Source organism: Mixophyes fleayi, chromosome 9 (assembly GCF_038048845.1).
Source record: "Mixophyes fleayi isolate aMixFle1 chromosome 9, aMixFle1.hap1, whole genome shotgun sequence".
Classification (NCBI taxonomy): Eukaryota; Metazoa; Chordata; class Amphibia; order Anura; family Limnodynastidae; genus Mixophyes; species Mixophyes fleayi.
In genome coordinates, this window is record NC_134410.1 from 66,031,064 (window position 1) to 66,103,152 (window position 72,089).

Sequence of the window (72,089 nt, forward strand, 5' to 3'; positions counted from 1 at the left end):
CAGACAACATATTTACTGATTATAGTCAGTACCTAGTTACTTAAGGCTGTGTTTTGTATGAGTACAGCAAAACCTGTGACATCTCGTGTGTTCTTAAGAGGCATCTTTCTATTAGAGATGAGCGGGCTCGGATATCTGAAATCCGAGCCCACCCGAACGTTGCAGATCCGGGTATTCCCGCCAATTGCAAAACTGAAACCGAGGCTCTGAGTCATAATCCCGCTGTCGGATCTCGCGATACTCGGATCCTATAAATTCCCCACCATCTTCACTCGGGCATTGATCAGGGTAGAGGGAGGTTGTGTTAGGTGGTCCTCTGTCCTGCTATATCTCGTGCTGTGCTGTGCAGTTCTGTGCTGTGTTCTGTGCTCTGTCCTTCTGAGTTCAGTGGTGCTGCTGGGTCCTGTGCTGTGTCCTGTTCAGTCCAGTGGTGCTGTGTCCTGTGCTCTGTCCTTCTAAGGGCATTGTTATTTCCCCATTATTCCCAAATTATAAAAAATTTCAAAAAAAGTAATTATAATAAAAATAAAAAAAAAATATCCCAAAACAATCCTGCAGTATAAGTCCATTGGTACTGCTATATTACAAAGTTCAGTGATTCTGCAGTATAAGTCCAGTGGTACTCTCCTGTGCCGCATATAATTTTTAAAGGCTTTGCCGAGTGTGTGTGGCTTAGGGGTACGCTCTCTTGTGCTACATATAATGGAAAACAAAAATTTGGAGGATAAAGTAGGGAAAGATCAAGACCCACTTCCTCCTAATGCTGAAGCTGCTGCCACTAGTCATGACATAGACCAGGGCTGTCCAGCCCGCGGGCCGCATGTGGCCCAGCGCGCCTGTAAATGTGGCCCAGAAGAAGTTTTGGTTGTGGCAAGGGGCAGCGCTGTTAATGGGAAAAAAAAATCCTGCAAAAAAGAAAAGAAAATACTTACCTTGTGGTCACGCGGTCACGTCAGTTGGTACTCCGGCTCCCTCCCTTGTCTCCTCTGCGGTGCTCGCAGTGAATGTCGGGCGTGATGTCATCATGCCCAACATCCATTGCGGAGCGCAGCACAGAGGAGACACCCGCGCGAGAAGAACAATCAGCAGCACAGAATTGGAGAAAAGAAGAGAAGAGGACAGGAGAACAAGCCGATTAAAAGGTAAGTTAAGTTTTATTATTTCAAGGGACGCTGACAAGTGAATTAAAGTCACCTGGTCCTGGAGCATCATGGACCTTATCTCCCTGCTACATACTTCTCTTGTAATACTAATGGGGCATTATATATTATTCTCTTTGGCCCATTATAAGTTGTTATCCCTTAACTAACATAGTGGTGTAATTATCAAAACAGGTGACAATTTGGGGTCACAGTGGTGTATATGTCAGGTACCGCAGGCCTGGTCAGGGCACCCTGATATACAATGCCTGGCTTAAATGCACTTTATTGATATTGCATCGAAACAATACAAAAAGTGATTATAGTATAATAACTAGAGAGGATTTTTTTGAACAGGGCGATTGAATGGTAAGTATAGGGGGATTTGAAAAAAAGTGATTATATATATATATATATATATATATATATATATTATATGTTAACTATGTTTTCTATGGTTTTTTGGATGATCAGCTATCATTGTTAGTGTATCTTATGTGCGGCCCAAACCAACGCGTCGTCTTCCAATGTGGCCCAGGGAAGCTAAAAGGTTGGACACCCCCTGACATAGACGATGAAATGCCATCAACGTCGTCTGGCAAGCCCGATGCCCAATCTCCTAGTACAGGGCATGTAAAATCCAAAAAGCCCAAGTTCTCAAAAAGTAGCAAAAAGAGAAACTTAAAATCATCTGAGGAGAAACGTAAAGTTGGCAATATGCCATTTACGACACGTAGTGGCAAGGAACGGCTTAGGCCCTGGCCCGTGTTCATGACTAGTGGTCCAGCTTCACCCAAGGATCTAAGCCCTCCTCCTCCACCCCCTACAAAAAATTTAAGAGAGTTATGCTGTCAGCAACAACAACAAAACAGCAAAGAACTCTGCTTTCTAAACAGATGACATCACAAATCCCCAAGGCGAGTCCAAGGGTGTTGGTGGTTGTGAAGCCTGACCTTCCCATCACTGTACGGGAAGAGGTGACTCCATCCAGCATTTGCAGCACACCCTCTGCATATGTTGGAAGGATCACCCACAGTGTAGATCCAGATTTGGATAATCAAGGTGTCAATGTTGTACATCGGGAGGAGGCTATTGATGTAGCTGGCGCTGTGGAGGAACTTGATGATGAGGATAGTGATGTGGTTATAGTAAATGAGGCACCAGAGGGGGAAACAGCTGATGTCCATGGGATGAGAAAGCCCATCGTCATGCCTGGTCAGAAGACCAAAAAATGCACCTCTTCGGTCTGGAGTTATTTTTATCCAAATCCGGACAACCAATGTATGGCCATATGTAGCTTATGTAAAGCTCAAATAAGCAGGGGTAAGGATCTTGCCCACCTAGGGACATCCTCCATTATACGTCACCTGAATAACCTTCATAGTTCAGTGGCTAGTTCAGGAACTGGGGCTAGGACCGTCATCAGTACAGGGACACCTAAATCCCTTGGTCCTGTTGGATACACACCACCAACAACCTTGTCAACTTCCTCCACGATCTCCATCAGATTTAGAACTGCAGGCCATATCACCAGCCAGACTGAGTCCTCTTCTATACGGGATTCATCCGAGGAATCCTGCAGCGGAACGCCTACTACTGCCACTGCTGCTGTTAGTCAGTCTTCTTTCCAGAGGGAAAGTCGTAAGACCGCTACGTCTTTCAAAAAACAATTGACCGTCCAACAGTCATTTGCCATGGCCACGAAATACGATAGTAGTCACCCTATTGCAAAGCATATAACTGCGGCTGTAACTGCTATGTTGGTGTTAGACGTGCGCCCGGTGTCCGCCATCAGTGGAGTGGGATTTAGAGGGTTGATGGAGGTATTGTGTCCCTGGTACCAAATCCCGTCGAGATTCCACTTCACTAAGCAGGCGATACCAAAGATGTACAGAGAAGTACGAGCAAGTGTCCTCAGTGCTCTTAAAAATGCGGTTGTACCCACTGTCCACTTAACCACGGACATGTGGACAAGTGGTTCTGGGAAAACGAAGGACTATATGACTGTGACAGCCCACTGGGTAGATGCATCCCCTTCCGCTGCATCAGTAGCAGCATCTACACAACGTCTGCTCGTGACAAGGCAGGCAACATTGTGTATTACAGGCTTTAATAGGAGGCACAACGCTGACAACCTATTAGAGAAAATGAGGGAAATTATTTTGCAGTGGCTTACCCCACTTAGACTGTCCTGGGGATCTGTGGTGTCAGACAACGCCAGTAACATTGTGCGGGCATTGCATATGGGCAATTTGCAGCACGTCCCATGTTTTGCCCACACCGTTAATTTGGTGATGCAACATTACCTCAAGAGTGACAGGGGTGTGCAGGAGAAGCTTGCGGTGGCCCGCAAAATTGCTGGACACTTTCGGAATTCTGCCAGTGCCTACCAAAGGCTCGAGGCACATCAAAAAAGCATGAACCTGCCCTGCCATCACCTCAAACAAGAGGTTGTGACGCACTGGAACTCCACCCTCTATATGCTGCAGAGGATGGAGGAGCAGCAAAAGGCCATTCAGGCCTACACCTCTACCTACGACATAGGCAAAGGAGTGGGGATGCGCCTGAGTCAAGCGCAGTGGAGACTGATTTCCGTGTTGTGCAAGGTTCTCCAGCCGTTTGAACTTGCCACACGAGAAGTCAGTTCCGACACTGCCAGCTTGAGTCAGGTGATTCCCCTGATCAGGCTGTTGCAGAAGCAGCTGGAGAAAGTGAGGGAGGAGCTGGTAAACAATTGCGATTCCACCAAGCATGTAGCTCTTGTGGATAAAGCCCTTTGTACGCTTTGCCAGGATCCGCGGGTGGTCACTATTTTAAAGGCAGAGGAATACATTCTGGCCACCGTTCTCGATCCTCGGTTTAAAGCGTATATTTTGTCTCTGTTTCCGGCGGACACAAGTCTGCAGCGGTGCAAAGACCTGCTGGTCAGGAGATTGTCCTCTGAAGAGGGCCGTGACATGCCAACAGCTCCACCCTCATTTTCTTCCACATCTGTGGCTGCGAGGAAAAAGCTCAGTTTTCCTAAAAGAGCCGCTGGCGGGGATGCTGATAACATCTGGGCCGGACTGAAGGACCTGCCAACCATTGCAGACATGTCTACTGTTGCTGCATTGGATGCTGTCACAATAGAAAAAATGGTGGAGGATTATTTTGCTGACACCATCCAAATAGACATGTCAGACAGTCCATATTGTTACTGGCAGGAAAAAAAAGGCAGTTTGGAAGCCCCTGTACAAACTGGCTCTATTTTACCTGAGTTGTCCCCCCTCCAGTGTGTACTCGGAAAGAGTTTTTAGTGCAGCGGGGAACCTGGTCAGTGAGAGGCAAAGGAGGTTGCTTCCTCAGAACGTTGAAAAAATGATGTTCATAAAAATGAATTATCAATTCCTCAATCAAGTACAGCACTGCCCTCCAGATAGTACAGAGGGACCTGTGGTTGTGGAGTCCAGCGGGGACGAATTGATAATGTGTGAGGAGGAGGAAGTACACACTGAAGGGGGAGAGGAATCAGAGGATGAGGATGAGGACGACATCTTGCCTCAGTAGAGCCTGTTTATTTTGTACAGGGAGAGATGAATAGCTCTTTTTGTGGGGGTCCAAACAAACCAATCATTTCAGCCACAGTTGTTTGGTAGGCCCTGTCGCTGAAATGATTGGTTTGTTAAAGTGTGCATGTCCTATTTCAACAACATAAGGGTGGGAGGGCCCAAGGACAATTCCATCTTGCAACTCTTTTATTGCCATTATGTGACCATTCAACAGTCGTTTGCCATGAGCACAAAGTAAAACAAAATTAAAACAAATTCAACAAATTAAACCAAAAGTAAAATGCCCTGTCATAATCAAAAACGAGAGGTATTGACGTGCTTGAACTACTGTAGTGTTTATAAGTTAGAAACACTACACTTGAAAGCTTGAGCCTTTAATAGAAAAAGTCACTCTTCATTGCACGAATATTTGCAACAGCGACAATTTTTTGGTTAACAAAGTCAACAATAACACTTCGACCCTGTCTGTCTTTCACATACTAGATGGGATATCAATGATGAATGCTCTGTACCATGGTCGTCTAAAACAAGAGTTATTGATGTGCTATAACTACTGTAGTTTTTATAAATTATAAACACTACACTTGAAAGTTGGAGGAGGTATTGTGGCCCCGGTACCAAATTGGGTACCGGGCCCACTCCACTATGCAGTCCAGATAGAGGCATATCAGATATTAAACAACGTTGACTGTTGCTGCCAAATCATAAATTAATGAAAATGACCTGTCATTGTCAAAAACAAGAGGTATTGACACGCTCGAACTACACCCTGTATATGCTGCAGAGGATGTAGGAGCAGGCAGCTGTGCAGTGGAATTCAGACCATTTGAAGGCGGAGGTATTGTGGCCCCGGTACCAAATTGTGTACCGGGACCACTGCACTATGCAGTCCAGAAAGCTACCTCGGTGAAACGTTTTGGACTAAAAACAATATTGTGAGGTGTGAGGTGTTCAGAATAGACTGGGAATTAGTGGAAATGATTGTTATTGAATGTTATTGAGGTTAATAATAGCGTAGGAGTGAAAATAAACCAAAAAACTTGTTTATAACACTTTTTTTTAAAAAAAAAAAAAAAAAATCCGAACCAAAACCTTTCGTCAAGTGTTTTGCGAAACAAATGCGAACCCAAAACCTCATGCAAATCCGAATCCAAAACACGAGACACCAAAAGTGACCAGTGCACATCCCTACTTTCTATACAACCTTTTCATAAAGTCCTTACATCCAGTACATATAATACAATATAGTTTAGTATGCAAATGTTATAAGCTACTACTAAACTACTCTCAGAAGTGAGTTACCAGTATAAATCCCAGTAATGTATTACCCCCCCCCCCCTCCACCATTCTGTTATTTCGAGATCATATACACAGTACCTATAATACAACACTAGGTAAAATGTTATAAGATATTGCTAAGCCACTCTCTGAAGTGAGTTTCCAGTGCAGTAATGTGTTATCCCATTCTGTTATTAAGTTAACTCGGTCATTCATTAGTCCTGTATATAAAACGGCAGGGTTTTTTGTGTGTGTGTAGATAGAAATAATGTATGTGAGAGTGATATCAGTTTGTTTTGTACATGTTTATATGTATGGGTTAAGAGTGCTTCTGTGTGAGCAGAAAGAAGCGTGGAGGAACAGGGATGGTGATATTAATGTTGAGGTGATTGCAGGGATAATCAGTATACAGTATGGCAGAGGTAAGGTTAATTAGAGATAGAGTTCTGGGTCATTGGTGTAGGATTAAATATTATAGTAGTTGTGGACATTGTACGCTTAATACGGTCCGATACAGGTTAATTAGGGTTAATGTAAACTAATTAATATGGTAAAGTTAACGTTAATAAACAGTATATTGCAGATATGATCTAGATTGCAGGGCTAAATTGTATAGATTGTAGGGTTACGTTTTGTAAATATGAAACTTGTAGGGTTAAATGTATAATAAACCAAATATTTCAGAGGGAGCAAATACGTGGAGATGCAGAGTGGACAGGGAAGCATGCTGAAGATGAAGCAATCTACAAGCAGGTACGTGTCCCTGTAGTTCAATAGAAGAGAGGGTGAGTGGAGGATGGACCTGGGCATGTAAAGCCCAGAAACCATTCTCTCCATGGTTCCCTTCGACCTTTGGGCTGTGAAATTTTTGCATACACGTGAACGTTCACCTGCACGTATCCCAGGAATGATAATTCATCACACCTGGTTGTATGGGAACTAGCCAGATGAACATTCATAAAGAATGGGCACAAATGGAAAAGCTAACTTAAAGAGATTAGAACATACACTATATGGACAAAAGTATTTGGCCACATCTGTTAATTATTAAATTGAGGTGTTTCCACAGGTGTATAAAATCATGAACCTAGCCATACAGTCTCCATTTGCAAACATTTTGTGATACAAAATGGATTGTTCTGAAGTGCTCAGAGACTTCAAGTGTGGTACCATGATAGGATGTCACCTTTGCAATAAGACAGTTTGTGAAATTTCATCTCTGCTGGATATTCCAGTCAACTGTAAATGATACTATTAGAAAGTGTAAGCATTTAGGAACAATAGCAACTCAGCTACTATAGCGCATAGTGAGTAAAAGTTGCCAACACTCATCAGCATCATCAATTTATATAGCGCCACTAATTTCTAAGCGTTGTACAGAGAACTCACTCACATCAGTCCCTGCCCCATTGGAGCTTACAGTCTTGACTCCCTAACACACACACACACACACAGACTAGGGTCAATTTTGTTAGCAGCCAATTAACCTACCAGTATGTTTTTTGAGTGTGGGAGGAAACCGGAGCACCCGGAGGAAACAGCGGGAGAACATACAAACTCCTCACAAGATAAGGTCATGGTCGGGAATTGAACTCAATGTAAGCACAACAATTGTGCAGCGGGAGCATAATGGAATGGGTTTCCATGGCCGAGCAGCTGGATGCAAGCCTCACATCACCAAGACCAACGCCAAGCGTAGGATGGAGTGGTGTAAAGGACACCAACACGACTGTGGAGTTGTGGAAATGTGTTCTGTGGAGTGACGAATCATGCTTCTCTGTTTGGCAGTCAGATAGGCGAGTCTGGGTCTGGCGGATGTTGGGAGAACATTACCTGCCTGACTGCATTATGCCAACTGTGAAGTTTGGTGGAAGAGGGATAATGGTATGGGGTTGTTTTTCAGGGTTTGGGCTAGGCCCCTTCTCTCCAGTGAAGGGCAATCTTAGTGCTTCAGCATACCAAGTCATTTTGGATAATGCTATGCTTCCAACTTTGTGGCAACAGTTTGGGGAAGGCCCTTTTCTATTCCAACATGACTGTGCCCCAGTGCACAAAGCAAGGACTACAAAGACATGGTTTGATGAGTTCGGTTTGGAAGAACTTGACTGGCCTGCACAGAGCCCTGACCTCAACCCCATTGAACACCTTTGGGATGAACTGGAACAGAGATTGCAAGCCAGGCCTTCTTGTCCAACATCATTGCCTGACCTCATAAATGCTCTACAGAATGAATGGGCACAAAATTCCCACAGAAACACTCCATTTTGTGGAAAGCCTTCCAAGAAGAATGGAAGGTGTTATTGCTGCAAAAGGGGAACCAACTCCATGCTAAAGTATATGTATTTGAATACAATGTCATTATAGTCCATGTTGGTATAATGGTTAGCGTCCGAATACTTTTGTCCATATAGTGTAGCTTTAATGTGTTTCTTTATTCAGCACTATTGTTGAGTAACATTCTTTGTATACTTTTAATGTATTTATAGCAAGACCTCTCTGAAGCATCACTGTAGCTGACTGACTAAAATAGAAATTGCCTTGGAAACTAAAATATAATCCCTGTGTCTGTCACATTGTATTTTAAAAGCACAAACACTTTGGTGAATTTTCCATGTTTTGCCTAGGACCCCATGCAACTGAAAGGATGGCAAAATGCACACTTTAAACAAAATAGTTTCATACCCCTGTTGTGAAGGTGTACACTGTTCAATTACACATTGTTGGGTGTATCACACATAAGCTGTACTCTATCATATATTACAATTCATTAATCCGCTTGCACCAGACAGCTAAAAGCTGATTTCTAAACAGTTGCTATGAGTTACAACAAATTATTTTGTTTTGCAACAGGTCACTTATAAAAAAGATCCAATGTTCCTATGTATTCTAATGGTTAAAAATCATATTGATGTACGCTAACTTCTAAGATTCTAAAATGGGTTAGATTTAAATGTGGACTAGATTTAAAGCTTGGGTGAGTTAGTAGTTTGTTGCTGCTAACCTCTATTGAATCAAAATCCCATACAGACCACCAGATGGCAGTGCTATTATAGTTGCAGAACTTGTCAGCAACATTCAGCAATAAACTAAATGTCAGACGCTGTCCCTCGCTCCCTTTGGGACAGTCGTCTGTCTGACTTCCCATGCGTTTGGTTGCCATACTTTTGACTTCCCTTGCCGGCTGCACTGTGCATGTTCATCTCGTTCCTTGGCAACGAGACACTACTGAAGGCTCAGGCGGCGCCGCTGACATCACGCCGCCACAGCACTATTTAAAGCAGCCTCTGGTACGACGCTGGTGTCAGAGTATTGGCGATAAACGATATTGGTCCCTAGGCGCCTGATAGAATGATTCTAGTAAAAATGCACCAATAGCAATGTCTTAATGAAAAAATGTACTTGTATTTCCGGAATAAAGGCATATATGTAAATAGAAAAACACTGGTAGATTTGCAAGAGTACCATAAAAACACACTAGAGTTACGACAAGCTGATTATAATAGCTTATAATATCATAAAAGCATAAATCCCAAGGATGACAGAGTCACCAGTTCATTGTCAAAAAAACCTGCCCCACACTTTATAAGCCAAGGCAGATAGAGATTGTCCAGAATATAAACTGCATACAAAAGTCCAAGGAGAAAGGAATTATGTTGGTGATAATCCAAATCTTTCAGTAAACAGTGTTACTCTTCTGTCCGGACATAGCAATCAAAGTTGCAAATTGCAAAGTTTAATCCACTCATAGTGGAATCTGAAAACACTTAAGTGCTAGGCAAAAACGGCAGATATGTTACAGACGTGAGCAAATTGTCACTCACCCTCTCAGTGGAATGTTCCCTAGGGCTCCCGGTCCACAGGTCTGCGTCTGTGGTGGTCGAGTACTGATGGGAATCCTTCCCTTACCTTGTCCTCCAGACACGAGTCAGGTTCTTTTCTGTTCGGATATCCAGTGGTCAGGAGATAAATACTTCAATAAAAGGGACAAGGATTGGTCAAACAACTTGGGTTTATTGAGAATGCGGTAAGGATAGTTTCGGTAAGACACCGCGCCACTGACCCCTTCAGCTCAATAGTAATGACAAAATAATGCGTCTGATCAGCATAGAGCACAATAGCATTTAACATATGACATACACCTGGTGAGTATAAGGCAGAATAACGATAACATCTTCAATGCACACTGTCTAATAAGGCACACTGGTAATCACAGTTACTACTTTCACGTTAACAATATCTGACTGGTGATGATGCAATAACCATCAATAATAACCCATCAAGACTCTTACGGTCACTACCGCGCCCACTAGAGGGCTACTTCTTATTCAGGTATTTGGGGTACCGTGCTATTCCCTATGGGTCAGGCGCCCCACTTTTAGCATCTACTGCTGAGTTAACTTGAATTGCAGCGGTACCACTAACACTGAATGTCACACCTTCAATATTAATAAATCAATTCTTAGGTAAATCACATAACATTAACATCCATCTCAACATTTGGTGCACCAATATTATCCCTGGTAACGTTACCATATTTTCCACTCAGTCCTGGGCTGACCTGTGCACAGGAATTTGGTAGTGTTCCAATGTCCTGCAGAGGTTTCCATCAAGGGTTAAGTATTATAGTAGAAAGCAGGGCTGTTGCTCATTTCAGCCACAAGATGACGCTGTTCTCTCAACAGTCAATGAATCTCTATCAGCACATGTGCTCTGCAACAGGGTATAATGTCCAGATATCAGCACACACACAGGATATAGCTGAAATGACCGTCTTAATTGTTCTCTGCAGCATGTGTAAAGGTATGATCTGGGGGAAAAGCTCTCACAATCCTTTCTTGTACAAGAATGCAATGTCAGTTTTGGATAGATTCTCTCATCACTCTTCACTCTGACACTGGGGTGTGTGCAGTACAATGCAGGCTAGGGTTTTACCTTGAGACGGTTCTGCAGTTAGTGGAGACTGTCTTTGGCGCCCCGCTGCGTGTCCCCAGCTGTTCTCCGTCCGCTTTGCTGGCAATGTCACAGTTCTAGCAGCAGCTTATCTTCTCTCTGCTCGGCTGCACGTCCTCCCCCTTGTTCCTTCTACCATGCTGCTCTCTCTCTCTCCTTCCTGCACATCCTCTTCCTGTTACTCCCCCAGCCAATGAGGGCCTTCATCCTTCTCCTGTCAATCACTCCTGGGCACAAGTTTTCAGGAGCACAATTAACCCCTTGTAGCCCTGCGTTTTAAAAGCGTTTATGCACTCCTCTGTGCTGTTCAACAGGGCTTTGGGGTACTACATTCACCCCCGCTTTTTCAGATGCGTGTCCTCACGCATTAAGACATAAAGGTGGTTGTTCTTCATCAACTCAAATCACACATCTACAACAGTTATAATGGCAAACATTTTCAATGACAGCAGTTTTTATATAAATTATATACAACAGTTTCAGTAGATCTCTAATCCTGATACCGCCAATAGTAGCTCGAAAGGGTCAGTGGGCAGCTGAGGCAAAGTCCCTTCGCCATCGTCTGGCTCTTCGTCCCAGTCATCCCTTGATGTTTCTTCTGGTCCTTGGTCTGGCCTTGGGCGGAGCTTGATATGGGTTCGGCCGTAATCACATACGGGATCAACTTCCACTTGGGATCCAGCTTACTCCGGGGTCGATTATTCTTCTTGAGGACGATGCTCCTTTCTGGCAGCCGACAGGCCTGTGCATCCCGGTCATAGTCTTTCTTCTGCCGTTTGTAGAAGAACGGAGGAGGGCGCCTGCGCTGAACAGGTCTCTGCTGAGGGGACACTTCCTCTGCTCTCACTCCCTCGCTCACTTGCTCTGCACTTACTTCTCCACCAGATTCTGCAGCATTCTCTCCTCTTGGCCGGTAGAAACGTCTGCGGAACCTTCGTTGGTAGGGTGCAAATCTGCTTCCTTTTACTGGTACACCACCAGGGCCAGTCACGTTTGCTGCCTCGGCACCCTTCTCTCCATCCACAACATCAAATTCCACAGTATCCCCGTCTCCAACACTGCGCAGAAACTTCCGTGGGTTATTTCGCTTTAATGCTGTCTGGTGGACAAAGACATCTTCTTTGGTGTCATTTCTGTTGATGAAGCCATATCCATTCCACACATTAAACCACTTGACAGTGCCCAAAACCTTTACATGGGGACCAGCGGACTTTTGATGACCTTGTAGGAGCCGAACAGTATGTTGAAAGGCCTGATGACCGGGGGACGCCGCTTGGGTTAATTTACCCTTCAAAGTCGCCACTAGCTCTTCCTGGCATCTTTGCAGCACATTCATCCCCAGGATGATGGGGGCTATGTTCCCTTCACAGGGGGCGGTGACGAGACAGCCTTGTCTTTGCAACAAGGTCGCTCCGATATGGATGTCCGCTTCCCAATACCCTTCACACGCAATCTCGAGGCCGTTACTGGCGGTCAGCTGCAGCCAGGTTGGGGGTGGTGATAACAGCTGCTCTTTGCCTCAAGACTTGTGGAATGTAGGTAGCCGGATGGTCGTAATCTGCGACCCCGTGTCAAGCATAGCCAGGGGGGTAAATGTATGAATCTCCAGATTCTTCATCTCCGGCGTGTTCAGCCTCTCCAGCGCTTAAATTTAAAGCGGCGCTGCATTGTAAAGGTAAACTTCCCTTTACAATGCAGCGCCGCTTTAAATTTAAGCGCTGAAGAGGCTGAACACACCGGAGATGAAGAATCCGGAGATTCATACATTTACCCCAGGGTCTCCACTCCATTAATTGTAACGGGTAACGTGGGACATTGTCCGATGAACTGGAGCCTCCAGTTTTCTGGATCCGGATCTACTCCCGGGGCTCACCCCGAGATTCGGCCCTCGAATCTCGGGGTGTCGTAGTTTAAATGTTCGTCTTGGTCGCAGTTTCGTTCTATGTGTCCTACCTCATGGCACCGGCGACATATCGGGCGCCCCTGACCATCGAATTGATTGGGCAATCGCCGTATATACTCGCGAGGTGGTTCCCACCTGCCTCGGACTGGTCTTTGTCGTTCAGGCCTCCACTCTGGTTCCCCGGAGGTGGGTGCCGGTGGCCTCGCCATTTGGCGCATCTCTCGCTGGATTTCTACCATTCCGACGGCTAGCTCCTCCATTTGCTTTTTGAGCGTTTGTATTAGGTTTTCGGTGGGATACTGACCGCTCTGTATTACTGATTCTTGGGCCCATGTTGATTTTTCTGTGCTGCTTGCCATGGCTCCCCTCGAGCTTGCGCTTTCTCTGAAGCCCACCAATTCTGGGTATTCTTCCTCCCTTCTCCGTTGGTTACCGACAATGGCGATGGCGGTCTCTTTAAACTCTCGGAAGGTTTTGCCTGGCATCTGTGCCTTCATCAGTCGTAGCTGAATCTTAACGCTTTCTTGGGCGACTCCTTCTATGAACTGTACGGTCACGGCTTCGTCCGCGTTTCGTACTTCCTCTTTGTTCACTGCCTGAATGGCTCTTCGCATCTCTTGTAGGCTCAGGGCATAGTCCCGCCGTGTCTCGTTCGGTTGTTGCTTGCGAGCATATAGTTTCATCTTCAGCTCCGGAGTTCTTGTCTCAAATGTTGTGGAATTTTTTCTTAAAACTTGTGCCGCTTCTTTCTTGTCGTCCATCGGCCATGAGATTACTTCTCTGAGCGCCGACCCTGTGAGTTGCACTATTAAGATCTCCACTTTCTGCTGTTCATTCAACGGGTATAGCCGGAACATGGATTCCAGTTTGTTCTTGAATTCTGTGAATGAAGTCTCCTGTAGCTTGTCGTCGTCTCCGCTGTACTTCGGGAGCCATGGGGCCCCAAAATAGTACGGTAGGGTTATGGGCATATTTGGTGTTGCTGCTGGGGCGCCCTGTTCTGGGTTTTGTGGCCCTGCCGGTTGCGCTGCTCCCCCGCCTTGTTGCTGATCCATTTTTCACTGATGGTATTACTCTCCTGATGCACTCGGATCCTGTTCGGTTTGACGCCAAAGTTAATGTGGTGGTCGAGTACTGATGGGAATCCTCCCCTTACCTTGTCCTCCAGACACGAGTCAGGTTCTTTTCTGTTCGGATATCCGGTGGTCAGGAGATAAATACTTCAATAAAAGGGACAAGGATTGGTCAAACAACTTGGGTTTATTGAGAATGCGGTAAGGATAGTTTTGGTAAGACACCGCGCCATTGACCCCTTCAGCTCAATAGTAATGACAAAATAATGCGTCTGATCAGCATAGAGCACAATAGCATTTAACATATGACATACACCTGGTGAGTATAAGGCAGAATAACGATAACATCTTCAATGCACATTGTCTAATAAAGCACACTGGTAATCACAGTTACTACTTTCACGTTAACAATATCTGACTGGTGATGATGCAATAACCATCAATAATAACCCATCAAGACTCTTACGGTCACTACGGCGCCCACTAGAGGGCTACTTCTTATTCAGGTGTTTGGCGTATCGTGCTATTCCCTATGGGTCAGGCGCCCCACTTTTAGCATCTACTGCTGAGTTAACTTGAATTGCAGTGGTACCACTAACACTGAATGTCACACCTTCAATATTAATAAATCAATTCTTAGGTAAATCACATAACATTAACATCCATCTCAACATTTGGTGCACCAATATTATCCCTGGTAACGTTACCATATTTTCCACTCAGTCCTGGGCTAACCTGTGCACAGGAATTTGGTAGTGTTCCAATGTCCTGCAGAGGTTTCCATCAAGGGTTAAGTATTTTAGTAGAAAGCAGGGCTGTTGCTCATTTGAGCCACAAGATGGCGCTGTTCTCTCAACAGTCAATGAATCTCTATCAGCACATGTGCTCTGCAACAGGGTATAATGTCCAGATATCAGCACACACACAGGATATAGCTGAAACGACCATTTTAATTGTTCCCTGCAGCATGTGTAAAGGTATGATCTGGGGTAAAAGCTCTCACAATCCTTCGTTGTACAAGAATGCAATGTCAGTTTTGGATAGATTCTCTCATCAATCTTCCCTCTGACACTGGGGTGTGTGCAGTACACTGCAGGCTAGGGTTTTACCTTGAGACGGTTCTGCAGTTAGTGGAGACTGTCTTTGGCGCCACGCTGCGTGTCCCCAGCTGTTCTCCATCCGCTTTGCTGGCAATGTCACAGTTCTGGCAGCAGCTTATCTTCTCTCTGCTCGGCTGAACGTCCTCCCCCTTGTTCCTTCTACCATGCTGCTCTCTCTCTCTCTCCTTCCTGCACATCCTCTTCCTGTTACTCCCCCAGCCAATGAGGGCCTTCATCCTCCTCCTGTCAATCACTCCTGGGCACAAGTTTTCAGGAGCACAAGTAACCCCTTGCAGCCCTGCATTTTAAAAGCGTTTATGCACTCCTCTGTGCTGTTCAACAGGGCTTTGGGGTACCACACGTCCTTCCGAAAACTGCTGTGCTGAAGTGTTGCCTCGGAGTGCACCAGTGAATGCCGGTCTCAGGTTCTTCCTTCTGCGCATGCGTCAGTGAAGCGCTCGCTTCGTCTGTCATCAAGTAGGATTGAAATGAAGAATAGACATTATTGGGGTATTATTATTTTTATCAAAATGTTGTGTTTTATAAAAGGGTTTTGTGGTTTTTTTTAACATTTTTGTTTTAGAACTACAGGTCGCAGCCAGGCATGGGTGTCAGGCCATGTTGGGACTTGTGGTTCTCCAAGTTCTCCAAGTGCCAGCATAACCTGGCTGCCATAGGTATGCTGATGCTTGTAATTCTACAAGCGTGTTTTAATTCCCAGCTAATCGCTAGAGATGACCAGCGATTTTGTAAATCAGAGTAAAACATGCAGCTTAATACATCTGGCAACTTGAGAACTCAAATAGCGGGTTATCCTCCACAATTTGCCGCGATTTTAAAGTGCTGAAAAAATTGGAGCTTGATACATTTACCCCCAGGACTTGGTTCAGCTAGAAAAAAAGATTATCATCACTTCCTTTTTTTTTTTTTTTCTCCTACAAATGAAATTTTTATTGAAACTTTGGGGGTGACAACAAAATTGTGTTTTGGATTCGGATTTGCTTGAGGTTTTGGGTTTGGATTTGTTTCGCAAAACACCTGACGAAAGGTTTTGGTTCGGATTTATTTTGAAAAAAACATAAAAAGTGTTAAAATCAAGTTTTCAACCTCAATAACATTCATTAACAATCATTTCCACTAATTCCCAGTCTATTCTGAACACCTCACACCTCACAATATTGTTTTTAGTCCAAAACGTTTCACCAAGGTAGCTTTCTGGACTGCATATTGCAGTGGTCCCGGTACACAATTTGGTACCGGGGCCACAATATATCACCCTCAACTGGTCTGAATTCCACCAAAAAAGTATCTGGACTGCGTAGTGGAGTGGTCCCCACAATATAATAAAAAAAAACCTCAACTGGTCTGAATTCCACCAAACAAGTATCTGGACTGCGTAGTGAAGTGGCCCCGGTACCCAATTTGATACCTGGGCCACAATATAATAAAAAAACCCTCAACTGGTCTGAATTCCACCAAACAAGTATCTGGACTGCGTAGTGGAGTGGCCCCGGTACCCAATTTGATACCGGGGCCACAATATAATAATAAAACCCTCAACTGGTCTGAATTCCAGGGAACAGATGGCGGACACCGGATGGACGTCTAAAACCAACGTAGCAGTTAAGGGCGCAGTTCCTATTTTTGGTGACTGCACAAACAATTAACGTAGTAATAGAGATTTTTTTTGTTTTAAATATAGAAAGAAAGAAGGTAGTACTAGAAATGGCAGTTATTTAGTTTTTTTTAAATAGAGAAAGAAAGAAGGTAGTAATAGAAATGGCAGTTATTCGAATCCCCAGGAGAGTCTAAGTGTGGTGAGCCACAGAGAGATTATTTCCCTCAGTTTCTCTAACAGGTTGTCAGTGTTGTGCCTCTTCTTAAAACCTGTGATACATAACTACACACACTCGGCAAAGCTTTTACAAATTATCTGCGGCACAGGAGAGTACCACTGGACTGTACTTTAATAGCAGTATCTATTATTTTTGGGTACAGCAACAGTGAATGATCGTAGTTAGACTTTTAAATAGCAGTACAAACTAGATTTTTTTAGATTTTGTAATATTTTTTTCCAATTATTTTTGGAAAAATTTTTATTATTTTTTTTTTAATTAATTTTTTATAATTTTTTTTATAAATTTTTTTTTTTTTTTTTTTGAACTTTTGGATAACTTGGAAATAACAATGCCCTTAGCAGAACAGACCACAGGACACAGGAAATACAGAAAGAAAGAAGGTAGCAATAGAAATGGCAGTTCCTGTTTTTTGGAACTGCACAAACAGTGATGAAAATGAAGGTGGAGCTGGTGGCATGTCACGGTCCTCTTCAGAGGACAATCTCCTGACCAGCAGGTCTTTGCACCGCTGTAGACTTGTGTCCGCCGGAAACAGAGACACAACACACGCTTTAAACCGAGGATCGAGAACGGTGGCCAGAATGTATTCCTCTGACTTTAAAAGACTGACCACCCTCGGATCCTGGCAAAGCGTACGAAGGGCTTCATCCTTGGTGGAATCGCAATGGTGTACCAGCTCCTCCCTCACTTTCTCCAGCTGCTTCTGCAAAAGCCTGATCAGGGGAATCACCTGACTCAAGCTGGCAGTGTCGGAACTGACTTCTCGTGTGGCAAGTTCAAACGGCTGCAGAACCTTGCACAACACGGAAATCATTCTCCAGTGCGCTTGACTCAGGCGCATCCCCACTCCTTTTCCTATGTCGTAGGTGGCTGTGTAGGCTTGAATGGCCTTTTGATGCTCCTCCATCCTCTGCAGCATATAGAGGGTGGAGTTCTAGCACGTCACTACCTCTTGTTAATTTAGATTGCAAGGCTTGTAAATACTTTGAAGATAAAAAAAGCAGGCTGCACAGACTGTGAAGCTAGAAAGTGAAATTAAATGGACCACGTTACTTTGGTGGCTATCTATGCCCCCCCTTTCCCCGCCCTACACTTGTAGTTGAATATAAAAAAAGCAGCCTGCATAGACTGTAGAACTAGAAATTCAAATATACAAAGAAATGGACAATGGCAGTTTGGTATCTGTCTGCATCAGATCCCCTCTCCACTAGGAGTAAAATAGAAAACTATTCAGCCGTTATATAATCTAGAATATAAATAGAAATTGAGAAAGGCAATTTGGTATCTGTCTGCATCATAATGATCAACATCCTCCTCAGCGCCAGCTACATCAATATCCTCCTCCCGGTGTACAACATTCACACCTTCATTAGCCAAGTCTGTAACTGGACTGTGGGTGATCCTTCCAGCATATGCAGAGGGCGTGCTGCAAATGGTGGAAGGAGCCACCTCTTCCCGTACAGTGAAGGGAAGGTCAGGCTTCGCAACCACCAACACCCTTGGACTCGCCTTGGGGATTTGTGATAATTTCTCTTTAGAAGGCAGAGTTGTTTGCTGTGTTGTTGCTGACAGCATAACTCTCTTAAATTTTTTGTAGGGGGGGGAGGGCTTAGTTCCTTGGGTGAAGCTGAACCACTAGTCATGAACACGGGCCAGGGCCTAATTCGTTCCTTGCCACTGCGTGTCGTAAATGACATATTGGCAACTTTACGTTTCTCCTCAGATGATTTTAAGTTTCTCTTTTTGCTACTTTTACTGAACTTGGGCTTTTTGGATTTTACATGCCCTGTACTAGGAGATTGGGCATCGGGCTTGGCAGACAACGTTGATGGCATTTCATCGTCTATGTCATGACTAGTGGCAGCAGCTTCAGCATTAGGAGGAAGTGGGTCTTGATCTTTCCCTACTTTATCCTCCAAATTTTTATATGTAGCACAAGAGAGTGTACCCCGAAGCCACACACATTCGGCAAAGCCTTTAAAAATTATATGCGGCACAGGAGAGTACCACCGGACTGGAGTTATACAGCAGTACCACTGGACTTATACTGCAGAATCAGTGAAATTTGTAATATGGCAGTAACAACAATGGACTTATACTGCAGAATGAGTGAACTTTGTAATATTGCAGTACCACTGGACTTATACTGCAGAATGAGTGAACTTTGTAATATTGCAGTACCACTGGACTTATACTGCAGAATGAGTGAACTTTGTAATATTGCAGTACCACTGGACTTATACTGCAGAATGAGTGAACTTTGTAATATTGCAGTACCACTGGACTTATACTGCAGAATGAGTGAACTTTGTAATAAAGCAGTACCACTGGACTTATACTGCAGAATCAGTGAAATTTGTAATATGGCAGTAACAACAATGGACTTATACTGCAGAATGAGTGAACTTTGTAATATTGCAGTACCAATGGACTTATACTGCAGGATTGTTTTTGGATATTTTTTTTTAATTAATTATTTTTATAATTATTTTTTTTTTTTTTTATAACTTTTTTTAAAAAATTTTTTAACTTAGGAATAATGGGGAAATAACAATGCCCTTAGAAGGACAGAGCACAGGACACAGCACCACTGGACGGAGCAGAACACAGCGCAGCACAGCAAAGCACAGAACTGCACAGCACAGCACAGAACTGAACAGCACAGCACGAGATATAGCAGGACAGAGGACCACCTAACACAACCTCCCTCTACCCTGATCAATGCCCGAGTGAAGATGGCGGCGACTAGCGGGGAATTTATAGGATCCGAGTATCGCGCGATCCGACAGCGGGATTATGACTCAGAGCCTCGGTTTCAGTTTTGCAATTGGCGGGAATACCCGGATCTGTCTCGGATCGGCAACGTTTGGGTGGGCTCGGATTTCAGATATCCGAGCCCGCTCATCTCTAATAAGGATGTGGCCAGTTACACATCTCTTATGGTTTTGGAGAGGAGGGTATAAGTGCAGCAGAGCGATTTCTGGCGATGGGGCTATCTTTACTGAACTCACTGCATTAAGATTAAAAACTTCTGTCCAGAGGCCTTGCAGCTTTGGGCATGACCAAAAGGTGTGTTTCAGGCTCCCTACCTCACCACAGTTCCTCCAGCAAAACTCTGACACATTAGGCACAAATCTATGACGTTTCTTGAGAGTCAAGTAGATTCTGTGTAAGATGTCGATAAGCATTTCGGAATGATTAATACATTTTGACATCTTATAATACAAATTTAGAAATATACTTTCCCAGTCCTCATCAGTAATAGAATCCTGTAGATCAGCTTCCCATAAAGACTGAACCAGCAGTTTGCTATCCTCACTGGAAGAGAGGAGGAATAGATACCAAGAAGAAATACCACCAGTTCGGTTGGATGAGGATAGCATCATATTTATGTTGGGGGGTGGGGGAGCAGGGGCAGCATGGTGTCTTACTTGGGACTGAAACCAGTGCCTGATCTGTATGTACTTATAACAATCTCTTGAGGGAATCTTAAAGTGGTCTCGTAAGTATGTAAAGGAAAAGAGAGAGGTGTCCTCCATTATGAGGCATAGATTAACAACACCCAACTCTTGCCATGACACCAAAGTCAAGTTGGGAATTATTTTAGAAAGGCCCAACTTTGAAAGGTTGGAGAAACGGAGAACAAAATCAGAAGATAATTTTACTAGTGCGTCCCATGCCTTATGTGAATGTCACGATTTGCACTCTGCAGCTGCTGTCTGCAGTGACTCTATTGGATTTGGTATGCTTTCCACTTGTAGTACCACTGCCCACCAAAGGGGCCACTGTGCTACTTGATTATTCTCCTTGATCACTGGGAGTGGTTTCAGCTGCATGAGGCCTATTTATACCTGCCTGCTTCAAACAGTCTGGGCCAGATCATACTGTCAGGATTTCCCAGGTATGACCACGGAGAGGAGATAAGTGGTTATAATGAGTTTATTAATAAACAGAGATGACAAGGTAACTCATGAGACAGTTCAAAGTGCAGATGAGAAACAGGTAACTGCAATAGTAGATTTCAACAGGCAGCATAGAACTACAAGTACCAGGTATAATGGTTAAAGATGCAGGAGTCCAGGACACAGGTAACAGCAAATAGTGGATTTCAACAGGCAGCGTAGAACTACAAGTACCAGGTATAATGGTTGAAGATGCAGGAGTCCAGGACACAGGTAACAGCAAATAGTGGATTTCAACAGGCAGCGTAGAACTACAAGTACCAGGTATAATGGTTGAAGATGCAGGAGTCCAGGACACAGGTAACAGCAAATAGTAGATTTCAACGAAGAAATATGCAGGAGTTCAGGACACAGGTAACAGCAAATAGTGGATTTCAACAAAGAAATATGCAGGAGTCCAGATAGCAGATAGAAGCTGAGCACAGGGAATGCTCCTCAGAATGACCTGATGATCTGGCCCAGACTGTTTGAAGCAGGCAGGTATAAATAGGCCTCATGCAGCTGAAACCACTCCCAGTGATCAAGGAGAATAATCAAGTAGCACAGTGGCCCCTTTGGTGGGCAGTGGTACTACAAGTGGAAAGCATACCAAATCCAATAGAGTCACTGCAGACAGCAGCTGCAGAGTGCAAATCGTGACAGTGAATTACGTATACTTGTCAGAGATGAGGCCTCTAAAGGCCTTGTTTTAGCTTCTATCCTCAAAAGGTCTGTCAGTGGTATCAGACAGGATGAGTGTTTCTCAATGGAGACCCAGGGCTTGGGTGGTGTGGGGGCCAACCAATCTCTGAGCTGATCTAAGAAGCAAGGTAATTGATAGAACTCCAGGTTAGGAGAGGCCAAGCCTCATTTTAGTTTAGATCTCATCATCATCATCATTTTTTATTTTTTTTTAAATAAGTTTTTATTGAGGTTTAGCAACAAACACAGGTTATACATATGTATTTTCAACAGTATTCGTTTTGGATGATCATCATCAACATTTATTTATATAGCACCAGCAGATTCCGTAGCGCTTTACAATTGGGAACAAACATTAATAAGACAATACTGGGTAATACATACAGACAGAGAGGTAAGAGAACACTGCTCGCAAGCTTACAATCTATTTTAACATTTTAACAATCATTTTAACATTCGATACACAAGGTCATTTGCCTCTCCAAATAAACTCCAAAACTCCAAGGACACTTTGTAAAATTTGGCCAGTAGTTGGTGAGGGTAAAGGTATGGGATAGACCTAAAAAGATATAGGATTTTTGTAAGAAGCATTATTTTTACAGCTGCTACCCTGCCCAACCACGAGACCTCATAGTTAGCCCACATTTTTTGTCAGTGAAATAAAGTGAGTTAAAGGGGAAGAGTACCGTATTTTTCGCTCCATAAAACGCACCTGACCATAAGACGCACTTAGTTTTTAGAGGAGGAAAACAGGGAAAAAATTATTTTGAACCAAATCTCAAATCTTAAATATTCTGAACCAAATGGCACTGCTAATATGGCTATGAGTTTTAAAATATAGTCCAACAACTAATTCATCATACATAAGAGGTCAGAGAATGTATTATAATTACCACTTAGAAATTGCACTACCCATCAATAAAGTTTAACTTCTAAAAACCTATCCAAACTAAAATACAATTCACTGTCCCTCCTTTCTCGAGTCTATAGGGAGTATTTACTAGTAAGGTGTAAATGTGCAATGATGCAGCAATCCATCTTTGAGGCACCTAGTGCACGTTCTGTAATAAAGGCAAATATCTTACTGATTGCTATGTGTAGAGGGAGTCCAATGGTTCTTTAGGGTGACCAAGATGCAGGGATCTCCGTTGAAACGGACAGCGCTATCCGCGCTCACAGAGCAGGTCCCCAGTGGTGTTTTGGGGCCGATCAGCGGGAGAGACGGCGTGCGTTCCGCAGTGGAACGCACGTCACTTCCGGATTTACGTAGTGTTATTCTCAACACCATTGACACGTTCAGCGCTTACCACGTCACTAACATGCGCACACCACTGCAGAATGGAGACATCCGCCCGGCAGCAGGACGCTGGAGCGTCCCCACGGTAACCAGGTATTCTGTACAAGGCTTTTTTTTTAGTATTCTCTCCATAAGACGCACACACTTTTTTCCCCACTTTTTTTTGGGGAAAAAGCGCGTCTTATAGAGCGAAAAATACGGTAGTTAGTTTTCAGGGAATCAGAGGAAAGTAGACAAATTTGTATACCCCAGTTCTTCAGTGAATAAGTTTGCCATTTGTAATTAAAGTTTGTTCCTGATGAGCAGGAGTAGTGGCGATGGCTAGAACTTCAGTTTTGAATACATTGAGTTTGCAAAGAGATGCCTCACAATACTGTTGAAGAATATGGGGGATGGCTGGTAGCGAGGTCTCGGGGTCGAACACTAACAGTAAGACATCATCAGCAAAAAGGCAGAGTTTATGGCAAATATCCCCAATAACAGGACCTACCACCAAAGGCCTGCCTGCCAAGAACAAATTCTACTTGTTTAGGGTTGATCAATCGGGGTAGAATCAGGAGCCGGAAATAATGGGGCAAGATGGCGCCTGGTCCACCGTGGCGGGAAAGGACGCAGCTCCGAGATCCAAGTGGCCCCAAGTATCTGCACCTTCTCCCTGCAGGTATCAGCCAGGAGAACATAGAAGTCCTAGCGGCCGCAGGGTGCCGACACCAGGGTTCCGTTACGTCTGGGGACTATGCGGCTGGGTATATGGATCTCACTGTCTGCGACAGTCAGATGGGAGGTTGCCGAATGAGCTGTTTCCAGGACACTCCACCCTCCAGATGGCAAAGAGGGGGTCCGCTACGCACCAGGGCTCTCCCGCTGTTGGCAAATACCAGAACCAGCTCTGTGGTGTGAGGTACAGAACTTTTAGGGACACCCGTCTAGAGGAGCTTCAGTGAAGCGCGGCCAAAAGAGTCCGCTCCCAAGCCCTTTAATTACTTTTAAGCATTTCATGTTAGGTAAAATGTCAGAGCACAACCAACTTTCTGGTTATTCGGGTTTGCGCACTAATGTATACCCTTTTAAGGCTAAACTCTAGATACACTTTTCGGTAAATGGCCTTTTATGTTCAAACTAAAAGTGGTGCACCAATAACATCAGTAATAGCATAGCAGTGGTTCAAACGAACGGTTTCCTGCCATTTTGATTGGTATTGGAACCATACCAACTCTACCACTACTTGCTGAAAAATAAACAGTACCAAGACAACCTGTAGCATTATAATCAAATACTGTTTACCAAGTCTTAATTTAGTCTTTAAGATTGTCATGATTAGATTACACTACACAGAAGTGTCTAGTCGTTGTGTGTGTTCTACGCATGCCCAGCAGTGACTGCAGTCACACGTGCCTGTTAGAGACGCCTCTCCCCTTATACGACACTTTAACAGCGTCTGGCTAAGTCTAGTTTTAGGCTCTTCCGCCCGGTGCTCTCTATCGCTTCCCGATCCGCCCCCTGAGCTTTTTCATTGGCACATTGAATTTTTACGCTATAGTTATTGGCCGGTTTATATATAAGTAAGACACATGATGCAGGCGACCAATGGGGGGTTGGAGCGCGGTTTAAAGTATTTGAAAATCGTTGCTGTTGCTCTCAATGTAGTCGGAGGTGACAGGCTGGAGAGAGTCCGTGCTCCGAGACACCGTATAGTAATGTGTGACGGCCTCACTGTGCACTAGTCACACCACAACACGTACTTACAGTAAGTAAGGCAATGCATGTCATATGAGTAACGTTTATTTCACGGAGTACTTCCTAACACTTATAATAGCTGCAATGATTAGACTGAAATGTTATTGTGCGATTTAAGTTTGTGTACACAGAATAAAACCTAGTCTCCAATATGACCCATGTCACACAAGGCACTAATGTCTGTTCCCATAGTTATCAATTAGGTTTGGTCTGTCTGAAGAACACGTTTTGTTAGCAGCAATTAATACAACCCAAAGAAAAACCATTAGGAAGTGGAGCTTGTCTTAGATTATATGAATCAGAATTATGCTCAAAACTCTTTTCTAGAGAATCCTTCCAGATGCCACACATAACATGCCTTGGATCAAGAGACTTAAGGATTAATTTATCAAAAATGAAGGGAATACTAACAAGATGCTACTTTTTAGTATGCTGTATAATAACCATAACCACAGTGACTGTACATAGTTAAATGTTGTTCCCATGTGCTTTTTCTATGTAATGTCCTGCTCCATTTATACTTGCACTGGTTTCCTTTAATGTAAAAATGTTCTGCATATGTTTTAGTCCTATGGATTTACACTTGCCAGTGTAGTAGTGATAACCAGTTTTCCTAACAAATCAGTGTGTGTTTGTACCATGTTAATGTAGATGTTTTGTAAAAATAACCATTTCCTATTAGACAATAATTGGGTTACTTTTGCTAACACACCACCTATTGCTAAATGCAACTTGGACAAAATTGTTGCAAACTGATATCTCATAATGGTTTTGTATAGCGCGTAGATGTGCACAAAATTCCAGAGCACATAAATGAAGTCTGAGTAAGGCTGGGTACATGCTACTTTGTTTTCAGATGATTATTGGGCCAATCAGACTATAAATGACTAGTTGGCCTGATATCATAGTGTGTACCCTACAATGATGAACAATTATTGTTTCAAATCACATATCTTTGAAGAAGATTTTTAAACTGCACTAAAAATCATGTTCAATGATAGAAGGATGTTGTTCCAATTCTGTAGTGTGTATGCACTCATGACCAGTGTCCATAGATCTCTGGAGTGTGCAAAATCAGGATTTTTTTCAGCTGCTGTTTATGACTGACAAAGAGCACAGATATGAAGGTAAATCTTGTAAAACATGTGTATAGTGTGTACCCAGGCATCATCATGCTGATCGGGACTTTTTTTTTTTTTCCTCCGGTTGCTGGTAAAATTGTTAAATATATTGCATCGTTAGAATTATCCTATAGTGTGTACCCAGGCTGGGTTTTCTCCCAATCTGTTTATAATAATTTTACCAACGACTGATTAAAAGAAAAAAGTCCCAGTCAGCATGCTGGTTCATGTGTAAACACTATACACGTTTTACCATCAGATCTGTGCCCTTCATCTGCCATAACCAACGGCTGAATGATCATGATTCTGTAAACTATGAAGATCGTGAGTGCGTACACACTGCATAATTGAAACAACATTTTTAGTCTGGTTTAAAAATCACACGAAACAATACGATGAGCTTTGGAACGATAGTCTCTCATCGTTGCAGTGTACTACAAACTAATGCAATATTGGGCTGAGCAGTCGTTTTTCGGATAATTAGCCCGATAATCATCTGGAAACTCTGTAGTATGTACCCAGCCTAACTTCATGCAATGCATCTGCTACGTAAGGTGTGTTGGTATGAGATTTCATAGGTTAGTGCAGCGGTTCCCAAAGTGCGCTGTCACTGGAGTGCAGCAGCCGCCCTGGCAAAAGAAAGGGAAAAACAAACAAAAACTTACCACTCCAGCGGCGCCGGATCATCCTCCTCCCTCCTCGCCGTTCTCACTGACTGTCGGACGTGACGTCATCATGTCCAACAGTGTCAGTGAGGAGCAGCAGCAGAGAGGAACAATAAGAAAGATGGGAAATTTGAGGAAAGAAGGTAAGTAAAGGAACGGAGAGAAAACAGCGATAAGTGGGACACAGTATGATGGGATGAATGGGGACACAGTGGGGCTGATTCAATTGACCACGTTATTCTTTAGAATAACTCAGCCTGTACACTATTACCGTTACTACAGTAATAGTGCACATTACCATTAGTACGGTAATTTCAATGCAAGCAGAAATGTGTTAAAATTACCGTACTAATGGTAATCGTGCGCGGGCCGCATTAGTCTTGAGAAATGAATTCCTCCCAGTGTGAAGGCACATGTAATATGGTGAAGGGGTGCAGTGGTATTGTGAAGGGGCCTAAATGCTTCTTACGTTATTTTGACCCAGCTACTTAAAAACAGGACTACCCAGTAATTATTTTGGCTTAGAGGTGCCTTGGATTATGGAGACCCTAAGAGTGCCTCGAACTGAGAAAGTTTGGGAACCACTGGGTTAGTGGAAGATTTTTTTTCTTTATGCATGTTTGTATTCAAAGTGATTATAGATAATTCTCACTTTAGGCGCATGTGCTAGAATTGCGTGAAATTAGAAGTGCAGCAAACTAGTGTGTATTTCAATACATGATCGTTGTGGCACTGAAACAATTTCATTTTTAGCAATGTCCTTATAACATTTGTTCTAATTAATCAATTGGCTCCTGCTGTCTACAAAATATGTCCCATTGTGAGTAGATGCATGTTTGTATAATTTGCTTAATAAGGAATCAATAGTGAATGAGAACTTTCACTAGTTTTTCAAGTCTCGGTGTGTTGCAAAAGACACACTGTAAGTGGGCAAAGCTCATTTGTATGTCCAATAATAAAGAAAAGGATGCAAAATGCACCAAAATCCATAGTGCTGCTGATTAGCTGCCACAACGCAAGCGTTGCAAAACTTTGATCTAAACCTGATCGAACTCTCACTGTATTTGTCTTGTGGAGGACAAAGTTCAGCATTTTGGATGCTGATGCAATTTTGCTTTTCCTAAAATTTGGAGATTGGACTGATCTCTGTAGTCACATGCATACGTTGCCTGTATTGTGTGCTTCATGCTTTTAACAGACCTACTTAATTTTGAGATCATTTTGCCAAGGCTATGCCCTATTGTTACACATGCCAAAGTTGCTTTAAAGTCTAATATCCTGCCTTCTGCTTGTACTGCCAATTTAGAGTGGGGAGCCTTCCAGTTCATGCTCTGTTTTGTTCGCTTTGTATTGAATGGAGTAATAATGCAACTCAGATGTGACTTCTAATATTAATATAATATAAAATACATATAAAATGTTTCATTCCTGGGTTGCAATGAAAGTCCATGTATATGTCCCAAACATTCCTTATAGGTATACTACAAGCCCCCTATGTGGTGCTTTTATTCAACATTTAAGAATTGCTGTGTGCACCCTTAATACAGTGTTAATTCTTTCTTCTACAGACTCGGTGTAGTGAATTGATTCTCTGAATCCATGTAACCGGGGCATCACTGGCCACGAAGCAGAGTAAGAACTAGAGCAGTGATGGCTAACCTGTGACACTCCAGGTGTTGTGAAACTACAAGTCCCAGCATGCTCTGCCAGCTATCAGCTAGTTATCTACTTGCAAAGCATGCTGGGGCATGTAGTTTCACAACACCTGGAGTGTCACAGGTTAGCGATCACTGAACTAGAGGTATATTTTAATGAATTCAAATAGGGCACCTTTGATTGCTATCACTTTGATCTGTATAGGTTCACTTTAGACCCTGTGATATCCTCTCAATATAGATGTGTCCTCTCATATAGATGTGACTCTTCTGTTTGTAAGACAATGACCAATACATTCATGCAACATGCTATCCACTCCAATGATGAACAGCAGAAATGAGCTAGAAACCAATCTGACAGGTTTTGGCTTTGTAACAAACTAAACCTTCTCAGCATTTTTATATGTAAAATACCATTGATCTTCTGTTGGCCATCACACAAATAGTGTGCATGTTACCATGAATTTTAAAAAAAAAATGTATCTGGTGTGTAAGCCACTTTCTGCACAAACCTCTTTATGCTTTCATATAATCTTTTATTTTAATTTTTTTCAGATTTTACAAGAAAACTGAAAATAAAAATATTGATCACTCTCTGAACAAGTGGCATTCTTATTCCAACCTGGAGGGAACTACCCGAAAAACAACCTGGGTGCCAGTGGGCACAAAAAGTCCTTTGCATCAGCTGCGGCGTATGGTGCTGAAGGACATAAAAAATGACCCCGATGTGAGTACTGGACTACACTCCTCCCTGGTTTTAAGCAAAAGACGGATGAGCGACTCTGCATGCAAGTCTCCGCTTCCACACAAGTCAAAGATCAGAAAAGGAATAGATGATTGTTTTTCAAGTTCTAAGAGTGAGCATAACATAATGAATACATGCTCTGACCTCAGAAATAGCTTAGCGGTTGGTTCTGTGGCCCTTCAAAATAAAGAAGGCAATAAAAGTGGCTACTATAAAGCAGAAAGCTCAAAGCATGAAGAATTAAAGAATAGTGACGGAATGGTCCAGCCTGTTACGGCTAAAGGAAGTGCGCCACCATTGCCCCGTGATATCGGTTTGTCAGCTCCTGAACACCATTCAGCATCTAAATTGTTGGGAATCTCCACTATGTCGTTGTCCTACTTTGCAGACCCTACAGTTCGCAATGAAAATGAGGAGCCTGAGTTTGTCGAGCTCACTTCTAGCAATGGTAACAAATATTTCAGCACTCCAATGGTATCAAAAATAGTCAAGAAAAAACTTACTCCTGTCATGGAATTGGATATAGAGTCCTGTACATCAGAGGACTGGAGAAGTCATGACAAAATATCCAGTACGGATATAGTTCACAAAAATTCATATGCTGCGGATGTACCAACACATGAAAGTCCTACACAGACTCCACTATACAGAAGTTTTTTTGCTGCCGAGTGCCAAGAAATAGTTAACCAGATAGAGGGCATAGAAACCGTTGTGAAGAGTCCAGTCAAGCGGAAAGCAGATGCGTTAGATGTGTCTTCCATTGATGCAGAACCTCCTCCCTATGAATGCACACCAATGAAGTCAATGCTGGCCTGTGAAGTAGCGAATATGATGCGTTCTCTGGATAGCAGTCCTATAGGGGAGGGGGTATCCTTATTTGGGGAGAGCTTGCTGGATCTGGAAAAGGTAGACATGCAACTTCATGACTTTAATTTGTCTGAATGTAGCAAAGGACAATCTTTGAGTGACTCTGCTAATGATGGGATTTTGTATTTAAGTGATGGACTGAGTAGGGGTTGTAGTAAGAGGCAGAAGACCGAGCAGCTATCTACAAATGAAAGTAAAACACATTCTGTAAGTAGAACTGAGATGATGGAACCTTCAGCAAAAATGGTGGACAACGTTACATCAGTAATACTGCACCAGTTTGATAACAAAGGGGCATGTGACATAGAGTCGAAGAGTGACTGTGCCAATAACATTAGTGGCTCTATAAACACCACGCAAAACATGAAATCCCGTTCTGAAGGGATCATTCCACTTGGCACAACCCAAGTAATGAAGGTGGAGCACAACCACTCTGACAATATAATTGAACAGGTTGTATTAATGCAGGATGAGGCCATTGCAATGAATATTTGTCAAGCAACTGATCCCTCACCAAAAGACTTGGTCAATACCACACAAAACATTGTGTCTGTGCATGAGATGTCCACAGCCAGTCCTACATGGTTAATTGAAACAGATGTGCATAAACAGTGTGCCAGTACTACACAGGACATTCTGATAATTCATGATGAACTCCACCCTAGCAACACCAATCAAGTGATTCCTATTAACCTCACACAGAACACATCCATACACAAGGAGGTCACTACAGTAAATATGACTCATGTGATTGAACTGATTCCACAAACACCAAACATCACACGGGACATTTCATTCATGCATGAGGAGTGCAGTATAGCAAATACCACACAGGTGATTGAATTGGTGCCTCAATCCTCTGCCAACACCACACATGATATTTCTTCAATGCATGATGAAGTAATAACGGATACCACACAAGAGGTTGAGGTGGTGCAAAATACCTCTGTCAATACCAAAATGGAATTTTCAGCTGTGGATGAAGTGACCGAGGCAACTGTCCCTCAAACTATAGATGCTGTGCCAAACAACAATGCCACACAGGATGGTGCCCCTCTCATTGACGAGGTCATTGTAGCAAACGCTCAGTTATTTATAACTGCACCCCAAACTTCTTCAAATACGATGCTGGATATGACTGGTAAATGTGACATTGTGATAGGTGACCTACCATCCATTGATGCAAGTGAACACCTTTCTAAAGACATGCAATTACTTACAGATGTCTCAGAAAGCAGCCAAAACCTTATTCTTTCTCCAGAAGAGGTCTTTGTTCCACTGTCTATGTCACCATCAGAAAATTTGGTCACTGAAAAAAAGGATGCATCGATACTAAATGACCATGAGAATGTTCCTCCCCATTCTCTCTTCAACCCGCAAGAAACTTTATTCTCTAATAATAAAGCAAATCTTGTGCCAGTTCCAGAGTCTGTAGAAGACCAACTTGTAGTTGATATAACTTGTCGGACTACAGATCATGGCAAGCTAGTCTGCACCCTTGCACAAAGCAAATCAGATGCTACAGAAGGGGAACTGTCAAAAGCAACCGAGGAAAAATGCAACAGAAGTTCTGCAGAGAAGGTTTCCTTGCAGAATGAAGTGGATACCTGCAAGGAATCAAATTCTCCATTGCTCTCAGAATCCTATAGCATGATCCAGGAAGAAGAATGTGCTCATGATGTGAGTGTCTTTTCTGCTGGGTCGCTCTCTTTTGTCACCTCTACGCCTGTTCCAGGGTTTAACAATTTTCAGTTTCAGAAAACATGCTATGATTCTGTGCATCATGAGCCTAATGTGTCCCTTGGCTCTGTATTAGAGGAGTCGACAAACAAGGTTCCAGTGGAACAGAGGATTACCACACAACCCCTGGGGATGCAGGGATTGAATGATAACAACAAAGTTAAAAAAATATCAAGGGGCTCAATGCTCCCAACTTGTACAGAAAGAGGCATACGTCCTCCTTCAGGGCTAATACCCAGACAGATAGCACCAACATCTGGTATCCCTTCTGCACGCAGATCTTTAGCTCTATTTAATAACACCACAGGTCAGAATCCAGGAAAGGAGCCAACGCTCTCTAAAATGGTACCAAGGGGAATCCCTGGCACAGGAATTATCCGTCCCCCATTGGTTCGCCAAAGTTTGCCGAGAGTAGGCCCTGGAATCCTGAAGCAAAGCACAGAGGAGACAGGAGGGAGCACAATGGCCAACAAACTTAAAGGAAGTCGTTTTAGAATTCCCAAAGCTGCTTCTGCAAAGGTTTGTATAATTTTGATATGTTGTCTAGTCATCTCCATGTGCGTCATCCTGTGCAAAAACTTTAAAATCTGTCAATATTAGTTTTCATTGCTCCAAATATCCTTGTCTGATTATTTCTCTTTACTGCAGACACGTTCTACTGCTGCACATTCCCAGCTACCCAATGCCCCCTCTCTGGTTAAACCACCCTCCCGGTTGTGTGCACCAAACAGTGGACGTCACTCTGTTGGTGTTCAGAATGCCACTAACAATCTACAGGATCCTCAGTGTGGAGCTATTAATAGTGTGCGTCCACTAATATCAGCTGGTGAGAAAATATGGAGATAATGTGATTTTATGGACACTGATATAGAGTAATGTACCAGTTTATATCAAAATGAATTTACTTGTCTTCCACAGAAGTTAGAACTAGCCTTCCAAAACCAGGAAGTTCATCCATACGCCCACCTCTGCAGTTACATCCTCAGAAAGTTTCTCCAAAATTGAAATCAAACCTTACAGGTGAGAAGGGGCCAACTGAAATAAAGTTGGAACTTGTTTAAGCTTTCAAACAAAAGGTCTTGATAGTCCACCTCAAATATCTATACTGCTCCCTCTGCAAAATCAGTGTGCTATGGTAATTTAAATGCTAATATACAGCTCAGTCTAGAGCTCTGCAAATAATTGTAGTGTAATTTCATTTTTTTTTTCTTTGAAGCAAAACAAAAACACCAAAGGGTCTGATATAATGCTTTCTCTGTAGTCACTTTTCACATTAGGGATGCAGGGCCTTAGGCACTTAATTGAGTTGAAGACTATTGTATGTTACAGGATTACTGGTAAAGAAAACTCTTCCTGCACTGGGACCTCGCAGGGATATTGGTTCTACAAAAGGGGAGAGTACGTCTGAAACATCCTCCACAAAACAGAGCATTTCGTCTGCAGCAAACTTTGTAAATGAAGCTGCCTCCTTCGACTCTCTTGTAAAATCTAGTTCTTCCTCAAGCCATATTCAGCATACTACAGCAGAGAACCAGGAGAAGCTTCATTCTTCCATATCTTCAATAGAAGAGTGTGCAAGCCTTCCAGCCACCACTTCTGGTAGGTTTTTATCTCGTGAAATAGATCTGTAATATATTTGTTTAAATACTTGGTGAAACACCATCCAGCAATTTTTCAAGCACAATTGTTGTAAAAGCCAGGGTAATAAAGGAAAGATCTCCTAGGAATATAAATAACAAAGTGTGTAAACTGATATTGGCCAATTACTCCCTCCTACAATACATTATCTCATTATTTATATGGTCAATTGCATGTTCTTCAGCAGTTGCCTATGACAGGTGGACATGGGGTCTACTACTACTACTACTATTCAGCCTGACTGGCACATTGTGTGCGGTGGCGGTCCCCCTCTGGTTTGGGCTATATTGAATCTGCAACACACTCCTCCCCCTTCCCCCCATTGTCCCTTCTACATATCAATCTGACACTGAGGGGCATATTCAATTCAGATCCGATCCGCGTTACTGCGGAAAATGCGCACTACTGCCGGTAATACGGTATCGCAATAACGCAGATTTTCGTACGGGCTGCGAACGAAAATCCACGTTATTGCGGTACCGCGGATTAGGTGCTGTTTCTGTAACCATTCTAAAGGCTTTCTCTTCCCTCTTCGTCTCTTAAATGGGAAGTGGGCGTTTGGAGGATTTAGTGTTCACCTTTTCTCCATCCAGTTCTCTCAATGTTCGCATCAAAGAAAATATATAGCTCTTGTCTCTGATATCTTAGCCCAACTAGATTGCAGAAAAGCTCCCTAATATAGTGAACTTTTGGGGTTGCAAACAGACTCTTATACATATTAGGTGGGAGTGCCCAAACTAAACATTGGGCTGATGTAAGTGCCAAATAGCCACCACCTGGAAGAACCCAAACCACTCCATCCTCCCCCCTAATTTCTACTGTTCTCATGAGGATCTGGCATACGTATAAGATGTAGTCAAAACTAGCATGTTTAGTAATTCCTTCTACTTGGTTGGCATTGTTGCAGTACCCTAACCTACCGCCTCAGATGTAAGTATTTTAAAAAAATAAATGTAAGCATCTTGGTGTGTAATCCTACCTGACACTCCAATGCAGTGGATTTATTTTAGACCTTTCCTTTTCCATTCCTGCTTATTCCCACCTCTTGATCCCTCTATTTCCTCCACTCGCCCATCTCCCAGTCCTTGCTCCAGTGTCCATACTCTAATAATTGGCATCACGTTATTCAGTCCAAGCACTAGCACACTTTTTTGCTTATTCTATTTTTGTATCATACCTATCAATGGATATTTTTCTTGGTATGTGTCAAGCTTACAATCTTATTGTAACCTGTCCCTGATTTCTTTTACTAAACAGTCTGGTTGGGAAGGAGGGTGGGGAAGATCTAAACCTCAACTCTGTGACTAAACATAGAAGACAATTGTCTTCACATAGTGGTCTTTTCATGGAAAACATAGCTCAGTAAAATGTTAACTTGAGGGGGAAAAAAGTAAACTTATCAAAATATTTGCATCATCTGAGCAAACTTCCAGTTGTGAGTACTCTGGGTCTAAATCAGAGATGGTTGCAAAATGGGGGGAAATTAAGGAAAAATAGTGTACTTCTGCCCATAAGCAAAGCCGTATGCATCTTGTGATGCATCGGCAGGATATGTGCCTGGTTTACGAGTCATCAGTAAGTATTTGCACCTGGCCTATAGCAGGTGCAAAAAATACACCTAACAAGCTTATATGCAGGTATGTTTGAGCTGCACTTGTGTGGACACTCCTTTATTGTACTCTGGTAACATTACAACGCACCTTCCCTCACGTGTTCAGCCTCTCTAGGTGCAGACAGTGACAGATAAGCGCTTGTCTACCTAGGTGCATTTGCTTGCTCTTTGAGCATGCGCAAAGCCATTTTATGCAAGATATGCTACACACAGGCAAATAATTGTACGTTTTGTGTTGTAGAATGTTGTAAAGGGAACTGCTAAATGAAAGGCTTGCAAAGGCCTATAAGGTGTTGCTGATTGAGGTGAGATATGATCTGAGTCGCTCGCTGGGTCATTACACCGAGTTTCACTGGCAGCTATGCATAGACTGCAGGAGGCCTGACATTCTGGGATAATTAAAACACCAGCTTGCTGCTCTAAAGAGTGAATTGGTGGAATAACATTTGCATCTGCAGTGCCCCAGGGGCCACAAGAGAGAATTTATATGCTTCCTAGGAGGATTTTTTTTTAACATAGCTTTAAAGTCCTCACTCCCTAAATTAGTTTTCCCTACAATACATTATCTTATTATTAATATGGATGTGAACCAGAGAACCTGCAAGTCATATTGAGATAGACCAAGCACATGCTTCTCCTTGTGAATTTTAGCAATATAGTACCACGTGATGCCATATACAGAAGTCATTTTGTTTTGTGGAGTCTATAAAGTAGCTCACGCCAACCATATTTTAATGGGCAGCCCAACAGATTTACCTGGCTCTTTCACAGCACCAATGATTTTCTCCCACCTAACTGTTGAAGTCTATGGCTGGTCCATGTCAGACAAAACACAGGGCCTAATACAACAAAAGAAGAGGAAGTTTAACAACTCTATTCCCAGGGCACTCGAATAACTGGCTACAATGTGTGAATGGATAAATTGAGGTCTGAGAGAGACCGTTCCTAAGCACAGATGTTTTTTATTTAGGATTTCTAAACTGTTTGAATGCTGAGAATGTAAGCTCACTTCATCCTAGAACTCCACTTCCCCGACAGTCTGTTTGTTTCAGAGAGCTTTCTGTTAGTCTGGTTCATTGGCTTAAGCTCATGACTGCTTTCATATATCCTACACTTGACAGTTGGATAAGATTGGAAAAGATTTCTCCCTGATTTTTTTTTTTTTTTTTTTATGCCATGTAACTGGGGGCCCAAATACCCAATATTGGGGTGCAAAGACCCACTCGGGCCATGGAAAGGCTCATATTTCATACTTATACTATTAATAAACTGCCTCCAGTGTTGTAACTCCAGTCTCTGGATTTGGCTCCACAACTACCATGTAAAGTGGACACTGCTCTAGTTGAGCTATAACATCCTGTTGAGGTGACAGTGGGGCACTGCAGTTACCTTTCATACAGATAAGAAAAAAATAACTTTTGAAATTCTCTAATTCTCCTGCATAGACCATTGGATCATTGTGACATATCACTAATGTTTGAGCCAGAATGAGACCTCTTGCTTTTGCCTCACCTACCCATCAGTAGGTGCATTTTAGAGCTATAAGGAATCCAACTGATGCATAATTGTCCAATAAAAATGTAGAACACATTAGCTACAACCGTGGAATGGCAGGCACACAACGCTATATGCAGGAACTTTTCACATTGCAAGGAATCAGAATAAAAGATTGAAATGTGCATCTACATGATTCTTTATTGTTCTTTTATATACTCATTAAAGCTCTTGCACAAGCAGACTAACATTCTAGCAGATCTTACCGGGGCCAGTGGTGAGTTGAATGAGCATCAATTGCGTATTTGGAAAGAAGTGTTGACTTCTCCCTAGTTCCCACAGAAGAGACTGTACTGAACTGCATCCTTGTAGTCATAGAGACTAAATGTTGGCACCACATTTCTTATTGTCATTTAACACTTGCCAAGGAGGCTACTATGCTGCCACATGCTCTGGAATCCATGATTCATAATGTAGAGATCTGCTCATGCTAGTTATACCAATTTTCCTCCTCGAAGTTTACTTGTGTTAATGTTTGTTTTAAGTTTAGCTTCCTTTATAATTTAGGAGTTTTATTTGCATACAATTTGTGTGAGGTCTTTAAACTGCCAATTATGTACTATAAATGTGATTTCCTTTCCCCCCCCACTACCTGCCCCCTGGATCCCATCCCCTCCCACCTTCTTCGCTCCCTTTCCCCCACCACCTGCTCCCACCTCGCTCACCTCTTTAATCTCTCCCTCTCCACTGGCATCTTCCCCTACTCCTTCAAACATGCTCTCGTATCCCCCATTCTTAAGAAACCTAATCTCGACCCCACTTCTCTCTCGAACTATCGCCCCTTATCTCTTCTCCCTTTTGCCTCCAAAATTCTCGAGAGGCTCGTCTGCAGCCGTCTCACCTCCTACCTTTCTGAATACTCCCTCCTTGATCCTCTCCAGTCTGGTTTCCGCCCCCTCCACTCCACTGAAACTGCCCTGGCTAAAGTCACCAATGACCTCCTCTCTGCAAAAGCCAGGGGCCACTTCTCCCTTCTCATCCTCCTTGACCTCTCTGCAGCCTTTGACACCGTTGACCACCCCCTCCTCCTTCACACCCTCCAGTCTTTCGGCCTCTCTGGCCCAGTCCTGTCCTGGTTCACCTCTTACCTTACTCACCGTTCCTTCTCTGTCACCACCTCTGGGTCTCTCTCCCCCCCATCCACCCTTCCAGTCGGGGTCCCTCAGGGCTCTGTTCTGGGACCCTTACTCTTCTCTCTATACACCTCCTCCCTGGGTGAACTCATCAGCTCCTTCGGCTTCAGCTACCACCTTTACACTGACGACACTCAACTATACCTCTCCTCTCCTGATCTCTCTCCCTCCCTCCTCTCTAGGGTGTCTGCCTGCCTCTCTGCCATCTCCTCCTGGATATCCTCTCGATTCCTCAAACTTAACCTTGCCAAAACTGAGCTCATAGTTTTTCCTCCCTCTCATACCCCATCCCCTTCTGACCTCTCCATCACTGTCGACAACACCTCTATCTCCCCTGTCCCCCAACTTCGCTGCCTTGGTGTCATCCTCGACTCCTCTCTCTCCTTTGGCCCCCACATCCTCTCTCTTGCTAAATCCTGCCGCTTCCAGCTTCGCAACATCGCTTGCATCCGGCCCTTCCTCTCCCAAGATGCCACCAAATGCCTTATCCACTCTGATCATCTCCCGCCTGGACTACTGCAACCTCCTCCTCACTGGCCTCCCCCACTCTCATATCGATCCCCTTCGATCCGTCCTTAACGCTGCAGCTAGGCTTATTTTCCTCTCTCGCCGCTCCTCTTTTGTCTCCCCCCTCTACCTAGCCCTTCACTGGCTCCCATTCCCCTTCAGAATCCTCTTTAAGCTCCTCACACTCACCTACAAGGCCCTCGCCAACTCCACTGCGCCCTACATCTCCACCCTCCTCTCTATTCATGCTCCATCCCGCCCTCTCCGTTATGCCTCTGACCGTCGCCTCTCTTCCCCCCTTATAACCTCCTCCCACGCGCGTATCCAAAACTTCGCCCGCGCTGCCCCCCTCCACTGGAACAAGCTCCCTCCCTCCATCAGAACTTCCCCTAATCTGTCCAGCTTCAAACGGGCCCTAAAAACCCACCTTTTTCTTAAAGCCTTTCTGTCTCCCACTTAACTTCCTACCTTATCTTCTGCCTCTGTCCCCCTACTCTCCCTCTCTCCCCTGCGTCTCTCTGTCTGTCCACCCCTCCCCTTAGATTGTACGCTCCTCTGAGCAGGGCCATCTCTCCTCCTGTTTCCACCACTTCTAACTCTGCTCTCCAGCTACTTAGCCCTCCTCCTCGATGGTCCTCCACCCCACGTCCACTCTCGCTCCCTCCTCCCCCCTGGGGGTCTCCCTGTCTTCCGCGCCCTCCTTCTTGGGCCCCGTCGTTTGCGGATCCTCCCTCCCCCTTCCCCGCCCTCTCTAGCTGTGCATTGAGCGTACTGAGTTGCTGTGTTTACTGTACTGTGCTGTCTCCCATTGTATTGTGATTTTGTTTGTCTCTGTACGGCGCTGCGGATGCCTTGTGGCGCCTTATAAATAAATATTAATAATAATAATAATAAATAAATGTGTCTAGAATGCATGATGCTAGTATGAATCAAGCTAAGTATTCCTGAATCTTGTATCCTGGTTTTCATTTTATTGCATGTGATATTGATTTTCCTTTCCTGATCTAAATCTATATTTTGTTTTATGCCAATAGAGCAAGCTGAATCAGAGGTGTGCCTCCACCTAGAGGTATGGGACTTTATTTAATCTAATACTAGTTTTAGCACAAGAAGCTTGGCAAAGTATATAGTAAGCTTAAGTTGTGTTGGGGTTTTTTTTGGGGGGGGGGAGGTCATTATTATTGCACAGCTTTGTCTAATGAAAGTATATAGGTCTACATATATAAATCTATTTATATCAAAGGGTTTGATTGGTCATCGCTTAAAAACCATTGTCTTTTTCAGTGTTCACAGAAGATCACATGGTCAAGTGTGCTATGTGTATATGTCACTGAATGTATACTTTTAGAAATGCATTAATTTAAAATTCAGAACATTTTGCAAATGTTCTGTTAACCGATTTTCTCTTCATAATTCCTTTTAGTCTGAAAAACATTCTGTCAATCTTATTCCAGTACGATAATGATTTCAAAATAATATTGATTGGGAACATGATCAAATGGCAAGGGGAAGTGTGTGATGTGACTTAAGATGTAGTATGATTTACTTGGAGCTTGGATGTAAGCCCGGAGCAATGGGAGCTGGCAATCGGGAAGTACACTCCACCTAAATGTCTGTTCAGTGGAGTAGTATTAAATTGTTCAGATTAAAATGCCTTTTAGAAAAGTTTGTATACATTGGAATGTTCTGCATTTGTTCCATAAAAGATGGCAATAACTTGTTACATAGAAAGCTTTAGTTATTGCATTTGACATGAGTTTGATCTTTTTTTGCATTTCACTTTGCCCAAACAAGCATTAGCACTCCCTAGAGGCACCAATAACAAGGGAATAGTTGTTTTTACCAAATAATAACTTTCCATTCATCTCTTGAACATGGGCATATCATTCTTATCAGCAAAGAAAACCCTACACACCAATGAGTGATAAAGTAGTGTGAAAAATGTTTAAGATGCATTTCTAATGCAGATTAAGTGACTGCAAAGGTATGTGTAAGCAAAAAATGTTTTTTACTTGAGTTGCAGTCCATCTGGACTCTCATTAACATAGTTAAAAACTTATCTCAAAGGAAAGTCATTGTAAATTAAATTGGATGCAGTTAAGAAGCTTTTACATATGCATTTCCACAAGTCCTATGTGTGTATTAAGCATTTATAGATAAATATTTCAACAGACCAGAGTTCTGGTATCAAAAGCTCACTGGTTTACCTTTATTTATATGCACTTTTATTTTCTCTAGACTTGTAAATGCTGTAATACAAAGTATCGCCAGCTTTTGCAGGAGCTTGAAGACCTCAAGAGACGTCTTGGTGAGAATATGATCTAACAAAATGTGAGCAATTTATCTAGCTAAATAATAATGAAATACTCCCTCCTATATTAGCTACATGGAAAATGCCAATGTTCTCCCTGTCTCCAGCTGTTTTGACAAGGCACACATTGCATGGAAGAATGGCCTCTGGCTCTTCTGCGCCTAACCTCTGCCCAAAGGCCCAGTCATTCCCCCATGGTATATTACCGGATGAGAATTGAATAATAACTATTTGTGTCCTACATCACAGGGCCTTTCTATTGGCTTCTCCCCTCTCTCTAAATCACTATGCTTCATTTTTTTTGGAGCCAGTGCAGTAAGACGACCTATTTTGGCCTTTAATGTGAATCTTTGTTCTGAGAATATAAGGTCATGTACATAGCTGTGACATAATCAGACTAAGGACGGTTTACATTGCAACATCTTTCGCATCCTTAAGCTGCCTGATGTGCGCTTGTTTGTGTGCTGCTCTCGATCAGAAAAATAGTCTTCTGTTCTCATTGCTGGGAGTATGAGGGAGGAATGACTTCTGCTTGATTGGAGCCACCTGATTCCTTATTCTGATACCACTCATCGCTCTTTAACATCTAGAGTTATGCAACCAGCATATTGTAGTTTTTTTATTTTCTGTTTACCTAAATTTGCCTCTTGTTTTTAAATTTCTGCTGATTACAAGGTCACATTAAAGGTGGAAAAAGGTCTGACATGAGTTATCTTTATTTATGATTTTTATATCAAACTGCAATGCCAATAAGGGTGTGTAGACCACTGCGTATAGATATACATAGAGGTATGTTCCTACAGCATAGCCACTTGTTCATTATATGCCTGATTTGAAGATGGCTTTGATTATTTAAGTGCGTAGCCTGGAGCATCATGCAGATGGCTACTTATCCTGGTTAAGAAACAGCCTTAAAATATTTCAATGTGATTTTGAATGTTCTGTCTTGTAAGTACATTTATTTATGGTTAATTGGTTTTCTTGCCAGAGCCTTCCAATTTTACAAATGTTACCTTTTTTATCAGTGCGGCTGTGGGTTCACCAGGAACCTGAACTTGTGCTGTCCTATACATTGTGACACAAACTCATGAATATATGAAATAGGGTCTTGAACAATCTCATTGACTTTCTGCTATATTTGTTGAGATCTGGATCCTATATACAGGGGATTGCCAAGTGTTTGTTCTTATATAAATGTCTTTCAATCTGTGCAAACTGATATGAATGGCATGGACTGGCTCTTGAAATATAGCTTACAGTCAGAGGCCATGCTGGTCCATAGATTAATGATAGCTGCCAGAATTTCTTCCATTTCAGGGACATACTACTAAATCTGGGTTTAATGTCTAAAATGGTGTTAAGGGTGATTTGTGACCCTTTGACAATGGCTTTGTGTTTTTTTTTGTTTTTTTTTTCCATTTAGACCGTAAGCTCCAATGGGGCAGGGACTGATGTGAGTAAGCTCTCTGTAGAGTGCTGTGTAATTAGTGGCGCTATATAAATGATTATTGAGACCTTCAGAAGCCACAATGCTAAAATGCACTTTCCCCTTAAAGAAGAAAGTTACAGCCCAGGAATACCCAAGTGAAGTTCTTGTATGAAGTCCAGAACGAAGAATCGGGATATATCTTTATTCAAATCTAGGTTGCAGGCATTATTGGGTTTGTATCAGCAAGGAAGCATAGTGAATAGATTTATCAAAGCTCCAGAATCTGTGCTAACAACTTCAGAAATGTCACCTCAAATCAGTGTAGAATAATACTTTGGTCAGTAAGCAATCTACCTGCAAGCTACAAACTGTAAAGTTACAGATTGTTAACCTCAATCTTGTTTCACAGATCTGTGGTCCCTTTTTTGGAATGGTGCAGATTAAAATGTTGCACGGGATGTTGAACTCCTAGGACCTCAATTTTAACCTATCAAATTCTGGAAAATGTCCTTTCTACTAATTCTACAAGGATTAAAGGCAGTTGAATCTTTCTCTTATTGTGAAGGTGGTATTAAGACCTAATGAGGAGTTTCTTTCTTACATGTAAATCAAGAGATTATGCCCTCTTCTATCCTTCTATGTCCAATGTAATATAGCTATAGGCAGATCTACAGAATACCAGCTTTTAGGAAATACCTGGGGTTAAATGTATCAAGCTGGGAGTTTTCCGGCTGGTTTGTAAAGTGGAGATGTTGCCTATAGCAAGCAATCAGATTCTAATTTTCATTTTGTAGAATGTACTAAAAAGTAAATGATAGCTAGAATCTGATTGGTTTTTCAAACCCACCGAAAACCTCTCAGCTTGATACATTTACCCCCAGGTCTGCATTAAAGGTGTGCCATCTTGAAATTTGATTGCTCATTGTAGCAGTGGCTGATTTATGCATGTTTTTGTCATCTATGCACAGCGGTATATTCAAATCCTTGCTGACCATGATGGCAGATTATTTTCTACAGTATGGTCTTTAGGGCCTTATCAACTTGACCCATGTTTCTTGTCCCAGTCTATTTTTTACCATAAAGTTCCTCTGGCTGCTAAAAGTATTTTATTGTCACGACATGGTCTAGTGGCAAGGTAGTTTGCAATTAAGGTAAGAAACTTAAAACTATACAGTGTATTGGGTTTTTCCCCCCCCCTGTATTATGCTCAATTAAGAAAAATGAAATTGTTATAGGTTCTTTTTAAATTATCTTGTGATCTTCTGCATAAAGTAACATAGATTCTGTATCTGATCAACTAATTGGGGACACCTATATAAAGTACAAACTGCAGAGTTGCATTGATTGCAAACTGATCTGCAGTTTAAAACTATGTTTTTAAATGGTTTTGATGCATGTTTTAATTGTTATCAAGGTATGTCTGATGTCCTCATCATAGAACACCCTCTTTCTGATTAGCAACATCCAGTTCAAAGCACAAGCTTGATTGTTACAGTATAATCTGACAAGAATATTTGAGGAAAGACTACTAGCATAGTTACATCCTTCTGTTACTTACTAAAGTACATGTACTTCAGACCCTATGCTCCACTTCGCTGTTTTATAAAGGATTAAATAAAACAAATAACTACTTACGATGACACTGTAAAGACTATTAACTACAGCTCTAAAACAAATTTGGCTTCCAAACTGTTATAGCAGTAATAGTATTTTTCCCAAGTTTGTGAAAAACAAAAGGGTTGTTTTAACACATTGTGTATTTTCTTTTTTCTTTAATAGGTCAAAGTACATCCTGCAAAACCTGAGGTGACCCAGATGGCTGCTATGTTACATGAAGAATATAAAGAAAAGATGGCAGCACATTAAAAATTGAGTTCAATGTTTGAGCTCTGGATTTTGCACATTAAACTGCTTGCCAAGCTGCCTAAATTTATTGAGTGGGACAAAAGCTGCTATATTGTATACACTAACTGTACCTGCTTGCTCTGTTCCTATCTGCTTGTGTGTAAATTCCAAATTCTGTATCATTTTGATTATTTCTGCTATTATATTGTAAGTTATTTTCTAATATATAAGGTAAACAATAAACGTATCACTTGCTGTGTTCCTTTCAAGGTTGTATGTCTTTTATGGGCATAAAAATGCTCAGGTATTCTGTGCCCACTGGGAATAATGTACTATGTGAAATATAGCTTGCACTTTTATTTGAGAAGAATAAAAATAAAAACACTAATCTTAGCACCTCCCCTAACACCACCAGTTTGTTTTATAGAGCAGGGTCCAAGTATTTCCAGGGCATACTCAGCCAGCCAATTACTTTATAGCTAATAGATTGAATATCTCCAACTCTGTAGGGGCCTAATTGTTGTAGACATCCTTGGCCATTTGCAAGTACTGAGACCTTACTCTCTAAAGTGGGGGGAGAAAAACGAAAAAAATTGTGAGTAGTGTATTTGTTGGAGTTAAATAATTGCAGTATCCAAATTATTTTTTAGTAATTACACAATTTTAACATTATTCCAGAATAGAACTATTCAACACAAAGCATTTCTACTAGTATGCATGTCAAATATGATTTAGTAAAAAAAATGATATGTACAATCCAACGGAGTGCAAAAACACCCTATTTTTTTGAGAATGCACTTTACATGACTTTCCCCATCTTCATTCTTTAAATTTGAAATTAAAGATGGGCATCACATATACTGTTTCAAGACATCCAAACACACAATAGAAACTTACTATCGCCTGTGACATTTAATATAATATCCATTATATACTATTACATGTGCATATTTTAATACAATCTCTAAGCACGCATCCTTAGTGAATGTGAATAAAATGAGTTTTAATAGTCTAATATAATTTGAAGCTGCATTCCTGATTGTCGTTCTGTAGTTTGTGTTTTTAGAAGTTTTCCTTTTGTACTAAATGTAAGCACATATGAACCTATAGTAAACATACAGGTATTGTTTACACACAATACCATGTCATTGTAACAAATCTAAGTAAGCTCAGAAAGCTATCCCCAATATATTTGAATTTTTGACCCACTAAATTGGCATTGCCCACAGACCTGGCTATTCGACGCTATTGTGGGTGGCCAACTTGCTCTGATGCAATGGCACCATACTAAGTACCCTGCTCCCAATGCAGAGCATCTTCACCTGTATTTCCAGGTCAACCGATTGCTGCAACAGGCATGAAAATGGAGTTTGGCTGTTTTCTACTATACCAAAATGTCTAGTTAGGTTCTGTGCCCACACACTACAGTGATTTGGTAAAACTTGACAAAATCTTACTGTGCGCAGACTGCTTTAGTCGCTAGACCAGTGGTTCCCAAACTTTCTCAGTTCGAGGCATCTTTAGGGTCTCCAAGATTTGTTTTTTCCAAGGCACCCCTAAGCTAAAGTAATTACCGACAAGGTTTGTATTTGGAGTAGTTGGGTCAAAATATCAAGCATGTTGCAAAAATAAGATGCATAAATCAAAGGGTTTTTTTTTTTCCCCCAAAGAACAATTTACAGCACTGATTAACAGGCATAAGATCAAACAAAATAAAGCAATATGTACAAAAATGTGCTTGGTTAGTAAAAAAAAAAAAAGTTAAAAATACAAAACTTGCCCCTTTCATGCCAGTGCTGCCTTTCTTTTGTTGAAGTTCTGGCTTCTCTCTGCTGCTCCTCACTGAAAGTGTCAGACAGGATGATTTCACATCTGACAGTGCGAAGGGAGGAAAGGAGGGTGCCACAGCTGCCTTTGTAAGTTTTTTTTTTTTTTTTTTTTTTTTTTTGTTTTGTTTTGTTTTGTTTTGTTTTTTTTGAGGGGGGGGGGGGGTTCCAGTGGACTGGTGGACAAGCAGAATTAAGGCAGCACGGTGGTGTAGTGGTTAGCACTTCTGCCTTACAGCACTGGGGTCATGAGTTCAAATCCCAACCATGGCCTTATCTGTAAGGAGTTTGTATGTTCTCCCCGTGTTTGCGTGGGTTTCCTCTGGGTGCTCTGGTTTCCTCCCACACTCCAAAAACATACTGGTAGGTTAATTGGCTGCTAACAAATTGACCCTAGTCTGTGTCTGTCTGCGTGTGTTAGGGAATTTAGACTGTAAGCCCCAATGGGGCAGGAACTGATATGAGTGAGTTTTCTGTACAGTGCTGCGGAATTAGTGGCGCTATATAAATGATGATGAATATGGCAAGTGGAGGGGAGTGTGTCTCGGGCTTGCTTACTTTAGGACCCTATGGAGCCATGGTGCACAGTTTGGGAAACTGCTGTGCTATCTTAATACTTTCACATAGAATTATATGGCAAAGTCGACAGATTCACGCAGCACAATTCTATTGTTTGTGTGCAGGTGTTCAATTTTTTTGTGTTTACCATATTGGTATATTTGTCCAATGTATCTGTGAATGCTTGAAAGAATCCTGAAGATAACTGCTGAGAGACTATTCACTATAGTTGGAAATTAAGCACACGTGCCACAATAATGCATTGTAAAATGGCAGAGTAGCAACAACACTGAGATTTATTTATCGTGCACACTAACTAGTCTCTTCTGGGGTCCGTGTGTGCTGGAGTGTCAAAATCAAATTGGAGAGGGCTAGGTGTGTGGTTTATATTATGTAATGATATATAAAAATCTGGATTTGAAGTGGATGTACTTTGTTTCTGCACATGTCTATTAGATCAAGCTTTTATCTGACCAGTCTTATACTATGGATAGGTTTTTGTTATACAGCACATTTAGAAAACCTGTATATAAATCAACTAGGGTGAGTTTTCTGTAAAATGAAGAAAGTGCTGACTTAATGGTGGTCTACTCCAAGAATATTTTTACTTAAAAGAAGAAAAAAAAATCCAGTTCTGCATGGAACAAGATGGAAGAGACTGCTGGCAGAGGAATCATTGCATGTTTTATTGTTAACATCTTAACTACAAGTAAGACTGGAATGTTGGGACATTGCAGCTGTCATCTATGTTCAGACTAGAGTAGGCCTATGATCGTGTGGCTAGACATGAGATTTAAACTTCTAGTCCTGTATGCAGCGGACAAAGCACTCACTTGCCATAAGGGTAATGTTATAGTGAGTTCAGTCTGCCATACCTGACCATATTCGCCTCACTCAGATGTACAGACAGCCAAACGGGATGTGGGGCATCTCTCACAATTCCCCACTCCCTTACACCCCTTGCTAAAATTTGCCAGCCAGCCCCTGCACATGATCCATTTTATCAGGGTTCCAGAATGTCCTACTTTGTAAGTTAAATAACCTTGGCTCAAGAAATTAATGTAAAAGGGTAGTAGTCATTCTATTATATACTGATACCTAATAGTGCATGTAGGAGCTGGGACCAGCAATGCTAGGTCCCAGCTGGTGGGTGGCGCTCCAATTACACACTGCCCATATATAGCTCCACCCCCTGGATCTGGGTGGATTTTTCAAGGAGGAAAAGTCATTGCAGCAACAGAAGTGGTTGTTGGCAGAACAAATGGAGAAAAGCAGTGGAGGCGTTCCCTAGGCCTAGCAGAAGGAAGAAAACTGCACAGCTGGTTCCCTTGGGAGAGCAGCAGTGGTTGGATTCTCTGTCACCTGGAAGGGACAGGTAAGTGGTTTTTGTGTGTCTGCACCTCAGCATTGTTCCAGGCCTCTACTCCTAGTCCCCATCCCCAGGCTCCTAACCCCTAGGCCTGCCATCCCTAGTCTCCTCTCCTTTAAATTTAGTCCCAGGCTTCAGCAATACTAGGCCCCAGCCAGGCTCCTAAGCCCCAGCCAGCCACAGGCCTAATCAGTAGTAGGACTCAGCCAGTATCACCCACCCTGGAACCCCTAGCCTAACACCCGTAGTGATTGTGTCTTATTGTATTGCTTAGTGTTCAATGCTGTATTGTGACTGCAGTGCTGTAACTAGACCTTTTAGTGCCCTAGGCGAGCACCGCCCGCATCTGCCTAGTTACGGCTCTGTGTGACTGTGTGCTGTACCCACCTCCCTCTCTCTGACTGTCTGCTTTGCTGTTTTACTGCTGGGTTGTTTATCTCATATTTGTGGGTTGCACGTTTTAGATAGTTGTCAGGGCTGGTGTGTGAGTGAATATAGAAGCATAGCTGCAGTAAGGATAGGGACAGCCTTGGTAGAGAGTCTGTACTCTGTTTACAGGCATTGATCGACAGGTGAGGACCTTGGAAGACTCGTGAGGGAGAACCCCCTGGATTAGCAGGGACTGCAGTATTAGTGATGAGGGAGCAGCTTCCATAAGTATAATCTGGCGAGGGATTTCCCCAGTGAGGTGCTCACCTTGCGAAACTGTCCTCCCTGTATTTTGCCCCCCCTTACAGGAAAAATGAGTGCCCGGCATACAAAACAAGGGTCTCCCTCTCCTGCTGCATTCGGGGACTTAGGGAATTCCCCCCTTCCGGGCAGACACCATCAAGGCAGAGGGGAGATGCTCCCGAAGTCGTTCAGAGACCGTTGGGGTGTGCGTCTCTTCCCCATCTTGTGTCCATATCAATATCCCCCCTTTACATTAGGGATGTTCCATGACCCCCATGTTTTGGTTTTGGATCTGTATTAACTATGGGTTTTGGCAAAACCGCCCTCGCGTTTTTTGGTTTTGGATCTGTATTCGGGGCGGTGCTCAGACTGTGCAATCCGCCAACATTGAGGCACCCAGCTACCTGCACCTTTAAGCTTCAATGCTACCTGCACTTTTAAGACTTCAATGTTGCAAAGCTGTCAATGTAGAGGAGCCACCCGGCATAGGACTGAGCATTAAGGTATGTGATAGTACTGGCAGTGTGTATTTATAATATTGCCGCACAGAGAGGGCATACTGGTTGTGTGGTCCACTCCAGAAAGGTAAGATGAACAGCATTCTTGCTCACTGGATGCAGTGCACAGCCTTTTATTGTTGCTGGGTTTAATGTTACTTCCCTTGTAATCATAATAGAGAGCAAATTATTTAAACACCAAATTGACAACGTGGGTGATGTATTTATATTATTCTTGTTCACGGTGCTGGGGTAATTTATGACTGTGGATGTCATGATTATTGGCCCCAAAGATGGACAATTTGTAAAGAAATTGGATCCTGGGTAACTTGGGCTCAACTGGGACTAGATGGCAAGTATGGCAATGTATTTCATTTGCATACAAAGAAAGTTGTTTTCAATTCTTAGTTGTCATAGTTTACTGTGTTGTCTAAAGAAGCCAGAAAAATTTGTTGTTGCTGCAGAAATGTGGTGTCCTGAAATGACCCAAGCCTATGTTTGGTTAATAGTGTTGACTGTACTGCAATATTAGAGCATGGCCATCTTGCTCAGTGTAACATATGGAGCAGAATATACAAACATGCTAAATCCTAATAGAACATATTTCATTTGTCTGCAGTTTGGTCCAGCAGTAAGTTTACACCAGTTTGCACCCCACTGAGGCTTTTGCTGCACTCCCCGAGAGATGCAATTTTTGCTGTGCGTCACATGTACCAGACCACCCATGCTCAGAAGAGGCCCTCTCTCTGCACTTTCAGAACAGAGCGTAGGAGCCTGGGAGGCTACATTGGCATCTCCGGACCATGGGGTACATCCAGATTTTTTTTTTTTTTTAGTGGTGGTAGGGCAATTTAGTAGAGGCCCATCCCCTCTTTAACTCCTGCGGCGGGCTGTCTGCCACTACACACTATATACATGTCGGCCAAGAGGCAGACAGTGGATGCTGCCCGGCCACTCAAATTGTGTTTAAAACACATTTAGACCAGCCCCCTCTGCATCCACCACTGGTTGGGCACCTCGGTGGGTGGTAATCAGCACCGCTGTTATCGATGCTTTTAAGGGGCTAATGCAAGTATGCGGTCATGGACAATGTACTTTACAAAGCGTTGTACATTGTCCATGGCCGCATACTTACATTACCCCCTTAACAGCACCGATACAGCGTTACAGTTCCCAGTGATATCATAAAGTCGCGCTGGCTTCTTTATTCATCGCGATTGCTTGCAGTCGGTGGGCACATCGGTCGTCCTACAGCCTCGTCAGGAAGGAGCCCCTCCATGGGAAAATATCGGTGTAAGTCTTGTCAGAATAATCAGCATCATTATTCCGTACCCCACCTGGGCACCTATAAGTTTGCTGTGTCCTTGCAATCATCCCTTTCTGTTAGCTCCAATGGTATAGTGACTGCCTCATGTGGAGCCGCTATGCAAATAAACAACTAAAGATAAAGAAATCTGCATGGCTCCATGTATTAGGGGCAGATACATGCTGCATGACTGCACAGCTGAAGGAGTACATCTGAACTAATCTAAAAAGATGCAGCTTATGTATATGACCGTTTCAAATGGCTGATCTGACGACTCTTAGCAGAAGTTGATAAAAGTGTCATGTGTTTTTATTTGTGATTTGAAGCATTAACGTGACATAACTTAGTAGCAACAGCAAAGTTAGAGAAACACGAGGCAAGAGTTGGTACTATAAGAATGTACTTCATTCCCATGTCCAGAACAATTTATATAATTAAAAACCTTATCTTTATTGATTCTCAATTAAAATACAAATAATTAAAATGCTATTCTAAATAATTTCATATACCCTAATCCATAGTGGTGAAATGTTTTTAAAATATATAGAAAGTGAATATAGTAGATAGAAATAACTGAATTAAAATATTTTTTCCAACCCCTAGGTGGAGCCAGCATAACAGGGTTTAAATGTAAATAATTATCTTTTGACAGTAATAATGCATTAATAAAGTATCCAATTTGTACCATGTTCATGTGTAATTATTTTGTTTACCATACACCTTGTGTGTTTGCTCATAAGTTTCAAACACTTGTGGATGTATTAGTGTCAACGGGACCATGGCCATAAAGTATTGAATCCTTCCTGTATTTGTCTGAGATTCTTACATTTGCCACATTCACATCAACTAGTTAATCTGGGGTATATGGTTATTCTCCTGTTATAGATTACTGACTATTATTGAATATTTCTTATATCAAACCCATAAAATATAAGCATCCCATAAACACATAGCTGTATATTTCCAGGCTGAAATGTCCACAATTACTCTACTATAGAGGGATTTATTAGTTAATTTCCTATATCTAATTAGCAAGATGGATAGTACTTATGAGAGATGACAGATTGCTATATTCATAATTACTCCAATATCCTGTGGACCTTCTAGATTAGTTCTATGATTCTTATGGAGAATTGGCCTTCATCTAAATAGATAGAATACTAGATTATATGAATAATCAGCCTCTTATCCTAGTATTATCTCAGTCTCCTATTATCTCTTACTTATGGATTATACTATAATTTAGCCATCCAATGGTTAACTACCCAATTGTTACTCCCTAATCCATTGATATATGGAATTAATGTATCCAAATGTTATTTTTCTCATAAAAGTTTGAAACCCATCACATCGTCTTATATAAATTTGATATATGAATACTGCATTTTGGAAGCGTGTGCGGCACCGCTGCTCGCTGGCCCCACTTCCTTGTTGTGACTTCCCAGCTGATGTCAGTTACCCAACGTACGTTTCACCAAATAAAGTTTTTGCAAGGGAGAATATATAAAAAAAAGTTAATTCACTTGTTTCTGTCTACTGTATTCACTATATATATATATATATATATATATATATATATATATATATATATATATATATATATATATATATAATCATAATATTTCACCACTATGGATTAGGTTTTTATGAATTTACTTAGGATCGTATTTTATTTATTTGTATTTTAATTGAGAATCAATAAATATAAGGCTTTTAATATAAATTGTTCTGGACATGGGACTGGAGTGCCTTCTTAGTACCAACTCTTGCCTCTTGTTTCTCTAATGATCATTAGTTGGAAGAGCACCTTCTCGCCTTAATCCATAATATGGACATATTTGTAGGAATGAGATGAGTAAATAAATACAGTTTATTATTCTTGCCTTTTAGTGAAAATGCCAAACCAACTATTTATCTTATTGATTGATTGATTGTGCACAATTCTGACCTGTGCTGGTCTATTTACATCTTAACATTTATTTATACAGTGCTAGCATACTCAGCAGTGCTTTACAAGCCATTGGGAATGTATGTGAAGGAGGTGTGTTGCTTACTGGTCTACTTTCTACCACTGCTGATTTAAACTTCCACTCACCATTCATTCTCTCTATTCCAAGAATGGACTCTTTACAGTGTGTAACTAAATTCTATTATAACGATCATCAAGGAAAAATTGCCCTGATTACTCAGCATGTAGTAAATATTTAATGATGTGTTCATATTTTTGTTTAAATGCATTGGAACATTTCAAAGAAAAGTTGCTGTGTAGATTTAAGTGTAGTGCCCTTATCAATTGAAAAATGTCATTTATTCATTTATTTATCTTTTCACGGTTGAGAATACACACTGGTATGATCTGAGCAGGTATTCTGATACACATATCATACAGTAAACTTTCCTGATTTCACCATAAATATTGCTTTGCTGTCCATAATAAGTGTATTTAAAACTCACTAGCAATGGCCCTTTCTCCACCTCAATCATACTCAAGAATCTAAAAAAATATTATGGGGGGGGAGGAGAATAGTGCATATTAGTAGTAGGTTCAATTTTAAATAAAATTATATTTAATGCACAATGGTCATTCAAATGACATAGACCCTACAATGTCAAATCACCAGCTACCGTGTGATGCATTTGGTATATTTACCTCACACATGTACATTTAAAGGGACACTAACTCTAAGTTGTTGTTTTTATATATTCTATCTCTGTGTGAGAGACAGTTTGTGTCCTCAACCGTTCCTCCTCGTTTTGGAAGGTCTTCCATGGAAAGACAACAAGCACGATGCTGGGGCTTTAAATAGACTTTTTTTTAATTAAAGAGCTTTAAAAGCGTAACAATCGAATGGCACTAACGTATTCCGATCAGCCACAGCATTTCATTTTGCCTAATGTTGTGTAGGTCCCCTTCGTGCTGCCAAAATGGCTCTGACCCATCTAGGCATGGACTCCTCTGAAGGTGTCCTGTGGTATCTAAGATACTTTAAGTCCTGTAAGTTGAAGGGTGGGGCCTCCATGGCTCTGACTTGTTTTTTTTTCCATAGATGCTCGATCAGATTGAGATCTGTGGAATTTGGAGGCCAAGTTCACACCTTGAACTCTTTCTCATGTTCCCCAAACTTCCAGGGGATACCGTTGTCATGAGAGTCTGCAACAATGTTTAGGTAAGTGGTACCTATCAAAGTAACATCCACATGAATGCCAGGACCCAAGGTTTCCCAGCAGAATATTGCCCAGATCATCACACTGCCTCCGCCAGCTTGGTTTCTTCCCATAGTGCATCGTGTTGTCACCTCTTTCCATGTAACTGGCCGTCCACATGATGTAAAAACACGTGATCCATCAGACCAGGCCACCTACTTCCACTGCTCCATGGTCCAGTTCTGGCACTCACATGCTCATTGTGGGTGCTTTCGGCAGTGGACAGGGGTCAGAATGGGTCCTCTGAACGGTCTGTGGCTTCGCAGCCCCATATGCAGCAAGCTTGCGTTGCACAGTGTGTCCTGACATCTTTCTACTATAGCCAGCACTATTTTTTTTTTCAGCAATATGTGCTACACTAGCTCTTCTGTGGCATAGCACAAGAAGCGCTAGCCTTCGCTCTCCACACTCATCAATGAGCCTTGGGCGCCCATGGCCCTATAGCCGTTTCACTTGTTGTCCTTTTAGTAGGTCCTAACCACTGCTTACCGGGAATACTCCACAAGACCTGCCATTTTGAGGATGCTCTCACCCATTTATTTAGCCATCACAATTTGGCCCTTGTCAAAGTCGCTCAGATTCTTACTTTCCCATTTTTTTATTTGTTTTTGCTTCTGACACATCAACTTCAAGAACTGACTATTCACTTTCTGCCTGACATATCCCACCCCTGACAGGTGTCATTATAGTGAGATAATCAATGTAACGCACTTAACTTGTCAGGGGTTTTAAAGTTGTGGCTGATGCGTGTATATAGTGCCTGTACACACTTCATAACATAGTGACAAAAAAGTGGGTAACTGTAAGGGAAACCAAAGACTGTTAAGTTAGGCATGAGCTAATGCTGCTAATTTTTCATATAGAAAAAGGCAGGGCTAAGGAGGAGGAGGAGGAGGGGGGGGGGAGGGGGTCGGGGTCTACCATATATGTGAAAGCCTAACTGAGGGGCTTTGGTCACCTGGTTTTAAAGTTGGAGCATGATTGTGAAAGGAGATGCAGGGGGCCATACTTTGTGGAAGGATATAGAGGAGTATCTCATAATGCTAGTAATGTGAGTTTTTGTTTGTTGAAGGGGGGGCTCCAACCAGTCCATCCTCATGATAAAAAAAAGTTTTTCCTTAGAGATCAAGGAGGGGAGCGCTGGACCTACATGTGGAGAATGCATTTTCTTGCGACAGCCGAGATTGGCAACAATAGTTTTTGTTTTGTTTTACTCCCTTTTGCAATCCACGTATTTGGCATCAGGATGCCCAGTATAGCCCATTCAGATGTCGATGGAAGATAGTTCACTAGTTCCGCAGTAGCAAATGTTCACACACAGATCCAAAAGCCTCGAATGACCAGACAGCCCCAAAAACAATGAAACAGGTCCCCACACTTAGGACACTTATCGTCATCTAATAAAACCCATAGCTAGCCTACGTTGTAGGGATATATATCCCTTATGAAATATATTAAGGAACATCTCACATAAATGGAGTAACTTAACAGAAATGCTTGGGTTTTTGAGCACAATATAATGGAAAGTTTTGTAATAATTGCATAAGACCAGTGCAGACAAAGGAATAATTTAATCCTTTCTTCAAAAGCCTATAATTGCAGGAAATGGATTTTGTTGGGGAGGACAAGAGTTCATGAGGGTGTCAAATGGATTACCCCAGTCATGATCAGAAAAAAAAACGGAGACTCTTGGCATAATGCTGGGTCTGGGGGGGAACACCAACCCACCAGGGCCTAGAAATGGAAATCTCTCTATGGCCTAGGCATAGCGCAGTAGATTTTAAAGGTCTTATCCAACAGATGGCCTACTAAATACAAGCCCTGGTGCTCCCATGCGCCAAAGGGATGAGTCGCTATGCCTTTCTAGAAATCAGGATTGCCAATAAGAGGTAGGTGTATAGATTTTTTTTCATGGGTTTAAGTGAAATTTACAACTGAGATTGTGCAAAATATTTCTCACTGACAAATAGTAGAGGATTGTCCAATATATGTGGTAGGATTCCTGATCATGGATATGAAGAAAAGATTTGATATGTAAGGGTGGGAGGAATTGTCTCTCTAGTGTCAACTTGGTATAAACGCTGCATTGCGATGACCGGTCTCTAATAACGCAGGTGTGCGGCATAACTATATTGAACCACGTAGGGAAAGTTGATACCCCTGTTAGACGTGGGTTGTGGAAATTTTACAAAGGGGATACAGGGGCGTTTTTTCTTCCAAATGTGTGAAAAAAGAAGTTCACGAGGTGTTCATCTGATTTTGTGAGAAGTAGGGATAATGTCTACAAAGGATAAAAAACAATTTTGGGAAGGACACCATCTTCAGGAGATTCACCCTACCCAAAAAAGAGACATTAAGATGTTCCCACCCCTTAATCACTGTCCATATATTTTCGATGATCCGACTTATTTTAAGTTTGCATAATGTGGCTAGGTTGCGAGGAAGTAAAATGCCTAAATAAGATATGAATTTTTGTTCCCATTGCAAAGGGATAACGGCTAGCCATCGCGGCCTATGTCTGTCATTCCCCAGAGGTAAAACCGTTGATTTATCAAGTTGCCCCAAAACCGGAAACCGAATTCCCCGATTCTCTTCATCAGGGAGGTCCCAGGGTTTGATAAATAATAATAAAATAGCATCTGCAAAGGCAGTGACTTTAATGCTTTCTGTCCCTATTTAGCTACCTTGCATGGCAGGTCAATTTTGAATAACCCGCAACATCTGGTCCAATTACAGGTTAAATAGTAAAGGGTACAATGGGCACCCGTATCTGATCCCCCCCATCACACTTCTATGGGGTTCCCCAATAGCCTATTAATCAGTAAGGAAGTTACTGATTTTTTATAAAAGATAGTATCGGATCTATGTAGTCCCTTCCAAAACCATGTCTCTTCAGGATAGCGTACATAAAAGGCAATGAGACGTGTCAAAGGCTTTGCGAGCATCTAGACTAGTTAACACATTAGTAGAGTTTTTGGCTTCACGAGAAGCTACCACAGCTGCAATGGCTAAACGTATGCACCTGACAGTGTCTACTATGGACAAAGCATAATTGATGGTCCGTTAGTATTAAAAAAAAAAAAAGGTAAAATACTTTTGAACCTATTCGCCATAATCTTTGATAATATCTTGTAATCTAGATTCAACAAACTAATGGGGACAATATGATGACAGTAACACTGGATCGGCTTTATGATGAGGTTTGTATATGCCTCATTAAACGTAGGCTATAGAGGATGTGATCAGTGAATAGTGCGGTATAGGTTAAGCAATATGGTTGTGACATCTACTTTCAACAATTTATAATGCTCCCCAGAAAGAGAAAACCCATCTGGGCCTGGCGCTTTATGGAGTCTGGGATTCAATATCACTGCAGACACTTCTTGTGGGGATATATCTGTGTCCTAGCATCTCTGAGAATCAGAGCGAACAGGCAATTCTGCCTCTTTTAGCAGCCTATCAAAAAGTATGTCATCTGGGGGAGTAGCAGTATAGATATTCTTGTAGTAATCAGAAAAAAACTGCTTATTTCCTTAGAGGTACCAAGTAGGGGGGTGTTGGTATTAGCCTTAATTGCCACTACATGATTCCTATGTTTAAATGCTTTGGACATGTGAGCCAAGAGTTTGCCAGTTTTGTTTCCACACTGAAACTTATTTTTTGTATAATCAAGTTTGGACTGGGCTTAAATAGAGAGGAATCCATCCAATGCTTGTTTTGCCTCATTGTATTGGGCCAAAGAGACCTCATGAGGGTCAGAGGCATACATGTCAAAGCATTCGTGCAAGTGCTGGGCTAAGGAGTGATGTTGCTTAGCGACCTGTTTTCTACTGTTTGCTGAATATGCCCTCTCATAACCGCCTTTGAGGTTTCCCAAAATAACACTGGGTCATGCAGGTGCTCAATGTTAGTATCAACATAGTCTAACCAATGGAGACAAGATGTTGGCCGAAGTGTTCGGAGGCATATAAATAAGACAGAAACCTCAGAGATGTTTCCACTTCTGGGAGGTGTAGTGAAAGGGATACAGGTGCGTGATCAGAGATTACAATGTTTCCTAGGTCTACATTAAGAACCTCTGAAACAAGATGATCGGCCAGTAAAATATATTGTAATCTCAAGAACAAGTTGTGAACCCCAGAGTGGAAAGTAAACAACCTGTCTGTGGGATTCAAAAGTCGCCATGGATCTGTTAACCCATATGTGATTTTAAATCTAGCTATCGGATGCCAGTTTTCATGGCGTGTTCCCGAGGGGATTGGTTGTTTATCAAGGGAAGGGTTATCGACCACATTCAAGTCCCTGCCTACTATAAGATTTACCCTTTCCTGAGAAGCTAACAGTAGCATTATTTGTTGAAAGAATTCTTGTTGGTTAACATTGGGAGCATAGATGTTAAGGAGTGTAAATTTGAACATCTAACAGGATATATCAACCATTGGGATCTATAACCGTATCCGAGAACATATATGGTAATTTCTCTCCCAGCAAGATAGCCACTCCCCTAGATTTGTTTTTAGAAGGGGCCAAAATAGTCATGTAACAATAAATCCCTTATGGTCAAATCATCTCCTATTTTCCAGTGTGTCTCCTGCAAGAAGTTGTGCGATTTTAAATCATTTCACATGTAAAAGAACTTCTTCCTTCTAATGGGGGAGTTCAATATATCAATATTCCACAATAGTACATTGAGGGATGGTGGGACAGATAGAGAGGATGTAGTATTAGGTTGTGTGTGTGTGGGGCATGGCTAGCTCATCTGCCGCAACCAGGGGCAGGGTACACAAATCTTCCCGAGTTCACTGGAACATTGCCCCCCTCAACAGCAATGAGAATGATCTCAAAGTGATATGTTGGCCCCAGTCTCTTGCCTAATCAGTGAAGTTGATCTCGGGTAAAACAGAGAGTTGGTAAATATGTCCAAACATGCTTCATATTAAATTTTTTATTTTCCTGAACCAAACATAAACAAGGGTAGATCCAAGACTGGATGTCGGGATGTAGTCCAGGGATGGATCTAGACTTTTCTTTTACGGGGGGCAGTTTATAGATTATCCCTGACCCCCTCCCCTTCTCCGGTGCCACCTCCTGTAGGCCCTGTGGCCTACAACACTATGGGGCTGTTCCAATTCAGCCACGCTATTCTAGGAAGAATGCGGCACTAGCAGTATTAATGTTTATACAGTAATTTTAACCCAGACTTCTGCTCGCGCCTCCTGCAATAATCAGCGTTAATGATTACCGTACTAACGGTAATAATGAACACTATTACCGTTGTAATTGTTACCGTAGTGACAATCAGATTTGTTCATTACTTTATTTTAAATAAAACACTCTATAGCTATAAAATCACAACAATAAGGGCAACAAATAACATATGTATGCCCCTATCATCACACTGCTTCCCCTTTCATCCCACCGTCGCCACACTGCTCCCACCGTCGCCACACTGCTTCCACCTTTTATCACACTGGTGTTTCCTCCCACACTCCAAAAACATACTACTAGGTTAATTAGCTGCTATCAAATGGTCCCTAGTCTCTCTCTCTGTCGGTGTGTGTATGTTAGGGAATTTAGACTGTAAGCTCCAATGGGGCAGGGAGTGAGTCTCTGTACAGCGCTGCTGAATTAGTGTTGCTATATAAATAGATGATGATCCAGGTATAATCCATCAATTTCCATTACAAATTCCTTAACCACCCATAAATGAGCTTTCAGTGACCCTTGCTGGGGCTTTGCTTCAGAAGTGGATAGACCCAATAATGCCTTTTCTTTAACAATATATAGATGAAGAACAACTATTATTGATGCCTATTTGGCTATTAAATAATGTAATTAAGGCAAGTCAAATCCAGGAGCTGTATTTCTGCTCTCTGGTAATAAGCAGCCAAGATCTGCAGGTCACACCAAAGTTACATGTGTCCCGTCGAATGCACTGAAAATGTGTTTTCAATGCGTTAATGCATCAAATCTTTATTTCAAATAGATCAAATGCAAGTTAAAATCTATGTGCTGGATTGCAAAAGCACTGTGGATACATGTTAATGAGCCTATATTAGATATAATATTTTCATATTGTACATTTAATTTTATTTTTTGCATTGTAGATTTGTATTACTATAGGATTTCGTAAGTTTATTTAAAAACTTATAAAAGGACAAATGCTTACGATTTCTTTAATCTAAATGAATGTCAATATTTTTGTCTGGGGGGGGGGGCGGGCGGGCGATAGCCCCCCCTCCTTCCCCGATCCACCCCTGGGATCTACCCAAGAGAAAGTAAAAATTTAAACTGTACATATACTTTGGAAGATATATATAAATAAACATTAGTTATAACAAGAACAACCTGAGTGTAATGTAGATACACTTTAATTAAAATATCAGGGTCTTTAAAGAACCATAGCCTCAGTGAATCCAGCCCCAGCTGGAGATCCCTAAGGAGACGAATTATGAATAAAATAGTGTCGCCTCGGCTGGTTCATTAAATATCATAGTTTGGCCATTTTTCGTCACTTCGAGTTTGGCGCGGAATAGGAGGGCAAAGCGTCTATTATCAATCGAGTGTTTGCACACCGATGAAAATGTTTTTGCGAGACAAGTACAGAGAAATCCTGAAAAATAAGTACTTTGTGACCCTCAACTACCAGACTCTTTTTGTAGGCCCTGAGAATGGTCTCCTAGGCTTGGCAATCCAGAAATGTTGCTATGACCTGTCTAGGCCTACACCGCTCACCCTCCTGCTCCTGACCTATCCTATGAGCCCTCTCAATCTGAGGTTTATCCTTAGAATGTTCCAAGTTCAGAGCCATCGGCAGGGTAACACTAAAACTGGATAAGAGGAGGCCCTATAACACATTCCGGGGTTCCTTTGAAGCAGAGATTATTTCTTCGGTTCTTGTTCTCCAGGTCATCTAATTTATCAATGTTTGTAAGGATTTTGATTGCCTCTCTACAGTATTTTGAAGAGGGAGTTTAGTATCCTCCACGTCCCCATTACGCTGCTTCACAGCAGTAATGCGAATAGTAAAATATTTGTCTTTGTATTTCAAAGATTCACATTGAAGTATGCCCTAGATGTTAAAGATGTTATATGTGTGGGAAAGTGAGCCTTTCAAACCATATAAAGCACGAGTGAATGCCAAAATATCAATCCAGGTATCAGCCTGTGAGGTGCCCACGGGGGAAGGGGTGGGGGATGTCCGAGCGCCCAAACGCCGCAGGGGGAGAAGGCCCCCTGACTTCGTGTACAGTGCACTCGTTTTGCTGTAAGGGAAAAAGGGAGAATACGGGAGGGACAGTTTCCCCAAGGTGAGTGCACCAAGGGAACAGCCATCGCCGCGGCGATACTCACGTACGCGACTCTCCGATGGGGCCCCTTGGCCCCTTCCGCGTACCTTGTCTTCTGATCAGCACCTGTAAGACGAGAGACAGCACCACACCAGTCCTTCCCAACACCTCTGTTACTTACCCAATCCCGAGGGACCGCTATGGAACTCGCCACACCGTACTTTGCCTCAGACCGACCTCTCTCGCGTCCTGAGACGCTGTGCCCCACAGGCCTACGCCCGTGGCCCGAGCCCCGGCCATTAAGCCAGCCTTGCCCTGGGGCTCAGGACTTAGGTGTCCTTCCGGACGGATGGAGGGGGTTCTAAACACCGCTCCAGGACTCTACTTCGTACCTATGTAGGAACCGAGTGTTCCCTACGCTATGTCAGGACCTAGCGTCCTGCTAGATCTGGGCCGAATGCCCACTGCCAACTACAAGGGCCTACTGCCCGCTCAGTCAGGGACCTTATGTCCCTCTACCAGCAAGGACCCGGAGTCCTTGCTAAGCTACAGGGCAGCCGCCCTGCTACGCTACTGGAAGCCTATCGCTTCCCTAACCAGAGGCCTATGCCTCTGCATTAGAGGGCCTTGCGCCCTCCTACAGTCCAGAGCCTTGCACTCTGCGGGGGAGCCAAGCTCCTACCTGAGGGCCTCCTGTCCTGTACCTACCTATGGGCCTTGTGCCCTCTAAAGACTTAGGGCATTGTGCCCTCTAAGGAACTAGGGCTTTGTGCCCTTCTTAACACCTAAATGGCCGCCCCTACCTGCGCCACAGGCCTAGTGCCTGAAGGTGCCCCCAGGCCTTGTGCCCGACCTAAAAGAGTAATTAATAGTTACCTGCTCCGCGCAGGAAACTCAGCTTGACCCGCCGTCTTCGGGTCTTCCAGGCTCTCCACCCGCCGGCACCTGTTCTCCTCTTTGGCGCTGTTGAAGGCTGCTTGGCAGGGGCGCTCTCAGCCCTTACAAGGGCTCCCTGCCGCTTCAGCCGCTTGACCTCTGGACGCGCCGTACTCCTTCTCCTCCGCCGCACTGCCCTCGTGTCGGCGCCCGGCGGCTTATAAAGCTGTTGGCGCGCTGACTTCATCAGCCGTCGCCGCGAGCCAATCGCGGCGCCAGTAGTTTGAATGGCCGATCCGGCCTCTGATTGGCCAGCAGCGGGAAGTGAGTCGTGATTGGCTCACTTGCCTGCTGCCGCCGGGACCTGCAAAAGAAGATCGGGGATACTCACCGCTGGAACGAAGGTCCGGTGAGTCTCTTCCATCTTCTATGTTCACCCTCTTCCCGGCCCGACGGACCAGGCACTTCTCCACAAGCCTCAATGATGAAATATAGATGGTCATCAGTAGGGGCACCAAATTATAGGGTCCAATCCTAGGCACATGAGGGGCAGGCAGATTAATTATTTAGAAAGCCGCAGATCAGCACACCATACAACGAGAATCCATCTGAAATAATCCCTTCCAGGGGTCTCTCCTTCAAAAGGTTCAGTGCCTCTTGTGGGAGATTAAATTTTAAAGTACAGAGCTGGGGGCCACGAACCAGGGGTATTAGCTGCATCCATGAGTCTCCACACTGAGAATATGGGCCACAGAGTTCACTGCAGCCGGGTGTCCCTGGACTGCACAGAGCGCTGCGATAATCCAAGGCCGCAGCACAAGCGGGGTGATCAATAGCAGCCTAGGTTCTGACAGTCAGCCGCCCGAAGGAATCCAGAGGTTTTCTCACTTGCCAGGAGAAAGGTGCAGCCATCCTGCCATACAATCCAGGGTACAATATAGTCCCAGAACCAGCGATTCTTATCCACCGCTGATGATTTAGCAGAGAGAAATTGGAAATCACAATTGGGAGGCAATGACTCTTAAGGACAGTTCCATCCATCAGCTCTGCTGCGTCCAGTTCTGTGCAGAGGGTATAGCCTGTCGCCCTGGCCTCCAGGTAAGTGTCGGAAGAATTTGCAACAGTGCTAAATGCACTGTAGCGCCATCAGCTCTCAACCACCCTCCGCTCCACAAGCAAAGGTGAGCGTGTAGTACACTGCTGATGCAGAACAATTGGCTCACTGGTCAGGGCCATCTTTTCCATTGGGCACGATGGGCAGCTGCCCGTGGGCCCCACAGGCAAGGGGGCCCCATAGGCACGGCTCTTAATGAGAATAAATAATCCTGCAAAAGAAAAAAACCTGAAAAAAAAACCTATCACTGAGCAAGGACATCTATCTATCTCTATTGCTATATATATATATATATATATATATATATATATATATATATATATATATAATCTATCTATCTATCTATCTATCTATCTAGGGGCCCTGGTGCACTGCCTTGCCCGGGGGCCCATAATGTTGTTAAGATGGCCCTGTCACTGGTGGCACTTGAAATTTGTGGGGTTAGGGGAAGGAAGGGAAGATGAAATAAACAGATTAACATTATTTATTTTCAAACATGTTATAATCCAAGTTCAAAAACAGGTATTGTATAATCAATGTATTGCCAGTCAATAAAATGAATCCTCGTAACCTATTATGGAACAGATGTACACTCATAATTAACCATATCAGGCATCCATGGTTTTTGTCAACTCTGGACTTTTTTACATTGATAGTATATGCCATATCGTATTTTAACATTATGACTAGGAATTGGTTGCATGTATTTTGCTTACACTTGACTTTTACTTGATTTGATACATTAATTGTAATTTTTAAATCCCCTATATTTGACATAATATGCTTGTTGTAAGGTCCTGTGGTCGTGCTTGTTACAGAAAATCCTCCCCTCTTGAAATTTTAGTTTTAAGCCAATTTGCCCCTATTTGGGAATATACTATTTGCTGTGTCATCGTCCCTTTTTTGTCCATTTGTTGCTATATAGGGCAGTACTGCAACAGAAACCACATGTTTACATGTCTAGGTCATTGAGTGATGCTGCAGAGAATTAGAGTATGAATTCTAGATTAAATTTTTAACTTCACTTTTTTTTTCAGTTACAAATAGTTACCTGACATTTATCCGAAATCTGGAATGCTGAGTATATGTGTGGACGATTCCTTTCTTCGGTGGCAATAAATGTAATGCACAGAAGAAAGTCAAGTACAAGGGAATGCAGAATATAGTGGATACATGTACTAAATAGACTGCTTTCATTCTGAACAAACTGTTATTCGGGGCAAGGAAGTGAAACCTGTTTATTACAGTAAATGTGTAATTCACAAAGAAAATTGTCTTGGAGAAGAAAGTGACACAAATCTGGCCAAATAAGATCTTGGTATTTGCTGTACAACCCTTGAATGTCACACCATGACCCTAGAAGCAGACGCATCACAGGAGATCCAACCTTTAACATGCATAACTGATCCTGCGCTAAGGGAGGATGAGCTGCATTCAGAGGTCATCTCTGCTGATAGCGGCCTATACTTCAGCACCCCATTACATACAAATAGTAAAAAGTGCGCTATTCCTGGTGTAGACCCTGAAGAGGATGCTCTGGGCTACAAAAGCTTCTTCACCGTGGAGTGTGATGATATTGTTAATCGGCTACAAAGCAAAGAAACACAAGGTTGGAGTGTAGGCAAAAGGAAGCTTGAAGAACTGGATATATCCACAATTGAGGCAGAGCCTGTTCCTTTCTATTGCACTCCCAAGTCTGTTTTGAATGACACAACATGCAGTGCCAAAAGAAGAAAAATTTGTAATCTAGGTAAGTTTGGTGACTTCATAGGATATTTAACTTGTAAATTTGTTGCGAATATACATGTGCACTAATATATTCTGTCCAGTTAGTTCTTAACCTTAAGTTCAAACCTTCAGTGGTGCCAGAGTAAGGATAACGTGAATATTAAGTGGGAGGAATACATTTAATTCTATTGTGAAACTACAAGCTCCATCATGCCCTGTCAGCCAAGACGTGCTTGAACAGTTCCACAGTAACCTATTATTGCTGTGCCAATAATGCAACTGTTTTCAGTGGTACTAGAGGCCAGTACCTGCTTAGCCAATCGGGAACAGCCAGCAGGTAAAAAATACTTGTGGTTGGTAAACTTTTTCTATTTGTTTCTATGGACAAAGCATTTTCAATGGGTTTCCTGTGCCAATTGAAATGCATTGCCTATTCAAATAAATTGGAAAAGTGTTACCCAAACAGAGTAAAATTGCCTGAATTTAGCATACATCTATTTTTAATAGATTGGAACATTTGGGGAATGAGTTAACAATTTATTTATGACTATATTCATAACTATGTTGGGCGATTTTTAACTTTTGAACAAAATCGTCCTTTGATAGATCTCATTATTAAAGTACATCACATACATGTAAAAACATAAACCCCTAATTGCAGGATTATAATATCATCAGAGGTGCATAGTAATAATCTAGGACAGTGATCTGTGCCCATTTCAGTCATTCCCAGTCCATAATGTCTTTGTTCAAAAACATCTGGCACAGTTATTTAGCTATGTATATGAGTAACACAGACAAGGTAATGCTAGAAGAAGTCTAGTCAGTTTTGCAGTATAAAGTGAATTGGAATTTAGTATACAGGCAACTGGTAGGTGTAGTTAGTCAATATGAAATGCTGCTTAAAAGTAGTAAGAGTAAACGATAAGTGACACACATACATAACTGGTATGAATGAGAGCAGGCTTAATGAACTGTGAATACTTTAGAACATAACATAAGAAAGTTAACTCAAACAGACTGCACAATATGGGGGTGACCTTTACTGGGATTCATAGCTAGCCGGTCTCTAAACAGGTGAAAAACACGGTGCGCACACTACATAATATCTCATGCAGTCCATTTATTGTATGAGAGTTGTGGGTTTGGTAAATATAAGGTTTCTGTTGACCTAAAAAAGAGAGGTGCACCTGTTAAATACTGGTTTGAACTTAGGGAAAATGCAATGTTTTGGATGTTGACTACAGTAAAACTATTTCAGGGAGAGGGGGTGATCACTTTTTATAAGCATCCTATAACGCTGTGAAAAATGTCTTGGCAGCAATTCATACTATATTTGTTTGCATTTACAATGTAGCCCCCGTCTATAGGGTTGGGTAGGTGCATACTCTGAGACCTCTGGAGATCCTCATACTTGCAATTGCGATTTGCTTAATACTTTACATCTCAAGATACAGTTGGTAGTTACATGTGCAGGTGTCCCTGTACATGTAGGCTTTGGAACACAGAAATTAGGTGTGATCCAGACTTAGGCATAGTAGTGTAATAAAATCACTGTTAATAAATTAATGGGCTCCAGACCGTTTCTCTAATGTATACAATCTTTTTTCAGTACATGTTTTCATTACTGTACAGTTCTTAATTAAATTAATCACAGTTGTGGTACATCACATAATTTGTCCCCAATCTGTGGTTGGGATTGTCATCCAGTCTCTCGCACTACCAGGTTTGCTTCAATATATCCTGTCTTGCTTTGAACTCCCGGGTGGACAGTCTAACCCCCATGCTCCCCTTTGGCTGATTCGCTTACCAGACACCCATACCCCTAACACGTCTCAGCTGACATGGCATGGCTGCACATCTGGATTCTTGCTGCAAATCTGTGGTATCTGAGACTCCTTTTTGCCTATGATGGGTTCCATGGACTTCCTTCTGGAATTCTTGTTATCAACGGAAGTAAGCTCTCTGCAGAAACCATTTTCTTTTCCTCTTCTGCACCATCCATTCTGGTTACAGCCTCCTATCACTGTTGAATAATGAACACAGAAGATGTTGGGAATAATGAAGTCATTCTGTATATGTCATTGCTCTCAGATATAGTACCACTCTCTACACAGCTAACATAAGACAACAACCCTCTGACCAACGTTGCTGTATGACTGATCATACAGCCCACTCAGTACTTTCCCTTTGCATTCTAGCTGAAAATTAGCAATATGATGTAGCACTTAACCTTGTGTATCAAACTCCCATTGTCCCATAGATTGTAAGCATGCGAGCGGGGCCCTCCTACTTCTCTATGTATGTATTGCTCAGTATTGTTTTATTACTGTTTGTTCCCAATTGTAAAACGCTACGGAATTTGCTTTCGCTATATAAATAAATGTTGATGATGATTGTGCTTTGATCATATAGCTTGGGATGTAAACTGAGCACATTCCTTTCATTCCTCTGGGAGAAACTTTGTCATGTGCCTATTTACATTATTCATTATACTCCAAATTTTAGTCCGGGGAGGCAAGACTCAACTCGATATCCTATTTTAATGGGAAAAAATGCAGATGACCCAGCCCAAGGTGGCCCATTATGGGACTAGCCTGGGGGGCAGATGCCCCCCAGACCAGCTTGCTCCTGGTTTCAATTAAGGAAAGCTTTGTTGTATTGTAACTTGCTGGGGGTCTGTATGTGTAAGCGCCCCCTGGGGAGAGTGCCAAGCAGACAAACCCCTTTGTCTACAGGAACTTACCCAATGCTGTGGAATGACTATATAATGCTTCTTGGCTTCCTATCCCCGTGGACCAGCAGTGGAGCCTCAGCCTGATCACTATACTTCCCCCTAAGGAAGAAACTGAGGTTAAGACCCGTGCCTACCAGAAAGGGACTATCCGAGGCTACGACAAGAAGAGACCTTCACTCAACCCTGCGTCCCGCTGCCTCGCTTTGCTTTTGCCCAGGGCGCGGACCTACGAGTATCTGGGACCAGAAACAGTCCCGCCCCAAACACTCCACTCACCCCTCGGTGAGGGCCTAACCAGAAGTAGGAATTCAGAGCAATACCCACCCGGGGCACTACAACTTCCGGTCCCTGCCCTTCTGCTCTTCTCCGTCACCTGCGAATGACAGAAAACACAGCCTCCTTCTACTCTACCCACACAACTGGCACTAGCTAACAGGCGCCCTGATCCTAAAACAAACAGCTAATGATAGGGTAACCCAACATCGCTAGGTACTGGGGTGTAGTGCACTCCTTAGACCTCCTCCCTCTACCTGCGGGGAACACCAGCCGGTGTTCACCTTCTACTCCGGACTGACCCTGTCCCTCACTCAGGTCGTACCGAGAAGACTATCTTCTCACTATGGGGTCACTTGCAAAATTCCAAGGACCAGTCACCACCTGCACGACCGGGGCTCACTGGAGCAATGCGCCACCAGGGTAGCGGCTTCCTCTCGGAACCGTCGGTGGCCACTGCCGGAACCTAGAGACGGTCGCGTTCACCCTAGTGGAACACCGCCCCAATCTGGAACCGCCAGGGAACTTGCCGGAACTCAGACTGGGACACCCAATTGGAACCACGGAACGCACCCCTGGAACTCAAAAGGGCTGTGCTGCACTGCCAGTGAGGTGCCCAATCACTGCCTCAGGAATTCCTTGTAACCCCAGGGACCTACGGGACGGGAAGACTTCTGTGTGTTCTACCCTAGCTGGGTGTATGCTCTAACTACCCCTTAACCCCACAGATACAGAAAATTACAGGAGTATAGTAAGAAAACAAGCGCCTACCTTTAATGGGGGCCTGACGTCTTGCACCTGTAAAGAAATGTACACAGCACAACCAAACACAATATACAATGCTGTATTTTACCACACAGACTCAGGACACTTTGCTACTGTATATGGAAGGCTGACAACGGGAGGCACTTACCTCCACTCCCTAACCAGCCGGTTATGTGGAGCAGTAACAGGAGCCTTCTGCTCAGCTGTTGCTTTAGGACTATCACTTGAGAATCACTTACACCTCCGGGTCCTGTGCCCTATTGTGCCACAAGGCTCTGCCTGTAAGGGCCTGGTGCCCTTTTTACTTGGTCATATGCCCAACTGACTATAGGGTCTTGTGCCCCTTTCAATGCCTGCCTGCACCTATCTGTGCATGGGCCTTGTACACAATATCCGTGGCCATGGGCCTAGTGCCTGATGGTGCCCCAGGGCCTTGTGCCCTTATTCAGGAAGGAAGCATGCGGGTGGGGGCTCAGAAGAGGTGGTGCCCAGAAGTGCCCTACTGGTCTCCTCAGTCTTCGGGGATGTTCTCCAAAAGTCTACCCAATGGCCGCCGCTTCCACGCACTGCCGTGGTCTTCTTGACTTGATCCTGCCAGTCTTCAGATGGCAGAGTCGCTCCAAGCCCTGACAAGGGCTCTTTTCCACCGTCTTCTTATCATCTTTGCTTGATAGCGCAGCTCTCTGGTCCACGTCCTCTGTTTGATTTCCGCCGCCGGACTGCCAATGGCGGCGCGCGCTGGCTTAAATATCCAGAGGCGCACCAACGTCATCACCCGGCATCGACGTGACGCTACTTGGTGATGCAGCAAGCCCGGATTGTCGCACCAAGCATTCAAACGCCCGGGAGGTGAGCTCTAAATTGGCTCACTCCCACGGCCGAACGGAAAGGACCGCCGCTGCTGTGGGAACTCTGGAAGCCCACGGGAATTCGTCCTGCATGTAAGTCCCCCACATATGTTCATTATTAAATAGGTATGCATATAAAGCAAGTTTATAATTGAGCCTGTGTATATATGTTGAGGTTGTATTGCAACAGGAAACCAGTAGTTTGCTTAAATGCAGCATTCCTCTTTTTTTTTTTTTTTTTTTATTTATTTATTTAACAGAAATTAAATACAAGATTTATAAAAAGGGATTCCACATTATGTAGTCTTGCAGGATAAAACATGGGACATAGACGTTCAAAAAAATGGGGTAGGGGAGAATAGGTAATGGGGGAGGACAGGTAATGGAGTGGGGAGTAAGAGATGGAGAGGTTGTGCGAGAGGTGCTCTTGACTAATGACAGCCAATCTAACATTCGTATTCAATGTGAAGAACGGTGCCCGACACTTTATACTTGTGTGCAAAGAGATGTGCATTTGAGCGTTCCTTTAACTTGTTTATGGTGTGCTGCGGTAGTGTATGTACATAAATGCAGAACAGTAAAGTTTTTGCCCATTTTCCATCAAGTAAGGGGATGTTACCTGGAGATCAAGCCAAAACTGTACAATCTGGTGTGAGTCTTCACTTGATTTAACCCAAAGCATCATTAATGTGTTTTAAAATAACACTCGTGTGGAAACCCTGAGTGTGTCTTGTATGTAGCTGTGTATTCCTATAAAGGTGTCCCAAATATATCCTCTGTTGTCCAATGTTATAATTATCTGTTAAAAATATAGAAATTTTAATGACTGGTGAAATGTTGCAGTGTAGTACTTTTTGGTTTGCTATGTTTATGTATAATAACTGCTTCTGTGAATGTTTGTGCGTCCCTGTGCGTTTCATCCCTGTATATATGCATGGCTTTCTCTGAACATTCATCACTGTCCCTTTTCTCTGTAGGTTTCCATGTAAGTGTTTTTTGGTTTTTTTTTATATCCCTGTCCAAAAAGCGTAATTAAACTATGGTAGTCCATGTGATTGCTGTTGGGCCCAGCAGCACAGGGGGCCTGTTGCAGAGGAAATGCAAACTTAAGTTTGACTTCATTATTTATTACTTCATTATGAATTGACTTCATTCATTCATTCAGGCAGTTGTATGATTTGGAAGATGAGGATAAAGGACTATATATAACGGACTATATATAATTCAGACAGATTGCTGCTATGCTAGAAGTATTCTGCCCTTCTGGATACTGACTAGGAATGGAGCCAGAAGTGTTGTTGGGTATGACTTTATGATCATATATAGTGAGCCCAGACAGTTCTCGCTATTTCCCTGTCACTGTGTATGAAAATCTATATTTGTGTATTCTCAATAGTATTGGTATGCCTCTATGGCCATCATTGGTTGTTTTATTAGTGCTAAATTGAGCATGTTTACGTTCCCATATGTGTGCTGCTGTGTATGCCTGTTGCTATGAGTATATGTTTGTTAATATTTCTACTGTGTTTAAATGCTGTTTTACTCTTTATATATGTAGGTGACAAATGATACATGTTTCCTTCTCTTCCTCCATGACATCATACACTATGGTGTCTTTTTCTCCTTTGCACCTGTGTTATGGACAGGAAATACCAGGCTTCTTTCTGTCTCTTCTGATTTTCATTAAACCTGAAAGATAACTCAACATACATATTAGTAATAACAAAACTAAGGGGGGGGGGGGGGGCGGGGGGGGGGGGGGGGGAAGTCGAGGAAACCAGATCACAAGACTCAACAACTTCCTTCCAAACTTTACTTCAGCTACATCTTAAATGTTAATACAATAACGTTACGCTTGGTAGATGTATGTCTAGAGGACCATTCTGCAGCTTTATGCAGTTCTTCAATGGGAGCAGATTTCTTCACTGCCTGTGATGTTTCCATAGATCTTGTTGAATGTGCCTTGATACTTCCACCTTCTTTGCTATATATGCATCGCTTCTGCCAGATTTTACCTGACACACTAAATCCAGCCAATGGATTTTTCTTTCCTTTAGGTTATTTGTTGTAGTACATAAAAAAGAACAATGTCCTGATTCATATAGAATTGTGAAACCTGCTTTAGCAAACAACATAGGGTTGGTCCTAAGAACTACCTTGTCCTTATGCATGACAAAAGATGGCAATTCTGCCCATAATGGCTGTAACTCTGAGACTCTCTTCATTTAGGTAATAGCAACCTGAAAAACAAGCTTTGGTAATTCAGAAAGAAAACCCTGCAAAATTCAAATGGTGACTCCATGAGGATCTCTAGTACTAGATTCATTTCAATGGAATTAATTCAGCGTGAAAAAGGGAACTTATTTTCTTCGCTATTTTCTTTGCTATCTGTAGAAATCTTACGACATATTCATTTGTGGTCAGCTTTATAATTACAATTAACCCCTAGCACAGAAATTAAAACCTTTTAAAGTGTTTACTCCTAGTCCTTTAGTAGATATATTATGAAATCTCCGGCGCTAATAGGTAATTAAAGAAATACACAAATATAAAAACTGGACATCAGATGCAGCAAATCAACAGAGGAAGTGCAAATCCTCTGAGAAACATACATATAATACAAAAAGACAGATTGCGCATGAAATGCCCATATATAAAAATAAAAATACATGTAATAATAAATGGACAGAAAAATCAATTGTCTTGATAAACTTATTCTTTACTGCATATAAAAATATATAATAAAAATAATTATAAAATAATACTAATAATCTCGCATAGGACTATAAACAGACTCATATCAGCCTATAAATAGGTAATGTCCAACAGATATCACTGCGTGATCAAGGGAATCTCAGTGGTTCCATAGATAGAATATATCTGTAACCAAAAAAAATAGTTACTCCATAGAAATGTGAACACAGGCTCTGTTCCAGCGAATGAATCACTTAATTCAGATGACCGTTTTCCACATGGCAGGTATACCGATATGCGGAATCAAATATACTTCTCCACGATATTGGCTTAATAATTGGTAAGCCAGTAACAAGATATAAACCTATGAGGCTTGTCCGCCGTATAAGGTTTGGATTCGGCGAATATAATATTCAAGCCAACAGTTAATGATAAACATGTAGAGCTTACCCGCCTCGGGGGAAAATGAGTCCAAATCATCTGTCTTGCCGCATCAGAGGCTTGTAAATCCAGGCTGTACCTTAGTGTGGTCTCCTGTGTGGCCGCATAAACGGCTTGCCGATCCAAGCTGTACCGGTGTGTGGTGCGCACCAGCAGATTCGTCCGGACTAAAAATCAGGTATTCAGAGAAAAGATCCTCTTAAAGACAAGATGTAAATGGTGCCTCTGGAGACAATGTTTGAAAGTCTTCACGATAAATGAGGCTAGGAAAGAGCAAATACTCCGTTGGTCAAAGGATAGACTTGCGACGCGTTTCGTCTGTCAAAGCAGACTTTTTCAAGCAGTAGTACTGCTTGAAAAAGTCTATCCTTTGACCAACGGAGATTATTACAATTATTTTATAATTGTTTTTATTATATATTTTTATATGCAGTAAAGAATAAATTTATCAAGACAATTGATTTTTCTGTACGTTTATTACATGTATTTTTTTTTATTTTTTTTTATATATAGTCTTTTTAGTAGGTCTATCTTGTAAAAAGT

General features: G+C 42.5%; 1 protein-coding gene across 3 annotated transcripts; it reads left to right on the forward strand.

Moving 5' to 3' along the window:
* Positions 1-24,249: 24,249 nt before the first annotated feature.
* On the forward strand, positions 24,250-43,618 carry LOC142100726 (uncharacterized). 3 transcript variants are annotated; one of them, XM_075184482.1, is made up of 8 exons: positions 24,250-24,537; positions 28,524-31,839; positions 31,969-32,146; positions 32,239-32,340; positions 32,650-32,919; positions 38,799-38,833; positions 40,003-40,072; positions 41,914-42,795. In XM_075184482.1, exons 2-8 carry the CDS (start codon positions 28,663-28,665, stop codon positions 41,946-41,948), a joined length of 3,867 nt encoding a protein of 1,288 aa, XP_075040583.1. In that variant the 5' UTR covers positions 24,250-24,537; positions 28,524-28,662; the 3' UTR covers positions 41,949-42,795. The 3 variants fall into 3 exon arrangements, with proteins under 3 accessions (XP_075040583.1, XP_075040585.1, XP_075040584.1); XM_075184484.1 differs by lacking the exon at positions 41,914-42,795 and adding an exon at positions 43,284-43,618 and having other exon boundaries at positions 24,251-24,537; positions 40,003-40,095; XM_075184483.1 differs by lacking the exon at positions 41,914-42,795 and adding an exon at positions 43,284-43,618 and having other exon boundaries at positions 24,251-24,537.
* The last annotated feature ends 28,471 nt before the right edge of the window (positions 43,619-72,089 follow it).

Excerpts from the sequence above, each read along its gene's own strand:
- LOC142100726 (XM_075184482.1), top strand. The coding sequence starts at position 28,663 with ATGGTGCTGAAGGACATAAAAAATGACCCCGATGTGAGTACTGGACTA. Across the intron at positions 31,840-31,968 it reads CCAAAGCTGCTTCTGCAAAG|ACACGTTCTACTGCTGCACA; the intron begins GTTTGTATAATT and ends TCTTTACTGCAG. Across the intron at positions 32,147-32,238 it reads GCGTCCACTAATATCAGCTG|AAGTTAGAACTAGCCTTCCA; the intron begins GTGAGAAAATAT and ends TGTCTTCCACAG.